Source organism: Clarias gariepinus, chromosome 10 (assembly GCF_024256425.1).
Source record: "Clarias gariepinus isolate MV-2021 ecotype Netherlands chromosome 10, CGAR_prim_01v2, whole genome shotgun sequence".
Taxonomy (NCBI): Eukaryota; Metazoa; Chordata; class Actinopteri; order Siluriformes; family Clariidae; genus Clarias; species Clarias gariepinus.
Window position 1 is genome coordinate 13,467,407 of NC_071109.1, and position 72,089 is coordinate 13,539,495.

Genomic DNA, 72,089 nt, shown 5'->3' on the forward strand with positions numbered 1-72,089 from the left:
GCTACATCTTTCAGAGACAACATAAAAGTAAGAGTGTACTGATATAACAGTAATATGTGAGATCACAATGTGAGGAAACGCATGGCTTTATTATGCCAAATCTCTAAGCACATGATACAGTATGGTTAAATAGTACAAACAAAAGCTGTGTATGCAGCACTGCTGTGTTGCAAGTCTACAGCTGTGAGTGGCTGGTGGCAGTTTTACCAGGTCCTATTTGATCTCTTCTTACCTTTGACCTCATCATGAGTGGCCCCTAGTGACCAAAGAGATTTTAAGGACTGCTGAGAGAGCTTATTTCCATGTTAAACTCAGTCTAGACCTCAGTGACCTAGTAGCTTGTATACAAACATAAACTCTCTCTCTCTTTCTCTCATTTTCCTTTTCCATCCATCCAAATGCTCCAACCAAAATTAACAGGAAATTGTATAAATATGCAGCTGTACCATGTCAGGATTTGTTTATACACCACGTCAGGCCTCAGTAATAAATCTATTTCTTAAACTGCTGTAACAAAACGTGTAAGCACAAGACACATGGGCCACCTCTCTCATTGTTTCAGCTTCCCTTGCCTAAGAGATCTCCCCCATCAGGTCACAACCTGACACACACACACACACACGCACACGCACGCACGCACACACACATATACACGACCAACCTTAGACCCTATGTTCAAAACCATAGAGCAGCCATGGAGGTCAAGTGCCTCTATCTCAAATCCCTAGCAGCTTTCCAGCATATACAAACATCCATTGAAATACACAAAGCCCACTGCAGGAAACTGGAGAGCTTTGTTTTTGTCCACATTCGCAACGGTGCATCTTGTTAGCCAGAAAAAGGGCTTGTGCTTCAATTTAGGTCAGGGGTGCTTTATTAGCATACAGATAAAATATGAATAACATTCCATGGGTTATCTATAATAATAATAATAATAATAATAATAATAATAATGATAATAATAATAATAATCTAGTCATTTTGCTGCCATGTATGCATCTCCTATTCACTTTTTTTGCTTTTCTGTATTTTTTCATTATTGTATAGAATTCAAGACAAGTAGGCTTTTTTTAATTTCTCTTAATATACACAGTGGTAATGCTTTTTGTTGTTAATTGGGATCAGCATTTATCCAAAAGCTACATTCTGTATGCATTAATGGCTGAAACATAACACAAGACTATTAAAATCTGAGTAATGAAAATGATGAGTTTTTTATCGTTTATAAAACGGTGGTTATATTGAAGTAAAATCAATAACCTCATATTTTTTGGACTTTTTCACACATAAAATTTTCTGCTTGCTAATGATGAAATACGCATCGTTAGCATACTTCCTCACCAGCTTATGTTTATGACCCTGAGTTTATTGCTATTTCTTTACCCCCTAGTGGAATAAAAACAAACTTTTTCCCTTAATCTTTTCATTCAGTTATGGTCCTCAAGACTTCATTTGTTTTTCTACAGTCATCTGGCAGGGCAAATTAGAATTTTTATTTGTCTAGCCCTGATGGCGTTCAACACTCATTCAAGTTTCTGTAGGTTATCCTCACCAACTCAAATCTAAGGGCATGCACCTGCATTGATAAGCAAATCAACCTGAACAAAGAATGCTAGCTAAACCCAAGACACATTGGCATTAAGCTTTTACTAGCTCACAGGTCAGTTAATGCTCAGCTTTTAAAGATGTTTGGTAGGCTGAAACTAAGTGTGCAAATGTAGACAGATTGGGGATCGTGGTCTGTGGCATGATGCTTTAAATCAACACACTACCTCACATCCAAACAGTAATACATACTGTACTGCTAAAGCGAGTGAAGGACAACTTTATGGAACTTACTGGCAGCAAGAGCTAAGTGCAAATAGAGAACCTGCTGTACCCAGACAGTTACAAGGAAACAGTGCATGTATCTGTGCTGTAAAATAATAATAATAATTAATGCATGCTCAGTTAAAGTACTTCAGTTTTCATAGTTTTGCTCAGTTTCTCTTACAATAAAACATATTTGGTGATGGCTCAACATAATAAAATATTATGTTTTATTAAAATATATCATGAATATAATATTCAAAACAGTTCAATTATAATGCTTAGCAGTTTATTATATCATAAGGTGTCGATACCATGACACAAATGATGTTGATCAAACTTTTACACACAAAGAAAATAGTTGCCTTCATAATTTATACATTTTACCAATCCAGACCACAAACTAAATTACTTCTGTGTTCACTTTAAAAAACGATGTTTTGGGTGTGTAAGCTAAATGGACTGAACAATATTAGCCCAAATGCAGACTAAATCTGGTGGTGTGATCACCTGACATGACAGGTCAATGATAGGGTGCTATTTTTTATGAAACATACAGTATGATCATAATGGTACGACGGTGTAGTGGTTACCACTGTGGCCTTCCCAAATTGAGTGTGTTGTGCCTGTGTGCCCTTCACTGTACTGTCATGTCCAGGGTGTACCTTGTCTCGTGCCCAAAGTCTCCTGCAATAAGCTTCAGCCTTCCTGCAAACCGGTACAGGATAAACATTATAGAAAATTGACCGATGGATGGATATTAATACATACAAAGTTGAAAGTGAAGTTAAATATTAAATGTACACTAAGCTGGAGGGACTACATTCAGCTGTTTTTGCATATTTATTGTGAGCATTTTTTTTTTTTTTAGAAATAAACATCACTGACATCCGAAAGACACATTTTTTTATCAGCAGATAACAGGATTCAGAAAATGCTTATAATCAATGCCTTTTTATTTTTGAAAGATAAATATTCCCGCTAGCCTATTTATATTGTCACTGCATTGTAGGAGTTTCAGTAACACACATGAATTAACACATGTTTATTTATATTTTCCAATAAACAAGCTAATGCAGATAAGCTCGAACATGAAATTGTTGCTTCTGAATGCTGTAAACAAGATTAGAGACAGCTCTATCACACTTGATTACATAATATAAGATGGCTCAATTCATGGTCCAGAATGTCTAAATGAATTGCTTAAGATGACAACGTGGAGAACAAATGTACATTTGCATTGTTATGAGAAATACCAGCACTGTTTGCCTGTTGAATAATTTCCATCTTTTATGGAAATCTGTGCTCGTTTAAACAATGAATCTCTTTCTTTCTGCAGGGGTTGGCAAATAATCGCCGCTTGTTACTGAATCCAAAATCTCCTTAATTACGGTTAAGCTGTGGTTGTGGTTTCAGTGAACTGGAAACAGGAAAACCCATCATAGGAATATTATACTTATAAGCGTTATGAAACAGTTAATTATGCAACAAAAAAAAGTGATATAATTAACACTTTAGTGAGGCTCCAGTCACTCCACTGGGAATTAATCTGCCAAGAAAACAAATCCCTCTGAACCTGGACTTCCATGAAAAACTTGCAATAAAAGCAACAGGCTTTTACTGCATGCTTCCTGATATCAGTCTTATGACAACTGGGGCCTCCTTGGTCCTCAAACAGCTTACTCAAGGTCTTTCTCAGAGAGATTCATTTACAGGAAAAGACATTTTCACAGCATGTACTGTAGGTGGGATACTGTGACTTCCTGCAAGCAAGCAAAGAGCTATATTAGGAAGCAAAAAGGCAAAGTGATTCTATTAATATAATAATGTCATCAGTTTATTCTAGTAGAAAATTAATGCTATTAATTAATGCTAAAGAACACTGATGCACCATCATTACAAAAATAGCACTATGTAACATGGGGACGCCAGAAGGGGAAATGATGGTAAGGTACACCCTAGATGGGGTGCCAATGCATTGCATCTCACAAAAGCACACACATACACTCACCCATACACACAAACACACACACACACAATACATGCAATGAGGAATCTAGAAATTGGGAATGCTAATTAGTCTACTCTGTATAACTTTGGGTGAAACTGGAATACCTGGAGGAAACTGACCAAGCAGGGGGCGAACATGTAAACTGCATGCACACAGACCAAAGGCAGGAACCTCTACCCTGTATGTACAAGGCTACACAGCTAAATACTATGCAACCAACATGATATCAATATTATGTGTTATATTAAATGTACAATGCATACAGTCTCATACACTGATCAGCCATAACTTTAACATTGATTATCAACTATATATATATATATATATATGATAAATATATATGTGACAGGATCATGGGCAGAAAACAGTTATTCATGCCTGCAGAGACAGAAGGCCAGCCCATCTGGTCTGGTCCCACAGAAAAAACAATGCAGCATAACTCTAAAAAAAAAAAAGAATAGAAAGAAAGAAATAGAAGGGCACCAGAACACCCAGTCCACCACAACCTGCCGCACATGCGCCCCCACACATCTTAAAGGGGTCATACAGGCCTACATGCACTTTTTTAAGCTGTTTGGACTGAACTGTGTGTTAGGAAAATGCGTACACAACCACTCTACGATGATAAAAAGCCGCCCAGTGGTTTTCTTTTCATTTATTACAATAACACGCCCCTTCTGAAATCAGGCCAATCTCAAATGCCTTGCCGTGTGACGCCACACCACAAGAGGTCGTTCCTACACTAGTTGATTGACACTGGTGTTTTAGCAAAGACCCGCCCCGAGTGAGAAGAAGCTGTCGGCCATTGTTTTTCGCCGCTGGAGCAAAATGACGCCTAAGCGAGTGTTGTGTACAGTTGTTGGGTGTAATAGCGAACACAGCAGTTGTCATTCACTACCTAGGGTTAGTGACCTAGGGTACCTACCTAGGGTACCTACCTAGGGTTAGGTATCTGAGCCACTGAGGACGCAGTGGCTGAATTTAGTTTTTAAAGCTAACGTCCCCGCTGATTTACCTAAATGCGTTCATGTTTGCGATAATCATTTTTCACCAGACTGCTTTATAAACGCGGGTCAATATAAAGCAGGTTTTACTAGGAAGCTGCTCCTAAAAATGGATCTGTACTAAGGCTTCGTGTTCCTGCTTCATCTTTACCAGGCTCGGTGAGTGTGATTTATTTTACTATGACTCTTTGCAGATCGCCTTTTCTAATAATCACGATGAATGCGGAGTGTAAGTTAACTTTCTCTAATAGAACATGGTTATGGCTTCTTCTCTATGTACATCCGTCTCTATATAATCCCTAATCGCCCGTTTATAATAAACAATGGATTAAGGTGATTGTCTAGTTGCAAACTGTGTACGTAGTCGGAAAACTATATTATGCTTACCTTGGTTACGTTAGATGGTTTATAACGATGTCTGTCGAAGATTAAGAAGTCATGTAAACACATCAGTAAATACATAGCGTCCGTATCTCTCTCAGTAAGCTTCTCCTGTTTTTGTTGTTGTTGCTCGCGGCAGCGCAGCAGCCCGTTAATTCATGCCCATGCAGTGATGAGAAAGACAAATCGAGTCGATGCATGTCCATTCTTTTAATTTCTGCGTTGTCAAGCGATATTACAAACTTCCGCGTAGGTTCCGTACTTAAATCAAACCAAAAACGACTGAAGAAAACAGGCTCGGGCTCTATAATCCAGCGTTTTCCAGGTTGGACTGCATTACCCACAAAGTAGGGCTGTGCAAAAATATCGATACATCTAACTATCGCGATAATTTCTTTTACGATAGTGTATCGATAGTCAAACCTCAAGTATCTATACTACACTTAAGTTTCTAATAGTTTGGAGGCAAGAGAGTTTTTGGTCTAACAGTTTGGTGACAATGAATACCTTATATTAGAGCATTATGTTTCAGTTTTATGTTTACTTGATAAACTCCACAGAACTGGCGGGGCGGGCTCAGCAGAGGTCATGAGCATTTAAATTAGCATGTACTGAAACAGGTTGCTGAGAACAGAGCTAGTTTTTACCAGGTAAAAGTAGTGTTTTTTTTTACACAATAATTTTGAATTTTTAATTAACGTATAATACAAACTTTTCATTAGGACCCTAAAGATCATATTAACATTTAATGAAAAATATGATGTGTAGGACCTTTAAGTTCGATCCATGGAGCGCTTAACCCATAGTACTCAGAGGACCCGATGATCAGATGATTTATTCCACAACTCTAAAACATTCATATAAAAATTAATAATACAAAATATTAAATAAAAATAAAACAAATTAACCTGCACTTTACCTTTGAAAAGGAGGAAGAGAAGAAGGAAGGAGGCTACTGTGCACACACACACACACACACACACTAATGGAATCACTGCTCTCTGCAGAGTCTCTGTCGGCAAACTTCTTTAACAGGGAACCACTCTAATGACACTTGCCTTTGCCTCCTTTTCGGCATTGCACGGAAATGTGACATTGCATTGTCGTTAAACAGAGCCATCTCCTGCGCTGCTACAGCCTTTTTAAATGGGACTGTTGGGACTGTTGAGGCAGTACAGTTACTAAAGAATAGTTACTATACTTGGACACAAAATAAAAAATTCTCTTGCTAATGTTATAGTAAACAGTACACACGTGCACTTATGCTGACTGAGTTTGCGCACTGAGACTGAGCATGGAAAAGGATCACTCACAATCCTGCATTACGAGAAAGAGAGAAGAACCATTGGCTCAGTTGTGATCGTGTGACGCTCAGCAGACAAAGCGTATACGTACTAATTGTATTTAAAAATCGTTTATCAAGATAAAATGTATTTAAGACTAAGTTACATGCATCTCAAGGTTTAGCGGTAATTATTTAATTAATTGTTGTGAATCAACCAGATCACGGCTACATTAAAAAGGTCTAAGCTGGTCAATTAATTAATCTTTCTCCTATCAGCTAAATAAGTTTATCGAATAAACTGTTATTCTTCAAGTAGATCTTTTTAAAATACTAGGATTTTTTCAGGTGTAGATTGCTGCTTCAGCTATATACTGTAGGTCACTTCAGTAAGCCTCCAGTGTAAACTTACAATGCATGTGTGAGTCTTTTTATACAGTGACCATTATCTTTACTTTACTTTGAACCCATGTATGTCAATACTTAAACAGAAGACGATATAGATTTAATGATATTATCTCTATGAAAACAAAGAAAGTCCTGATAATGCTGTTTTTTCTTTTAAAGATAATTTATCAAGTTTTATGACATTTTAAAGACAATTGCATGATTTGTGTCCAATGGACATGTTTGCAAATACTGTACAGTATGTAAATGTAAAGTAAAAATAAAACATTTTAAATACAAATAAAAATGTTTTTTTTCTAGCTGTCCTAATCCATATGTACACTTTGGATTAAAATACTCACAAATTTATTCTACAGTATGTTAAGCACATGATTCACTATACATTATGAAAACTGTATATTTAGATTTTTTCACAATTTATCTCAACCTTGTTAACTAAACACACTTTAGAACTTAACATATCTGGAATATTCCAAAAGTCACATGTTCACTAGGAAGTTGCATAAATTTCTTGAGGATTATCTGAATTTCTTGGGGATTACCTAAAGAATAAACTTGGAGTCTATTTTTGTCTACTTTCACAAAGTGTATAGCACATAAACAGTCATAATTGTGCCCTTTGTTTATATATATATATATATATATATATATATATATATATATATATATATATATATATATATATATATATATATAAATATATATATAAAAGAAACATTATGTTTATAGGTCATGCATCCTCTTTTACTAGGGAGCATATATACTCCCTATATATATACTAGGGATACATATTTGTGTTGGTCACAAATGCCAAATTAATAATAATAATAATAATAATAATCCTAACCTACAAATCCCTCAGAACATTAAAAGCACCTACTGTACCTAAAATTGTGCAGGTCATCCTTGTGGCAACAAAACAACTCGGACTTGTCTAGCATGTACTCAACAAGACCTCTACATGTGCCTTGTGGTATCAGGCAACCAATGCATCAGCAAAACATTCTAATTTTGTCCAGTACATGTCAGAAATCAAAAACTCCTGTACATTTTTATAGCACATTTACCTGCTGAAAAAGGCCACTGCCATGAGGGAATTCCTTTGCATAAAGTCGCACCCTTGGTAACAGCAACATTCAAGAACCCAAGGTTTCCCAGCAGAACATTATCCAGAGCACTTCACTATTTACAGTATGCTGGCTTGCCTTTTTCCTATAGTGCAAGTAAGCAATCCATACACAACCCTGGCTGTCCACATGATGTGGAAAATATACTTAATTCATCAGATTATGCCACCTTCCTCAATTGTTCCATGGTCCTATGTTGATGCTCACATGCCTATTGTAGACACTTTAAGCGGTGGTTTGGTTATTCATACCTACAACAATTCCATACACCATTCTATCATAGCCAGTATTACCTTTTTCAGCAATTTGTGCTACAGTGGCTTGTATGTGGAGTCATATTACACAGGCCTTTACTTGTCAAGTGTACATACAGTATCAGAAACATTCCACAAGACCTGATGTTTTGGAGATGCTCTGATCCAGCCATGATAAAAAATGCCAGAGCTGGTCAGATCCGTATACTTGTCCATTTTTCCTGCTTCCAATACAACAACTTTAAGAACTGCCTGTTCCCTTGTTGCCAATATATCCCACCACCTCATAGATACCACTGAAACAAAATAATCATTATTATTTCACCTATCAATTGTTTTAAAATTATGCCTAATCAGTAAATTGCCAAAGTACTGCATGTAAAGAACAGCCATTTTTTTCCAGCATGAAAATGCCCCTAAACACAAAGCAAGCTCCATGATTATACAAATTTGCCAAGGTTGGGGTGGATGACCTTGTGCAACCTGCAGAGAAATTAAACATCTTTTGGGATAAACTGGAATGCTGACTGAGTACAGTATAAGGCCTTGCCTGACAATTACTACTAATGCACTTTAGGCTGATTGATTAAATCCTCACAAGACTTGGCTAAAGAGTGAAGGCTTTTATAGCAGCAAGGATGGAACCAGCTATATAATATACACAGCTATATATTAATGATTATAGTTTTGGAATGAGATGTTGAACAAGCATGGGTGAGATGATCAGATGGATGTGATAGTGTCCACATACTTTTAGCCATATAGTTTACATGAACAACGTGGAGTAGTGGGTTGAAATGCTGAGATTATTTTACCAGGTGTTCTGTTTATTTTATGTACCTCTCTGTGCATTTCTAATACGGAATGATATTATTTGGCAAGACCATATCTTTGTTCAATAACAAAAACAAAGCAAATATAGTTTTTTTAAATAACTCTTTATATATTTACTTACATTCATTTTTAAACATATATGTACTGTAAACCTGAATGTAAACCCGAATAAGTTGGCAAAAAATTTGAGGTTATCAGTTACATCAATTTTTTTTTTAGTAATGATGTTTTCAGTTTTAAGTAAATGGACCTATGAGTTTTTGAGTTTGTTGTACTCATTTTTTTTAGTTGTTGCAAATCAAATAAATTGTTGTTGGTCTTTCGGCTGCTCCTGGCAATGGGTCACTACAGCAGACAATCCGTCCCGCACACAAGCTTGGCACAGGTTTTACACCAGATGCCCTTCCTGACGTAACCCTTCCATTTTATCTGGTCTTGGGACAGGCACTTCATCCAGTTGTTGGGAATCGAACCCGGGCCTTTCACATGGCAGGTGAAACACCTACCACTGAGCCACCAGTGCCCCATTGCCCTGATGACATCAGACACAAAATCGCTAGTCTGAAAGATTTTAAGTTGGTGGAACTTTAAGGTGACAGTTACTGTTACTTAAGTACTTAAAAGATACATAAAATAAAATTTGTTCAGCTAACTTAAAAAGTGTCATTTCTACAAACTCATAAATACCAAAAAGTTCTAAATACTCATAAAGGTCTATTAATTTGAACTAATTGTAATTATTTAAGTTAACAGTACTCAATATGTTTAATTACTTTAAGCATTAGGGTTTACAGTGTACATATAATTTTATATTAAATGTTGTTCCTTTTTTTAGTAAGCTTTGTCTGCTATGTCATAAAAGAGCAAGACACAGAGAACAGCCATGACGGAAGGCTCTGTTTTCAGAATGGTGATGAAGGTGAGCAGAGAGCAGGATATCCTGTGGACCCTAGAACCATTGTGCAGAAACTATGCTTGCATGAGATCTGGGCTCAAGGACAACATCCCCTCTGTCACCGAGCCCCCTAACAGACACACGCACACCCACATCAACCCCCCCCCCACCCCCCACCAACACACACTCTGGCCGACAATGGGAACTTCTCCAAAAACACCCCATGGCAAGCTATATATAGAGCACTTAGATTATCTTCCTACAGTATTACAGCATTGGAAAGTTAATGGAAGGTTTGAATCAGCTATTTTGGGATAGTTTTGTCATACCGAGAATGAGTCTTACATGAGGCTTAAAATAACTCAGAATTTAATCAGAGAAAAGTTTGGTCTAGTATCTGTTTGCTAAAGTATAGCTTCTTATTTAATGGTCGAACAGCTCACTAATCAGACATATTTCGTCCCAGGGGCATAACTGATGTCAGCTTGAATGTTTATTAGTTATTTCATGGTCAAAAGTTTGTGGACACTCGAAGATTACACCCAAATCTGTCCTTGAATAGCCCATTCCATACTAAACTATGAGCATTAATATGGACTTCGACCCACTTCACTGGTTAAATAGTCTCCAACCCTTAGGGAAGTTATTTAGAGCATGGGCATAAAAGCATTACTGAGGATGAGAAGGGCTGGCAGTACCAGTTTATTTTAAAGGTTTTGAAATAAACAAGTCATGGCTCTGTGCATTATGCATCGACCTTGGCAAACCATAGCTTTTTATGATGCTTGGTTTGTGCACATTGGTATAGTCTTCTGGAACAATGCTTAGCACATTATTCTCAAGGAGTGTGAATCTTAATGCTATAGCTTACAGAAATTTGAAATAATTGTTTGTGGTTGGGGAAAGTCATTATATGGGTACGATAGTCCATATACTGTATCATTCCTATACAGTGCACAGTATTATTATGGTGTTTTCTAGATTTTTCCAAACCGTTATGTGCATAATCCAACAAATTTAAATGTTAGGCACAAAAATGATCTCATTCATAATTAAGTTTCGCTACTGCTTTACTGCCCATGGAACACCAAGGCAAGATGACACACTGAATGGGATATCACTCTATCCATCCATCCATCCATCCATCTAGAATCCAACTAGGGATCGTGGAGGCCAATGGTGACCATTGTATTTATTCTCAATTTTATGACAGTGGTAGGTCATAAACATTTACACGCACATTCACAAACTACTGGCAATTTGGAAACGCAAATTAACCTAAGCTGCATGTCACTGGACTGTGGGAGGAAACTGGAGTACCTGTAGGAAACCCACCAAGCACAAGGAGAACATGCGAACTCCATGCACCTGACCCCTGAGGCGGGAGTAGAACCCTGACCCCGAGGGTGCAAGGAGGCGGTTTTAACCAGTAAGCCTTTGTGCCACCATATTACCACATCACACTCTTATTTCACACCTATGGGGAGATATGACAGAGGGAGTGAAGTGATACTCCACACAGACAGTAGTCCAGGGGGCAGGATTGAACACGTGACCCTGAATCTATGAGGTACAGTACCACTGTGCCACCATTTTAGGCACAATCATGAAAGACACTTCAGTAAAGCGTGCTACCTTGTTACCAACAAAATCACATCACATCATAACAACATAACCTAGCATGAAATGTTTGAAATGAAGAGGGCTGACACTCATTTGGACGGCTCCCTTATTTGCCGCTTCCCCTAATGTGCACTCCTCTCCTCCTCCTTCTCCTTTCCTCTCCTCCTCCTCCTCTCCTCTCCTCTCTTCTCCTCCTCCTCCTCTCTTCTCCTCCTAAAGCACAGCGGGAGAATCCGAACTCGTGCTCTGCTCCCTGTAAAAGCTGCACCATGTCGGCTCTCAATGAACGGCTTCTACGTCATATATGGTGCACTATATGTCCAATAGGGAGCGAGTCGGGATTCAGCTGACGGTCCTATTGTCTCGTTTCCTCTGGCTGTCCACTTGTCCACTTGACTTGCTTTGGCTCGGACTGGATACACACAGCGCTAATAAGAGCAGAGTAACGGCTTCTCCCAGCTCAGTGCTCCGTCTGCTTCAGCCGAGAGACCGAAAACAGAAGTTTACATAATGAGTTGTGCAGTTTTGGAGGCTTAAACCGAAGTGTTTTTTTCCCTCTCAAGACCGCACTTTAAAAAAAAAAAAAAAAACAGTTTGAACAACATGGAGCAGAGGTAAGTACACACACTCTTCCATATCATATTTATTAAACCATATGTCATTAAAGTTCATCATTAAAGTAGGGCCTTTATTAGTCTGTTATTTACAAATGCTTTTGGATTTAAATATCATCCTAAAGCACATAAGTAAGTTTTTCTTACTTACTTATCTCCCACATGTTCAAATTTGTTTTCTTTCTTTCTATGTAGTCACACAATTTTCTTCTGTCACCATATGCACAACAGGCATATTTGTAATTATAAGCTTAACTAATGTCTAAAACTGACATATCATGTATCAGCATATCTGAATAATATAAATACCCATGAATTTGTACCTAAAAGGACAACAACAAAACATCCTTGCCTAAGAAAGAGAGAGAGAGAGAGAGAGAGAAAACATACAAAAAAAAAAATAGTGGCCTGGTGTTTGACATAGATTTATGTGGTACAGTATGAACTATTGCAGTTTGTTTGGATTTTTTTGACTACTGCAGTGATAAATTGTCCAGCTAACTTGATGATAAGGTGTTGATCAAATATCTGGAACTGAATATATTTTTTAAATAATAACCAATACAAGGATTGATATAGTGAGGTTATTCCAAAATCTAAGTCTAATAATCAGTAAAGCAAAATCGTTCACATGGTACATCATGAAGACATTATGTAAGGAGTCTCCAGTGTCAGCCCTTGCACATTTTTCTTAAGACAGAGGACTTTGTGCTTTGTGATTTCTCAATATCACCACACTAAATACTTTTGCATTATTATCTGAAGAGAGAGAGGAAAAAGATAAGCTGGTGAGAGAACAAATGTTCATTAATGGTAGTCGGAACAAACTTGCTTCCTGTACAGTATGTCCATAACACTAAATGGGATTGTAAAATGAGAAAACATGATTAATGGGTAATGTATGTTGTGGTATTAGAGTAATACACCGCTTTATGATGTACTGTTGTACATCCTATAGCTAATTGTTTTTTTTCTTACCATGTGAAAATAAGACTCATTTTGTTTTGTCCTTTACATATACTTTATAATAAAAATGTCTCTTAAATGTAGAACTGTTCATTAAAGGATATAGCTGGAATACAGGCATCATTTTAGGCAAGTTTTATCAAGGAAAATGTGTATGTTGTAGAGAAGTCTTATAGCAGCTGAGGAGTAAAAAAACGCAAGTTGTTTGGGTTTTATACTTCATCTAGGAGCAAATGGTCTAACCTCGAATGCTGCCGGCTGCCAGTGAGTGACTAAATCGGATCCTTTTTGTGGACGTTGCACCAGCACACTAACTTTATTGTATAGGGTTGTTCAGTACAGTATGGCCTTTGTAAGGGCAATGTGAGAAACTGGTAAAGATGACACATCTAAGCTGAGCATGACAGACTGTATTTTTGGAAAATACATTTTCACATGATGATTTATGTAAATCTTTAGGAAGATTTTGCATATATTTTTATAGATACAACACTAAGAACAGTAATGGAATAAATAAAAGTAATAAAAGTTAATAAAAACAGAACTTAGACATTTTTGTATGGTAAAGCAAGTAATTTACATTAACTAACAGTACATTAGACTTTAGACTTACTTTACCACTTACAAACTTGCTCATACCATTGACTAAGTCACAGCAATGATCTGTTGCTTAACTAGGTAAGTGCTTTTGGCTAATTTTAGCTAAAAGAGTGGCAAGCCAGTGAGGCAGTTGGCAGGGTAGCCATCTGAGCAGTAGCCTCAAAAAGAGCAGCATCTGTGCTCATATTAGCATGGCTTCACTGGTAAGCAGCCAAATGCTGCAGCTTGCAGACACAAATTAAAAAACCCATTCACACAGACAAATAAATACTTTTTTCTTTTAGAGCAAGAAAATAATGTTCATTACCTAGCCAGAAAAGTCTGTAAAACCATCTCTAGGTAAATTTAAAGTAAATTAAGCTGGCTTAAAATGACTTTCACTTTAACTTACCAGTTCTGCTAGTATAGGTCAATTCTGATGGCATCTCTGAAATCCAAACTGGTATTTATTTTAGCGTAAGTGGGGAACATTTTTTTCTAATTGATCTTTTGGTCTGCTTTTTGATAGGTCAACATATGGCAGTTTTTAGCTCAAGACTCAAAATCATATTTTTACTATGACTAGTTCACAAGAAACTATACCTGCAATAATGTGTTAAACTAATGGTGTGCACTTTTATTTTATTATTATCTGATTAATAGAAAATGTAAAACTTTTTACTAAATTTGCTAATTTAATATGAATTTGTGGATACTTAAATGCCATTTTGTACAAATTCAGGTACTGATGGGTGGCATCTAAAACCTAAAAATCTGGCCAAATTCTGACTGAAGAGGTCAACCCTAGTTTATCATAGATTTACAGAATTATACTAAATTTGCTAATTAGAACAAAACTAAATTCAGTAGTAAATATGAATCAATAAGTGGACTAGTAAATAAATGAAGTGTCCGCAATCAAAAAAATATTGTACATGCGTGTAACCGATTAAAGACTGACAATGGCTCTGTTGGAAAAGTACAATTAATTTTGTAAATGATCAAAATAATAGACTTAGCCAGACAGTTTGGCAAAAAAATAGCCAACATAATGGTGTCTCATGCAGTTGCCTTGCTTCTCTGCAGTAGAGTGAGTCTCTGTCACTGGAAAACTTGACAATTTTGTACCATGAAGGCAGAACTTTGAGGAAGTATCCTCCCAGAGTCAGACATGCCAAAAGGGTTTAGTGATTTGGATGCTAAACAAATTAAACATTTTTAAATCCAGCAGGGGGAAAATCCTTACAGCTTTATTTTGAGTACAGGATTGTCATATAAAAGACCTGAGCAAAGCTACCATTCAATATTCTGCCAGAAGCTAAATTGTACTGCCAAAGTAGTACCGATCCTTGTGTATCCACTTTGTAGAAATGTATTCATGCGTTGCTTCCTACAATTTAGAGAAAAAAAAATTCAATTAACACTGGATTTTAAACGAAAACTTTTATGCTCTTGGTTATTTAGATGGACATCACATAGGGGATACTGAAATATACAAGGAATGAAATTTATAAAAAAAAAAAATTAAGATAGAGTATCAGACTTTGGGGGACCAGCTTGTTGAAGACAATACAATAGTTTCCCTTTACCACAGTATTATTAAGCTATGAGTGGCATTGTGTGGTGTCATAAAAAGCATTAGGCTTCTCCAAGAAGGAAAAACCAAAAAAATGGGTTTCAGCTGTTCGTCCCATGGGAATGACTTTATGACATTATTACACATGTACAATGTACATAATAAAAAAAAAAAGCTTTTACTGAATAAATTAACTCTAAACAATTAAGAATACAGTGGAACCTTGGATTACGAGGAACTTGGTGTGTGGGCGTTTTGCAAGCCAAGCAAAATTTTTTAGTAAATTTCAACTTACGAGCGAGTAGTTTATATTTGTAGCTTTGTCTGCTGAGGGTCACATGATCACAACTGAGCCAATAGTTCTTTTCTCCTATGCACTACGGGATTATGGGTAATCGTCTACAATGCTCAGTCTCAGTACATTTGCGTCACTCGTATAGGCAGCATCTGTGCTGTTTATGTTTATGTTCATATACTGCTTATTATAACATTGCGACCAAGTGTGTGTGCACATGCATAAAGCAAAAGCACCTAGCATTAAAGCATTAAAGAGGTTCCTTGTTGAAGATAAGTTAGGCTCTCTCTTTTTTAGAACAGCAGAGATTCCATTAGTGTCATTAGACAGCACACTCGCGCATGCACACAGACTAACGGAATCACTAATGTAAAGTAAAAATAAAACAAATCAACCTGTCCTTTACCTTTGAAAAGAATGCCGACAGAGCACTGTTTCCGTTAGAGTGTGTTTGTGTGTGTCTGTGTGTTTGTGTGTGAAAGTGGTCCTACACAGTAGCCCCCTCTATCCTCCTCTTGCCTTCACACACACACACACATACACACACACACATGCTCAAGTGTCGAGAGGTTCCTGGTTAAAGAAGTTTCCAGACAGAGCAGTGTTTCCATTAGCGTGTGTGTGTGTGCGTGCGTGCGTGTGTGTGTGTGTGTGCGTGTGTGTGTGTGTGTGTGTGTGTGTGTGAAAGTCGTCCTACACAGTAGCCCCCTCCCTCCTCTTGAATAAAAGAGGAGGGAGGGAGCTACTATGAAAGACAAGAGGAGGGAGGGAGGGAAATGTTTTACACAGTAGCCTCATCTTACTTCAGCTTCGCACACATGTGCACACAAACACACTAACAGAAACACTGCTCTGTCTGGATTTATTCTTACTTTTTTTAAAGGTAAACTGAAAAATAATTTTTATATAAATATTTTTGGGTTGTGGAAAAAATAATCTGAGTTTTCATTATTGCTTATGGGGAAATTCACTTTGTTTTGATATACAAGCACGCTTCCAGCACAAATTATGATCGTAATCCAAGGTTTGGCTGTATATAGTGACCTATACATTTGCTCATTGTCTGTATGCCAGTGTCTAATCAGCCAATGATGTGGCACCTGTACAGTGCAAAAATCATGCAGATATAAGTCAGAATCATCAGGAAATGTTCATTTTAACATCAAAATGGGGGACAATTTTTGACCTTAACCCTGACATTGTTGTTGGTGCCAGTCGGGCTGTTTCGAGTATTTCAGAAATTGCTGAATTGGGATTTTCTCTGAAGTTTACAGAGAATGCGGAAACAAACACACACATGCACACGCACACACACACACACACACACACACACACACACACACACACACACACACACACACACACACACACACAAAACAATGAGTAAGAGGTCAGAGGGAGATAACCAGAAGCTGTCAGGAAGTCTGTAGTAACTCTACAAAATACTCAAACGTTACAAATGTGCTTCCGCAAAACTTCAAACCTCAAGGTGAATGGGCAGCCGTGCATCGGTTGGTCTGTTTACAGTCGCCAACTGTCTGGTTTGGGTGTCTGTGGCTGTGATAACCTCAGATTTTTGTTCTTGGTGGATAGGAGTGGAACCTGATGTGATCTTTTGCTGTTGTAGCTTTTTGCTAATCATGGTTATAAAGGGTGCATGTTTGAGTTGCTTCAGATTACCTGTCTGTGCAAGCCAGTCTAGTTATTCTTTTTTGATCTCTCTGTAACATGGTTTTTCAGCATCCAGACTCTTCCCTCACACAATTCTCTGTAAACCTGTAGGGGCAGGTGAAATACTCAAACCAGCACTGCTGGTGCCAACAACTATAAGTTATAAAGATAGAGATGTCTAATTTCTCTTTATTGTGAGGTTAATGTGAGCCTTGGATGATGGTTACATGAATGTTGACGTCTATCGGTGCTCCTAATAAAATGAAATGTGCAGTGCTACAGTTTAAAGCGGGTTTCCATCCTAAAGCGCAGTAGCTGTTTCACTTTCTTTTTAATATATTGAATTGTATTTTTCCTCTGCTAACACACCTGATTTAACCAGACAGCCTTAATTATGATGAGGTTTGGGTTTGTTAAATTTTAAAAAGTAAAGTTAAATTTAAAAATTCACTCATATTTCCAGTTATATCCTGTAGTTTTCAGTAAATTCATCAGTAAAGTTATCCTCGTTTTCAGCGTACTTACCAAATTTGTCTTTTTTGTTTGTCTTGTTCCCTCCTACAGAAAACTGAATCTGACCATCTATGTACACGAAAGATAACAGCTGATTTCACTAGTATTTAGAGTGTGTCGATGATGGGCTGGGAAGTACACAGCATACAAAACACTTTCTGACAGCTGGGAAATCACCAGAAACAAATCTCCTCCCCTGTCCTCTGATGCCACAATGGCAAGTCTGGCTATTAACGAAACTGGGCTGGAAAACTGCGGCATCGATGACTCCTTTAAGTACAACTTGTATGGTGTAGTGTACACCATCGCCTTTGTGTTGGGCCTCATCACCAACTGTGCTTCACTCTTTGTTTTCTGCTGTCGTATGAAGATACGCAACGAGACCACTCTCTTCATGACCAATTTAGCATTATCTGACTTGATATTTGTATTTACTCTGCCTTTTAAAATCTACTATAACATCAGGCGCCACTGGCCTTTTGGCGATGAGCTCTGCAAGATCTCTGGGGGAGCCTTCATCACGAACATTTATGGCAGCATGCTCTTCCTTACCTGCATCAGTGTAGACCGCTTTCTGGCCATAGTTTACCCTTTTAGGTCACGCTCCATCCGCACCCGTCGTAATGCTGCCATCGTATGCGCTCTGATCTGGTTGTTGATCCTGGGTGGAGGCATGTCTGTGACGTTCTTCTCTGCAACCAATCAGGCCAAAACCATCACCACTTGCTTTGAGGGCTTCTCCCAGAAAACCTGGAAGACCTACCTGTCCAAGATCACCATCTTCATTGAGGTGGTGGGTTTCCTCATTCCGTTGCTTATCAATCTGGTCTGTTCTTCCCTGGTGCTACGAACACTGCGTAAGCCAGCTACACTCTGTCAAATTGGCACCAACAAGAAACGTGTATTACGCATGATCGTTGTACATTTAGCAATCTTTATTGTCTGCTTTGTGCCATATAACTCTGTTCTTTTCGTCTACGCTATGGTGCGTACTCAAGCCTTGGTAAGCTGCTGGCTTGAACGATTGGCACGAACTCTTTATCCTATAACACTCTGTGTGGCCACCCTTAACTGCTGCTTTGATCCAGTGGTATACTACTTCACTTCAGAGTCTTTTAAGAAGTCTCTGACCACAGGAAAATGTCAAATGAAGCAGGAAAGTATCCCGCGCACTGATGGACCTGTGTCTAGCAAAGACAACACAGAAACTGAAAAAGGAGGAGCTCATACAGTGTCCAGCAATGGAAAAGAACAGGTAACAGAGACTCAGTTTTGAGTTGGGGAATATACAACACAAGTATCCACATTTAAGAGGAGCTTTGCTAAGGTTTGTACCAAGGACTACAAAGGCGCTGAGGATTTTGCTCAGCTAGACGAAGTGTTTAATATTTAAATTTTTTGTCCAAAGCCTTTTACCCCTCAGGCTGAATTTCAGTATTTAAATTTGATTGTAAAGGTGCAACAGTGTTTAATGTCTCCCAGTTAAGGGAAACAATACATGCTGAATAAAGTGACTCCACACAGGTAGTGGCTAATGGGATATTAATGATTGTATACTGTACAGTATAGTTGATCAGTGACATACTGTACTACTCTAATTCAAACTTTTTTTTTTTTTTTGAAAATACAATAAACTTATCACTCATAACTAAACTGATAGACATGTACACACAAAAAATGTGTCACTGTAAACTGCTAAACATTTCAATATGTTTGTGTGTGCACTTACATACACAAATGCACTGAAGTAATTTTCATTCTATGGTATATTATAATAAATGTTTTTTTTTTTTTTTTTTTTATTAAAAATGATAGTATTAAAGAACTACTGTATAAGCTCCTAACACACCGCACTTTTACATATGGGGATTCTGAATATTTTTTGTTTTTTTTACTGTAGATGCAGGTTATCAGGCAATAAAAATGGTTAAAGACTGATATTCAGTATCTGCCTTATCATTGGGAGTACATACATTACAGCAGTTGTAACATAAAGTTTATCTTGTTATTTTCTTATTTAAGAGAAACTGAACTAAGCTTAACAGCTGTGATTTAACACAGCAGCTGCAGAAGGGGCCCACAGTTTTTTTGGTTCGTAAATCCATATGCAAGCTAGCTCTCTGGCTTAACCCCACTCTAGTATGTGCTGATAGAGGGCAAAGCTGGGCACAAAAACATATGCGTTTAAGGTTTCACAAAGAAGCAGAGAGGAGTAAGGACAAAATCATGTAAATCCGCAGTTGCTAACTCATGCAAGGAGAGAAAAATGCCCCTTTTGCAGAGGACAGGAGAAAATTCCCCAAATGCTTATTAAGCCACCGGCAATGGGTTATTGTCTTGGGATTAGTCATGTTGAGGTTCAGGGGAGCTGTCCTAATTCTCTTAATCATGTTGTTATGGGTGCATTCAAGCATTTACCCTCTACAAGATTAGATGTGGTTTCCACACTTATTACTTATTAAAGCAGAGCTAAAGCCAACCTGTGAACACCAGGACAGCAAGATCTCTGCTTAAACAAGAGTAAAAGATTAATAGAGAAGGAAAAGTCACCTATTTAAGGGTAAAGAAAGGAAGTAAAGTACAGTGCTGTACTGACAACATGGAGAAGTCTCTTGGTATAATCTTAAAATAACTTTATCCATATGTATTAGAACCCACTCGTGTTGTAACTTAGGTACGGGTTTATTACAGTCCAGTCACTGAAAATGTCAGTAAGATGAGTGAATGCCCTTAAAGGCAAATAGTATTATTTACTCTACCGGCAGTAACTGACAATTCTACTGATTACATTTTAATGAGGGATGTCATTTTATTAGAGTACAACATGATAAATCTGTCCGGTATGTAATTATGCATTATGGTGGGTATAGTAGCAGAGATTTATATGGCAGACTCACCACATAAACTGCCAATCATTTTTATGGTCAAGCTGTCCACATGCCATTTCTGGAACCACTCTCCAGTCTCAGCGCTCCAGTAAGCTGTTCCCTTAGGTTTTTCAACATGGCAAAGTCTTCGGGATGGAGGGCTTTATGCTACTCTGTCACATGATAAGCTACATTATTTGAGTTTATTAATTTTAAGAAGGAAAAAAACAGGCTGGTGATCGAACGACATTTCAATTATATGTGATAACAGAAAGAGAGAGTTTCACAAATGTTCTGCAGCCATAAATGCAGCTGGTAAATCATAATTGATGTGTTGTAAGAGATAATATAAAACTCCAGGAGGAGCTTTAATGGGTAATTGATTACTCATACCTCAATTCTCTTGACTATTTTACCAATACACCCTCGTCTTTTATTTCTTGTCCATTCGTGTTATTCCATTATAGACTATATAGCATGTAATAGGAGTAATGTCTCCTGCATTACTATAGTGTGTTAGATGGTACAATCGGTACTTGGTCTTTACTTGGTCTGAGCCTGGATAAGTCACATGAATGTAGTGCTTAGTAAAACTGGATGAAACCACCCACTCTTTTAAGCTTATCCCAAGAAAAAAAACATATCATTCTCTGCAAAGTGTTGTGTGATCTGTAACAATTTTTGAAAATACAAAGTTTGAAACAGGTAATACGGCGTGGACCAAAAGTCTGGATTGATTAGCATTCTGCTTATAGAAAATGTATATTTTACTTTAAATTTGTATTTCAGTGTTGAGATGGATTAAAAACTGAACAGACAAAGAAAATAGAAAAACTTAACTAGACAACTCAATTATTTCCTTTGGATCACCTCAAGTCATTAGACTTGCCTAGATTGCACTGAAGAAGGAAATCATCTCTTCCTGTAAAAACATCAGTCCTGCTACATTGGGAAAAGTTCTTGTATTGGATACAAGAACTTTTCTAAACATATACATTAATGCCATTAAGTCGGAGGCTGTCAATTTGCTGTAATAAATAACTTTTAAAAAAGTACTGCCTATGAATCCAGACCACAGGCAAACCAGTATACAGTATAGAAAACTGTAATACTGTGTTGTGTGGTTGTGCTAATACTCCAAATAACAATCTAATATCAGTCGTACTTACTCATGTTTGAGTGACACAAACATCTGGGACTTTAAGTAAAATGAAGCCACTCTTGTTTAGTTTAAATAGCATTTTTACTCCTACAGTACATACACTATATGGTCAAAAGTTAGTGGACACCTAATCATCTCATCAACATGTGCTTCTAATTCTATTTTAGATTTAGTTTCACTTTTTCTTTTAGCTCTACACTCTTTGGGGAATGTTTTCTACTAGTCTTTGGATTGAGACTGTGAGGATTTGCCCACTCAGATACAAAAGCATTACTGACCTGGGGTGCTATAATTTTTTATTCATCTTAAAGTTGTTCAATATGTATTGTTGTAGTAATTTAAAACCGATAGAATTCTTAAGAAACAACTGATCTTTATTTGGGTTTCATCATCAGTTCAGTAATGACAGGTAAAAGATACAGTGGAGCTGTCCTATTTGAAGTAAAAATTTCAATGTTATTGTTTAATTAGATGCACAGTAACTTGGTCTGTTATAAAAAGAGCAGGTTAATTGTGAACCAGCCAATTGTCTAATTTCCTAAATGATTTGTTTTTCATTTTCATTTTACAATATTGTGCATAATATCTTAAGCCACTCCTCATTACTTCATATTTTGCTTCCAAAGAGCCAGACTTTCTTGTTTTTGTTTTTTAAAATGTAGTCTTGATGACTATTCCTCCAGACTTCCTGAGGACATTTTTGGCCATCATGTTTTTATGTGCAGTCCAGTCCCTGTACCTGACCAGTTTCAGAGGGATGAAAAAGAAAAACATCCCTCTTACGTCTACCTTAAGGAATGAACCAGTAAGAAACAGATGCTCATAAGACAGATGATCAGGCCAGTGATAAGTATATTGGTGGTGCTGAATACTGAGTTGAAACAGGGTTGTTGCATAAACAGCAACAACCAGTCTTAAAAGATTATACAGTTGGTATACAGAATATAAGCACTTAAATACTAGATATATAAGGCATTACAGTATTTTTTAAGTTAACCATCATTTGCGGGTGAACAACAATAATCTATCTCCTAGTCAGAGACAGTTAATTATGTTTTAGGACGTACTTTATTGGTCATCAACAACATTTGCAGCTTTTCAGTTCCCTATAGAGGTGAGAGCTATTAGTTTCCCCAAAATGCTCCATCACATCTTTCTCATCAGTAGGTGGCACTGTTTCCTACTAATCAAATAGCCTTTATTATATTAATGGAATAAAAGCATGAAGGAATATAGAGATATTGTTTTTGGTTCAATAATATCTACTGTCATTATTCTAAGAAAAAGACGGGATATAATCGCTCTTTGTGTGTGTGTGTGTGTGTGTGCGTGTGTATGTGTGTGTGCGTGTGTGTGTGTGTGTGTATATGTGTGTGTGTGTGTGTGTGCGCGCAACAGGATGCCATGCATGTTCTGCCTGGTGGTTGTGGTGAGCACTTTCATTGTTGTAGCAGTATGTGGGGTTGGTGACATTAAAGCATAAGACACCACCACCAGACCAACCGACTTGAGACATGACAAACTCCTGTCATGTTTGTTTTTGGGCAGTTGTTTTTCTACTGGGTGCACCACAAGAAAGGTGTATTCATGGGCAACCAAATAAATCAATAAGTCAATAGAGTAATTCAAAGGGGAAAATAACTTTCTTCATGCCTTTTTTAGAGGAAAAATAAAAAGTTTCTCAAATTTTTGCTGTGCAAAATGTAATTTTTAGTATATACCAAAAAAGTAAACAAATAGCAAAATGCATCTGAAACTGAATAAAGTGAAACCAGCTGATATTAAATATATATTTGGGCATTTAACGTAACATGGACAAAAATATTAACCAGAGAGTTCTTACTGTTGCATTTATGTATTTTTACCAAATAGTAAAAGACATAAAATACATAGGAAATGCAATTATTAATGTGTAATTCTTCCCTCAAGTTTTGAAATGCAGAACTAGCCACATTTGTGGTTTAGTGATGCTCATGAACAGAGCTGTGAGGAAATAAGAGGTTGAAAACACACACTGAAATGTTACATGGTCAGCGTGCTTCTAAAAAAACACTACTGACTAGTACAGCAACATGTACAGGTTACATGTGCTCCTGTGGTTCCTGTATGGTTTATATAATACCATTTGTATAATAACGTACTTATTTACTTACTTATTTTATGATGAACTTTCATGTCAAACCAAAACTTTCGGTGGAGTTTCTCATGATTAAAGGTGTAAAACTGACTAATATTCAAAGATCATAATGCTGTTTTAGATTAGTTTTTTGCATCATCATGAACTGATCTGACTACACAAGTATCTGTTGCTGGACAAAACTGCTCAAATTTCAGAAATTCAGTTTATCCAAGAATAGAAATATGTCAAAAAAGGCCAAAAAAAAAAAAAAAATCACAAAGCAATAGAACAATTAGTGGACGTTCCAGGGAAGGATTAGCAAAAATGCACTAAAGCTAAGTTATATAAAATTGTTTTGTTTTTTTAGTTCCTCCTAGTCAGATGACACTGTGTCAATCTGAGACCAAATGGAAATTTTATGACCCAGCAAATTTCTGCAAAACTATGAGTATTCATTCTTTTGTAACTCCAACACGCACAGAGAAAGGGGGAGAGAGAGAGAGAGAGAGGCGCACATACAGCTTCATATGCTCACTAGTGCACTACTTGTATTTCTGCATTTTAAAGTGAAAAATATATGATGCTGATTCCCATATTATTTTAATGATTAGCTTGTCGCCCATGAAAAAGATTAATAAACTGCAACCCTTAACCTGGAATGCACCGCAGCAATCTTTACATCTTCACTTGTTCAGTACCTAAATAAATGCTTCACAGTATGAACCTTCCTTTGGGGATAACTTCAATAATAATTACATTTTTATCATTGTTAAAGAAAAATAAAGATTAATGATTTTAACCCCCATCCCCGCCCCCTTTGCCCCTAACCTTTAAGCCAATTAAAAGACAATATGTAGAAATTTTTAATAATTCAGTCTTTATAATATAGTGTTCATAAAAACCCAATAAAAATGAAACAGTTAACTACAGAAGATCCACAGTTTGGGTGTCAAGTGTTTAGTCAGCAGCAAATGAGCTTTAAATGCCGCACAGGAAACAACATATTAACGAGGCAGTTTTCTAAAAGCAAAATTACAAACGCAGCACAAATTAACAAAAAATGTCATATAGTGTATGGGGGATGGCAGGTAAGGAGCCTGAGGCTGAAGAGCCCAGTCTCCAAACTCCCCAGATCCCAATCTAATCAAATACCCATGGAATGCGGTGGACAACCAAGTCCAGTTCACAATCCACGGCACATCAAAAGGATCTGCTGCCAATGTCCTGGTGCCAGGTACCACAGTACACACCAGAGGCCTTGCATGTCCCAAGTGGCCAGAGTCACTTCGATGGCACAAGGGGAACCCAAAACCTTGGTGGTTTTAATGTTAACGTTTTTAATATTATGGTTTATATATATTTCTGCTCTCAAAAACTTTTAATATTGGATACCTCAATTTCTGTTCTGTTAAAAATGTTGAATAGATGCTTGTTAATGGAATTTACTTCACAGTTCTCAACTTCTATTTTAACTTGCCTGGATTGTTTGATGAAAAAAATGTAGCACACCAGTTTATCTCTTTTTCAAAGCAGTTTTGATTGTTTATTTATTGTTAATTTACCTTCATGCTCGGTTATCTGTTTTAACATCAAACGCGGTCTTAACGAGTGAAAAACCAGTGCTCAAACCAAGAGAAAAGATTCAGAGTTAGTATTTTTTTATTGCACCTTTCAAAAAATGTGGGCTAAACTGTAGACCATTTTACAGTGGTCTGACACAAAATGCTTCTTTCAAAATGCATTTGCTCTTTTCCTGTTGAGCGACAACCACCTGCAAAGCTCTATGTATCTACAGCACATTTTGCACATATTAGCATACTGTTTTCCAAAGCGTTAAACCTGGGTTGAGACAGAGCATAAAAAATATTTAGACAACAATTTGATACATTTAATCATGGGGTTATTATACCAAAATTGATAAAAAAACAATTATTGAAAAAAAAAATTAAAGTGCTGATTCCCTTTTAGCTAAGGACCTACCCTCATGGTTTGCATTAATGATTATTATTACTTATACACAAGCAGACAACTCTTTGCCTTTGAATTGCCTTTCTATCCAAGCATTGACCCTTCCAGAGACAGAAGAATGGGTGCTACAGTGGTCAGGAGAGGAAGAGGAGGGTGTTTAAAAAAAAAAAATACTGCATGAACAGAGACCAAGAATAGTCATGCTACTGAACAGTAATGCTACTGGAATTGATCATATGATATAGCATGGACTCGACGTACGAGAGGCTCTTGTCAAAATATTTGCAGTTAACCAACAGGTATGCTTTGTCATTTTGCATGGGCACATGAATGAATTGCATTTCACAATAGTATTGTAAACTGAGCAAATTCCCTAGAACTTTTTTTGTGTGCCAATGTTTGTAATTAAATAGGACAGTGTTTCATTCCACAACCCTTGTGTCATTACATAGTTGTCTAGAAGTCCGTCGAATAATGATGCCACATTTCCTTCCAACATATTGTCCATTCCTCAACCCCACAGAGAAATTATCTTGCTCATGTAGATGGGATAAGGATGATAAGGAATCCCTCCTGGTTTCAAGGAATGCTGCATGCCAGGAAATATCTGTGGAAGACTGCCATGGCTGGATAACATATTCAAACAGGTTATTTTTTTTCTCCTGTTTATGGCAAGAGAGAATGTGTTTACATCTGTAACTTGTGGCCCAGTTCAGGGGACTTATTAACTAGCAGTGATGTAAGTATACGACAGTATTTATATATGAATATCAGTATTTGATATTGTAAATGCTGTTTTATTATGTGTTTTATGTTTAGTGTTCCTTTTTATTTTGTTTTTGGCATTTTGGAAAAGCATATTGAGATATGGTTGCATTAATGGTCCATTCCTTCAAAATAATTGATCACATTGCAGAGAGCAATAAAGGGCCATTGTTATTTTTATATTGGAAACTTGGGTTAATACAGGATATGTATAAATTTTTTAAAAAATCCCTCAAAGACAAAATGATGCATCGGGTAATGCCACATGTTCTTAGTATTCTTTAGTTCATGCGAGTACAGTAAATAAAACTGTGTTAAAGTGTACTTAAAACTGAGAGACGCATATAACCAATTTTAAAACCAATTTCAACAAACACCGGCTCACCTGGGCAAAAAGAACTGTTGCAGATATGAATATTAAATAGTACTGTTCCTGTTTGTGAGCATACATAACTTCCTTTATATCAGAAATAAGGAAGTCATGTAGTAAAAAAAAAACCAACTTGATTCTTTAACCCTCTCATTTGTCAAGTTGCTTTCACATATCATTCATTCCTGCACAGGAAGAAAAAAAGAAATCAAGAGTTCATACATACTAACTGTTTCTAATTGCTGTACTGTATATGGCACAATTAAATGTACTTCAGTAATGCCAGTATTCGGTATGAAAACGCTACTCAGCATAAAGTGTCTAATATCTCTACCACACCTACAGTAAGCGTAAGGCTGTAAGGCTTTCTCTATTTCAAAATGTGAACAGATACCCATTTCTCATAAGCATGTGTCAGAACGGAACTACACTGCTAAATAACAAAGTTACAGCTAGCAGTTCTGTGGGCACATGTATCTTATTTGTTATGTGATTCATAGAAATAATAACTCTGTTATTTTTTGAGATGAATATGTAACATCCACCAACATAATGACTGTGGAAATGTATAAACCACAAATGTAATACAAATTTGCTGCTTTTAATGAAAAAAAAAAACACAACCGATTTTCCCATAAACATAATAGTACTTGCTACTGTAGGACAATTTCAGCAAAGGACATTACTGGGCCCTTGTTACATTCATGGAGAAATGTATTATGTTTGTGGGATTATTGCAATAATATATTCAGTTGCCCATTACATTTGTGGTTTATAACACTGTAAGGTGCTATATTAAACACTATTGTAAAAAAAATATTGAGATATGATAGTATGATGGTGGCCATAACTCCATTTTTAGCTAATACAAAGTAACATGAGTTACTGATTGGAAGATGGTTCCAATCCCCTGGGCGGTTTGATCCCCAGTTCTGCCAGTTTGCCATTGTTGGGCCCTCGCTCCAGGGGCGCTGTATCATGGCTAACCCTGTGCTTACAGTTACGCTGGGATATGTAAAGAAGCTGTAATGGTTATGTGACACATAAAGGCTTGACTTACCAATATCACCACAACAATCAAATTGTACTGTATATTTGAAAATGTTGAAATGCTTGGCCTCAATCTGAAAACAAAACCATTAAATATATTTATACTGACACTTGCATTTCATGCATCAAATTATTTAAAAGACTTGTGTGATGTAACTTTTGTATTATTATTATTATTATTATTATTATTATTATTATTATTATTATTATTATCGTTGTAGTAGTAGAAATAGCAGCAGGAGTATGGGGGCATGTATGTCATGTATAATTTTGATTTGCATTATAATGGTCTAAAAGAGATTACTGACACCCAGTTCAAGATGCTCCCAGTCACCCTTGGGTGATACATTTGATAGGTGATAAATTATTACAATTACAACTAATTACAACATTTACATATGAATTTATTACACATAAGATCTTGGGAAGAGGCTACAATAAAGACACTGTGTGCTTTACTTGTGCTCACCAGCTGTCAGAAGTCTTAACTGACATATTTAACACCTCTTTGTCAACTGCGACTGTTCCTACCTGCCTAAAGACTGCCACCATTGTTCCCGTCCCAAAGTGTTCAACAGTGACTTGTCTGAATGATTACCACCCCATAGCTCTAACCCCGGTAGTCATGAAGTGCTTTGAGAGGCTGGTCATGACTCACATCAAAGCCTCCATCGATGCCACTGTAGACCCCCATCAGTATGCATACAAGACAAAACGCTCTGCAGATGACGCCATCTTATCAGTGATCCACACAGCCCTTACACACCTAGAGAATAAGAATTCCTACGTCCGCCTGCCTTTCCTGGACTTTTCCTCTGCCTTCAACACCATCTCTCCACAGACAGTTCACAGACAGAACTCGGGAGACATTAATTCTAAAGCTTTCCTCTCTTGGCTAAAGCCCTTCAGTAGGGAACTGGGTCCTAGACTTTCTGACCAACAGATCTCAAACTGTCAGGATCCATGACACCATCTCCTCCACCATCACCATCAGCACAGGCTCGCTTCAAGGTTGTGTGCTGAGCCCCCTCCTGTTTACTCTGTTAACGTATGACTGCATAGTGAGACACTCCAGCTGTCATATAGTCAAATTCGCAGATGACACAGCAGTAGTGGGACGCATCACTGACAACGATGAATCCTATTACAGAGAGGAGGTAGAACAACTGGTACAGTGGTGTAGGGGAAATAACCTCTGCATCAATGTAAAAAAGACCAAAGAGCTGGTGGTGGACTTCAGAAAGGACAAGCGAACTCCTCTCCCCCTACACATTGATGGAGCAGCTGTGGAAGTGGTCTCCAGCTTTAAGTATCTAGGCGTCCATATAGCTAAGGACTTAAACTGGAGCGTCAAAACCTCGGCCCTGATTAAAAAGGTCCACCAGCGCCTCTACTTCCTCAGGAAGCTGGGCTTGGAAGCCTGGTTCTGAAGAGTTTCTATCGAGGAGCGGTTGAAAGCATCATCAGCTCCTACATCACTGTGTGGCATGGCAATAGCACCGTAGCTGAGAGGAAAGCCCTGCAGAGAGTAGTTAAGGCTGCACAGAGGACAGTCGGGAGCAGGCTCCCCTCTATTACCGAACTGTACACTGCAAGATGCAGAGGAAGAGCCCTCCGCATTATTAAGGACTCCACCCACCCTGCACATGCTCTATTTCAACCTCTTTCCTCGGGCAGAAGGCTGAGGAGCCTTCAGTGCAAGACCACCAGGCTCAAAAACAGCTTTTACCCTGAAGCAATTAGACTGCTGAACTCTAGCCGTGCTCTGTAGGTCCTCTCCCATTAAACACAATCAAACTTTTAGTGTAATATATAACTCTATGGTGCAATACATATATATACCCTATAAGTCGAATATACAATGTGTGCAACACAGCCTCTGAAAATGTGCAATACACTATGTATAGTTTATGTCTAATTTCCTGCACAATATATCTCTGACTGCTCTTATTTATATTCATGTATATACATATTTACACCCTCATATTTATATTACTATGCTATCTCTGTGGCTTAAACGGGACCTGGGTCCTAATTTCGTACCAGAACATGGAAGTGTGCTGGTATGACAATAAAGCTCCTTGAATCCTTGAATCTTTTATTGACCTAAAAGAACCTCTGGCAATCGATCAGGAAGGGGAAGCAGGATCTTGCCTATGATGATGACAGCAGGGTTGGAGAACTATTGACCACAACTGGGGACAGTGGTGGAACTTTAAAGACCTCCTGAATCCCACTGAAACATTAGAAGGAATGGTTGCAGGGTATCTGTCTGACAATTCAGAAGAAGTAATGTGGATCTTATTCTGGTGGTGAAACAGTGGACCAGCTCTTTAATCTCAAAGGGGTAATAAAGGGTTTATGGGACTATGTCTAACCACTCTACACTGCAGACTTAAAAAAGATGCATGACTGTGGCCCTCATGGGATGTTTTAAGAATTTTGAGTATGACATGACCAGACTGTTATTACAAGCTATTGGATCCCTGTATAACCAGAGCCAAACGTATCCCCATTGTGTGATGTTTTATGCCGCAAAAAAAAAAAAAAAAACTACTTTTATTTGTCACCAATTCTGTTCACAATTTTCATGGAGAAAATTTCTAGGCACAGTAAAGGGGAAGAAGTTCCTGGCCCCAGGATTGCATCTTTGTTATCTTTTCAGTCAGTCATTCCAGGTCATTTCCAGGTTCAGTACGTCCACAAGGAAATCATGCATCAAGCAAGTTACATCAGGCTTTTGTGAACTATTAGATCTCAGTCCATAAAAGTCTTATTTAATGACGGGCTTCGAGAAATCCATTGATGTGATTTCTATGACTCTGACAATGGTAGTTCTGGAAAGTGCCGAGCTGGGAGGTAATCAAAAAGGGGCGGCCCAATTTACCCCAGAGAGCACAGGTCACCCTGTTGCAAATAGAGATTTCTGATGTGTTTCTTCGCTACCCAGCCATACCAACGACATACAGCACAACATAAAAACTTTTCCAGGTGTGGTTGCATGCAGCTGCCCATATTCAAAGTTTATAAAACTGCAACAAAAAATTTGTTTGTAAATAACTCAAGGCGATACCAAACATTAGAGTAATTGAGTTGCATGAGCATCACAGTGGTCTTGGCACCCAAGTCTGATGGGTTGGTATAATTTTGTTTAGACTACAGGAAAGCAAAGTTGTGTCTAAGTTTGATGCATACTCAATGCCCTGTATTCCGGGGCGAATGCAGTCCATCAGCTCCTGACGTTAAGCATCTCAGGGATTATCTCCTCAACTTTAATGCCTGAGAGGCCTTTACTCTGACACCCACAGCACGCCATTTCTTTTGAACCCTGAACTGATGTTTTTGGCTCCTTATATAGAGAATAGAGCATTCCAAGGGCTTCAGCCTCACAGTATATTTTGCAGTCAAGTGTGGACCCACGTGGGCAGCAGCTCCTGCAGGTGCAGGATCTATCGGTGGTGTTCAGTCCACCCGCTCTCTCATGTTTAACGTCTGCCACACATTCTCTTTGCTCCCAAACCTCCATACCCCGAGCTCTCCCGAGCTCCATGTCTCGCCTTCAAAGAGAAAACGAGCCTAAGGTCCATTTATAATTACTGTATTGCTTGTCAACCATGACAGATTTAGCTGCCCCTCCCCTTGCAAGGAGCAAAGAAAGATTTAGGCGCAGACCGGTCACTGATGCGTCCGTGACAATACACACGCACACACACACACACAAACACACAGATACACACATAGTACCAGTCAAAATATTAATTAACACAAATTCATATTCATTAGGTAACCAAGTAACAACAAAAAAACCACCACCAACAACAACAGTCAGTCGTGTATTTTAAGACTGTTCTTGCAAGAACAGTCTTGTTAAGTGCATTTGCATAACCCATCAAGCATCATGATAAAACTGTCTCTCTTGAAGAAAGCAAGAAAGCAAGCACTAGGAAAGCAATACCAAAACTTATTTCTTTAAAGAAGGAAATCAGGAAAGACAGAATTAGAAGGTCCAAACTTTTGACTGGTAGTAAGGTAACCACCACACAATAATTTATTATGAACTTAAGGCTATTAAGGCTGTTTGAACTGCCGAAACAAAATGGGATAAGATGACTTACCCTCTATTATTATAAAATATGCTGCTTCCAAACATTTCTGATGAAATTCCATCAAGAATGTTTTTATGTATTTCACCTTGAGTGTGACGCTCTTCAGATAACCAGACAACATGTGAACCTTAAGCAAACTAGTAACCGGTCTTACTGCCATGCTGTAAAAGCTCAGAGGCATGACAGAAAGCCAGGTTTTGAGGAGCAGAGAGGACTTATTGTGTTACATGAGCAGCAAAAACTCTTTTCAAGAGATAAAGTCTGTAAAATGCATTAGTATCTTCGGAAGGCCCATGCAGTAATTAGCTGTATGTGTCTCCATTTCTGGAATGATGGCTCTGGAGACTGCAATTGAAACGAGAATTAAACAGCATGTACTGGGCAAATCTGATAAGACACCACTTCCTCCTTGGAGAGGTGAAAAGAAAACGGTAGCACTTTCGCGCGCATAGTTCAGAATTTGGCATCAACAGTGCTGGCAGCTGCAAACACGGAATTCTGAACTCTCTGCACCTGAAAGGTAGGTGATTCCACAACACATGGCAATGACAACTAAGCTTAACCTTCGTTTGGATCTGATTGTGCATTCTTTGTTTAGCTGAACAGGCAGCAGTTACTTTGTCAAGAAAACTGACAAGGTTGATTAGCATAAATGTAGCAATGTATCTGTTATTCATACATATTTTGACAAAAAGGGTGAGTGAAGATAGTTATTTATTAATTTTTTCCTTGTATTATTTTTTATTTGATTAACTGCCTAGTATATCAACCGATCCTATCCTATAACTCCATCAGCCTTTGTTGTTGTGACTGTACTGTACTGTCACGTGCAGTATGGTGAAAATGCTTATTGATGGACGAGTTCAAACAAAATTTACGGCTTCAAATGATAACCAGGTTATACAAACCTATGTCATATAAAATGGCAATGGAGTTTTACTTATACGGTTACTGTACAGTGTATATAAATATATATTTATAATGAAGGCGAGACTATTCCATGTCAGTCAAATGAACACATGGTGAAGTGTGTTGTGTAAACTTTTAAAGTCATTTAAAAAAATACATTGGTACCACATTTGCAGAAGAGTGCTTTGGGTAGAAATGCTTTAAAATAAATTTAAAAGCTTGTCTAATGTTCAAAGAGTAGACTGCAACTATGTAGGCTATGATATTAAAAATCAGAGTGTGCATGTGTGATATTACTAAGAAGAAGTTCCTCAATGGCTAGAGAACTCTCTAAAACACAAAGAGAAAGAGAGAGAACAGGGTGTCCTTTGCATGCTCAATCAAATGCTTAAATTAAATATCAGAAACAGTTATGTAGCATGTCCTTCTCGCAGTCAAAATACAATCTAAAACAGGAGGGAGATAGGGCATCCACAACCTCACTATCAGACACAAGTTCAATAACAGCTTACTAGCAGCACACAGTAAGCATCTGTTTAAGTTCTGTTTATGTGTGTTTTTATTCTTCATCGTGCTGTCTTGCTATTTCTCTGTCACCTACATACTCTGTCCCCTCCGCTCCGAAACCAGCGCAGGAAGGGAGTTGGCACTTTTGAAAGATGATTTAGGCTTCTAGTGAATGGCAGGAACCTTGATTTCCTGCAAAATGTAAACTCTCATCATTAAATGCCTAAATAAATTGAATCTGTTAAATGATTCTTCCTTTGATGTAACTTATAGATAAGACATCATTAATCCTGTTATTTACATATTAATAACATTATTTCAATTTTATTTTAAAGAATGTAATATGGAAACACTACATTCCAGATTTGATTATTGTGCAATGGCTTTATTAAAAGAATAAAAGTTGTATATGTATCAACTGCCCTTTTTTTTTTTTTTTTTTTTTGACTGCAACAACAGGAAGTGGTGGTGTAAGAACTCAGTGTAGGAGGGACCTCTGCTCTGAGGGAAAGACATGTGCTAAACTTTTATTAGATACAGTATAGCACATGGCATTATAATAAATAGTGACACTACTTATTACTTATTTAATTCTATTAAGATGATAAAACACATACAAGGAATCATTTCCAGCACATGGCACTTGACATTGTGATAGTAGATTGTACATTATCAAACATATACTGTACTGGACTGTGCCAGAAAGTGAACAGTGAAAAGGCCTGGGAGAAACAGGGTAGGCAGTTTGAAAAGAAACAAATATTTTAAATACAAAAGAACATATACAATTGTACAAAGTGGTCAAAGCAGGTGGACAGGCTCATTAAAGAAACTGCTTGCTATTACTTATTTCCTAATTCACTTCAGTTTACACAACACATACTGTAGTATTGTCTTCACACACACACACACACACACACACACACACACACACACACACACACACACACACACACACACACACACCACACACAAACCACACACACAACCACACAAACACTGACGCACACACAGACGCACACACAGACGCGCACATACAAACACCAACAAAACGTTGCCATAGCTACAACAGATAAAAACACACACTAAAATATACAAACCTATCATTACCACAACTTAAGGACTGTCACAGTCTTAGTAATGTAGGCTTGAAGATTGAACATGCCTGCTAAAGACTATACACGCTTATGATATTGGTTAAATGTTTTATGCAATTTAATCATGCATTTATTTATTTATTTATTTAAATAACTGCTTTAAATTAAAAGAAACCTTTCAATGGACATTTGTCATTTAAATTTTCATCCTCAACCTAACTCTCCTCCTAAACAAATTGTGCCGTTAAACGGTTACATGATCCCAAAACAAATACACCTGTTCCTGGGAAGCTCCTGAGTTTGTTAGAGAACAGACACAAGCAAACAGCATTATGAGGACCAAGACCAAGGTCCTATTCTATTAGTTCAGTCAGGGCTGGTTGTAAGCAAGTCAGTCAGCAAGTAGGTAAAAAAGAATAATTATTATAACTAATAATAATAATAATAATAATTATAATAATAATAATAATACATTAATACATACATACATACATACTGTACATACATACATTACAAATATTGCACATCTGTACTATAGTGCACAATTCTTTGGTTATTTTAATAAACTTATTTTAATTGTTCATTTATTTGATTTGAAGTTATTAACTAATTTGCTATTATTTAATTATTAGTCTTATTTCACTATTTATTAGATAAATTCTCAAAATATAGCAAGAACACTGGTGGATTCCTGGAGCACATACGATATTACCTGATATCTCCTGCATATAGTACTAGCAGTATACCTGTAATCTCACCAGTCTTTTCAACAAAAATGATAATTTTTGTCTTATTTGATCAGTGACCATAATTTTAAAAATGAATGCTCATTTCGTCAGAGACATACTTAGTTAAGACAAGACAAACATTAACCCTCAACAACAGCTTCTGCATGACAATGAAGGCCAGCACACCCACGTCTACTCTGCTGCGTTCAGAAACCACACTTAAAGATTTGCTGCATATTTAGTTTTGATTACAGGTAGAACTTTTTTTTGTGTGTTATACAAAAAGGGTGCAAATTTAAAGTTAGATTTACATCTTGTGTAAACGTGTAAATGTGTAAATGCATTTAAAATGTGACTCTTTTCATCACTTCAGTAGACTTTTGTTGGTATTTATTTATTTATTTTTTATTTCCAGCTATCGCAGAAGAGTGCTGATAAATGATTGTGCAGTGTAATGATGGCTTCCAACAATAGTTTATGTGTTGGGGTCAGCAACTCTACAAACAATAATCAAACAGATTTCAACAAAGAAAAGCTCTACACTTACTTCTATCTGTTCATCTTCATCCCAGGCTTGCTAGGAAACAGCCTTGCTCTCTGGGTTCTGTGTCGCTTTATAAGGTTAGTTTTTCTTAAATTGCTTTTTCAAAATACTTTTTGAACATTTCCAGTCAGGTCTATAAGAATTTGGGACAGCATTTTGTATTTTGGCCTCTGAACACAAGCTCCATGTATTTGAGGTGGATGTAAGGGGTAATTCAATTGTAAACAGCTTTAATTTAAGGGGTCCAATAAAAATACTATATTAACCATTAAGAAATTACAGCCATATTAACATAGTTCCACCATTTTCAGTAGTAATCAGACAAACTAAGATAATTGCAAATATTAAGATTATTGTAATATTTGGATGCCAACCCTGTACTGTATATTCAATGACTGCCTGAAGTCTAGAACCCATAAACATCAACAAATACTCCCTCAAGATGCTGAGCTGCCTATGATTCAGTTTTGTCTTGGCCTCGGATTGCTTTTGTGTTACGTATTGGGCCATTATTTACCTCCAATGTAAAATGTAGATCTGTCGGTTGTGCAGCATTTGATTTAATTTGAGCTGAAAGTATAATAAAATAACTCTATACACTTTTAACTTCATCCTGTTACGTTTATCATGAGTCACATCATAAATAAACACGTGACCCAGTTTCACTAGCAGCTAAACATGCTCGTACCATGTTTGAGAGATCTACCAAGCTTGACGTACAATAAATCATGCTTTGTAACGTAAGCCCTTCCTTTAATTTTCGATATATTTTTTTCCAATAATTCTGCTATACGTTAATCTTGTATTAGAGCAGTTTATTTTCTGACCTTTCTGGCCTTTAGTGTTATCAGTTGTTCTTTTGAATGTTTGGGTAAACCATCCAAAGTATTACCTTCATATAGATCTTTTGATTGTAAACTTTGATGATATATCCCTAACTCTGCCAGGGTGTTACAGTATATTGGCTAGATGCTGTGAAGAGAATTTTTTTCACTAATTAGTTGTTTTCTGTGGTGCTGTTAGAGTGGCTACTCCAAAGATTTTTGCTATTGCTTTAATGGGTTTGTTTTTCAGCTTAATGATGGACTCCCTTAGTTTCATTGGCCCCTTTGTACTACTTATTCAGAGCATCCATAAAAAGATACTAAGTAAATCAATTATGCATTTTATAAATTCACTTGGAATCAATGCAGAATTTTTTATCTCTTTAATTAGTCATGGAATTACTAGCAAAAGTATTATAAATAGCAAACCTCTTATAAGTCTTTAATTAATTTTAGGCATGTAAAAAATGGAGGGACTTTGTAAAAACTGAGGTACTTTCCACTGCAATATGTTTTGTTAAGCTCCTTAAAATAAAGCTGAATGCAGAAATGAAAAAAATGCTAACGTTTTTCCAAATACTTATGACCTGACTACATTGAATATCTTCTATGTAATATACTTCATGCTGCCACAACTTACTTAATGACTGTAAACCTGCGTACGCCCCCCAAAAACATTTTGACTCATAATGTTTGGTGCACTTTACTCACTTCATGTTAATTTGCAACAATGACAGTTTTACACTATCATATATGAGAAAGTCCGTTGTTGTTTACAGCAAGAAGACCAAAGCCATCATCTTTATGATCAACCTGGCCATCGCTGACCTGGCCCACGTCCTGTCCCTGCCATTACGCATCTACTACTACATCACTCACACCTGGCCATTCGGAAAGGGACTGTGCTTGCTCTGTTTCTACCTAAAATATCTTAACATGTATGCTAGCATTGCCTTCCTGGTCTGCATCAGTATACAACGCTGTGCCTTCCTAATGCGGCCATTTTGTGCCAGAGAGTGGAAGCGAGTCTATGATGTTCGCATCAGCATAGCTGTGTGGGTGGTGGTTGGATTATGCTGCTCTCCCTTTATTTTGATGAGAAGCACCAACGCAGAGCAAAATGACACCTGCTTCAAGGACTTGCCAATGAGAAAGCTGAACATGGGAACTGCAGTGGCCATAATGTCCTTTGGTGAGCTCCTAGGCTTTGTGGTTCCACTGACCATCATCATCTTATGCTCTTATTTAATTATTCGTTCTTTAAAACAGAGCTTGAGACCTGGCGTCTCAGTCAACGAAAAGAGAAGAGCTTTGCGCATGGTCTTAGTATGTACTGGCGTGTTCCTTTTTTGTTTCGGACCCTACCACGTTAACTTCATGCTGTACATGATGGTTTCACAGAAAATTATCACCCAGTGTTATGTGACGCACATAGTTAAAGAATTCCATCCAATCTCACTGTGCATCGCCAGTCTCAACTGCTGCCTGAATCCACTCATATACTACTTCTTGACAACAGAGTTCCGCCAGCAGCTCAGTCGGCAGGGCAGCTCTATATTAAGAGGGCGGCTAATGAGTATGGAGAGCACGTCCTCCTACAGAGAAACACTTCCCTGATAATGGAGAGCACCTCTCTATATAGAGAAGAACTTCGTTCTTGTATAGAAAATGAGCATCCGTAGAAATCTTCATATTCATGTTTGCATTAGTATCCTGAACTGTGAACTCTTGAACTGTGAATTTCTTGAAGGTCTATTTCTGCTTGAACTGGAGAAAGCTGCAGCCTGGCCATGAATATGAAGAAAGCTTAATGAGCTGGATTTGCCCCAATGTATAATAAACATTAATTCATGTGAAATACTTTGCATTAAATAGTCTCAGAGGACTGCTAATCTTAAGTCCTGTTTCTAGTGCATTTTAGGTTCAACCTGTCAGGTGTAAACCCTTATTGTGATGTTGAGGGCAAAAAATATAGCTTGTTTGGCAAAAAAACAAACAAAACAAAAAAAAAATCACTGCGATTAAATGCAACACAAAATAAATTGATTAGAAGTGATCAATAAAATTCATCACTTCACAGGTAACAACTTTAAAGAAAAACTGTGAAAAAATTATTGTCCTATATTGACTGTTTAGCTGCTGAAAAACAGGTATAGACTCCTGTACAAAAAAATATATAAATAAACATAATGTCTTGCACAAGAACCATGTAAGATCAAATTGGTTGTATGCAGTTGTATGAAGTTGAAGACATCTAAATCACAAATCATTGTTGTCAGATGAATTTGATTCATTATGTATTGATGCATGGCCTTATTTTTCATATTCCAAAAGATTGCCTGCTTTAAAAGGACTGAAAGATGTAACTTTGTTAGCAAACCTGGGAAAAGGTGTTCTGAATATTGCACTAAATCAAGCATGCTGTAAATAAGAACTTATAGAATGTATACTTGCTTCAAATATGACAAACCTAAATAAATATATATTGTGTCATAACATCACTGACAGTAATGAACTGAAAGAGAAACGTTTGACCTGGACAGTGCATTTTGTGTTTTTCTTGTGTGTTCTTAATATTAGAAAAGTGAAAATTTGAGTGGAAATGGTTGCTATAGCATCAGTGTTATGGGGAGGTGTAAATCAAGTTGTGCATGGCACATGGTGCATGGTCCTGTTTGGAATTGTTTATCTGATAATATGTAGTGTATCAACATACAATGTACATTTGATAAATACTCTAATTGCTCAGGTTTTTTATTTAGACTCATGTAAGTTTAAAATATTATTTAGATTTTCTGAATGTGTTTTCCATCAACTTGCGTTAAAAAGTGAGATATTACCGATCATTGGTGTGACTCACGCTTCCGTTTTGTGTACATGTACACTGTAACGTGTACACATAGGGGAAATGTGTGGGCAAGTCATGCAAATTGCTAAAATGTGCCATATTTCACGTCAAACTGTGTAGAGATATCAGGCAGAAAGACTGATTGCATAAAGTAAATACTGTAGCTGAACATGAGCCAAAATTTGGTTTACAGTTAAACTGTCATTTCACAAGCATGATCTCTCTCTCTCTCTCTCTCTCTCTCTCTCTCTCCTTTCTTTCTTAGAGACGCGCACACACACACACACACACACACACACACACACACACACACACACACACACACAAGGAAACAAACTACTGATGAACTTGGTTTGCTCACATACAGCAAATGTTATTTTTGAGACCTGTTTTCTTTTGCATCTATAAGGTAGACTCCCAAATCACAAAGTTGGTGACAAGCAGTAATTTAAAAAACAACATCAAACAAAACGTTACAGATAGAGTACGGTGCATGGTGATGCACAGGGCTAGGCTGAAGTTGTTGCTTTGCTGAGCTGCCACTTGGGAGGAAAAAGGAAGGTACAGATAGAAGGGTAAAAGTAACTCAAATAACTCACTTGTTAGGAGTGAGTTATGCTAAAGGGCATCTCTGAATGCACAACATACTGTATCAGTCCTTAAAGCAGAAGGACCACATCGGGTGCCACTCCTGTGCCAGCTAAGAACAGAAAACTGAGGCTACAATTCACATGGGCTTAAAAAAAGTATATATATATATATATATATATATATATATATATATATATATATATATATGTCTATTAAACAAAAACTGCCCCGTGCCACCTATCTTGTAGCATCCATAACCAATAACATAATGCATAACAGGACAGGTGAGTCTTCTAAAATACCAAAAATGATTCCCCATGTTTTGCAATGCATAGATGGGTAATTTGCTTTAAATCTCATTAACCATTGTAAATGTGCATTACTACCCAACAATAACCTAGCTAGTTGACTAACATACAGTATAGGCAGTTCTATGACAAGCTAAAGTTGTAATTTCTTAAGGTGGGTGAGGTGAGCAGCAGTGTATCCACAGTGTTGTCCGCACTGGATCTGAGGTGAACCCCATAAAAATGTTAGAGAACGAGCACACAAACACATGACATGAGGCTCTGTAGCAGCAGCGCTACCTACTGCACCCTCATGGCATGTGCAGTATTTATTTATTTTTTTTAATAAAATAAGAGTCAGTCACTAGTTTGTTATTTCTTCTCACATTTTCATTTCATTTTAATAAACAAAAAACAAAAAAACAAAAAAAAAAAAAAAAAAAATAATAATAATAATAATAATAACAACAACAATAATAACAATAATAATAATAATAATAATAATAATAATACCAGCATAGAAATATTGATTTAATTACATAGTGACATGGTTAAGTTTTGCTTTAATATCAGTGGCTACAGTTCATTGGGTTGTGCTGTTGCTTCAAAGTTTAGATCTATGCGAATCTTTAAAACTTTTCACCTAAGCTCCAGACCAACAGATAGGATTACTAGATCTGTACTTGAGATATATTTACATTTAGCAGACACCGTTATCCAAGCCCAGTGACAACAAAGAGGTTAAGCAGTGGTCAAACTCTGAATAAATCGGGAATAAGAAAAAGGACAGAGTGTTGATCTGAGATTTCAAAAAAATCAGTACATAAGTACATAATTCAGTAACTGAAGAGCACAATATAAGTCTATACCACCTGTGAGTTTCGGATAGTTTACTGGGTTACACACAAACTAGTTTACACGTGACCACTCTTTACCACAGCAGCACGAGAACCATCCTTACAGATTATATGACTTATTATGACAATATATGACATGTTTTCCTCCCCAGGCTGTAAATGTCAAACCACTTTTAAGGTGCATTATGAACAGTATACCATTAGCCACAAAGCAGACAAATGAAACAGAGAGATGTTCCTAAAAGAGGTCTTAAAGTGTCTCACAGGTTAAAAATAGATATCTTTCGCTTTCACTTCTGCATAGCTCCTGTGTGAAAAATATTGTATATCAAAGGTATAAAAAGGTATTTGTCACATTAGGAACAAAGTACATATGTATTTTATCTGATTGTGAGAAATAACTCAAAAGAGTGTGTGTGTGCATGTGTGTTGATCGTTTGTAAATAAAGAAACACTTTTAAATATAACTAACATTTTTTTGTATTTATACTGAATCCTTTTAGTACTTATTCATCTTTGTTTTTGTGTTGCCACATGAACCACAATTTTACCTCCTTTGTCCATCAACAGACAGCGCCATATCCACACCCACTAGATGAAAACTCTATTTCACTGTGTGACTCCAGATAGAGAGTATAAAAATTCATTAACCGATATTTATTGCACTTTATGGGTTTGTTCTACTTCTTAACAATTGTTTGCCAAATAAAATGTCTAATATTAATGGTACAGTACAACAAACATTTTTGACATAATTATAAAAGACGTACACTTCCAGTCAAAAGTTTGGACACACCTTCTAATCCATTGTCTTTCCTGATTTTTATTTCTTTAAACATTGTAAAGCACTGCTGAAAGAATCCAAAATATGCAATAATCATGTGTGAATAGTTGATATTGAGATGTGTCTAGTACTGTACTTATGCTCTGTAAAGCCTTCATAATGGCTCGAATCTAAGTCTAATTGGTGATTTTTGAGACTGATAACTCCAAATGAACATCTTCTCTGCAGTAGAGGTAAGTTTTGGTCTTGCCTTCCTGGAAAGGTCTTCATGTGAGACACTTTCATTATGATGCTTGATGGGTTTTGCAAATTCACTCAATAATACTATTCTTGCAAGGATTATTCCAGAACAGCTGACCTTATGACTTATTTTCTATTGTTCTAGTATGTACAAACCCAATTCCAAAAAGGTTTGGATACTGTACAAATTGTGCATAAAAACAGAATGCAATGATGTGGAAGTCAAACTTTAATATTTTATTCAGATTACAACATAGTATATATTTGACATATCAAATGTTTAAATTGAGAAAATCTATAATTTTTAGGGAAAAATAAGTTGATTTTAAATTTATTATTATTAATGATTTTAAACACATCTCAAAAAAGTTGGAACAAGGCCATGTTTATCACTGTGTGGAATCCCCTCTTCTTTTTATAACAGTCTGCAAACGTCTGGGCTGAGGAGACAAGTTGCTTCTTCTTTGTCTTTCGGCTGTTCCCTTTCAGGGGTCGCCACAGCGAATCATCTGCCTCCATCTAACCCTATCCTCTGCATCCTCTTCTCTCACACCAACTAACTTCATGTCCTCTCTTACTGCATCCATAAATCTCCTCTTTGGTCTTCCTCTAGACCTCCTGCCTGGCAGTTCCAACCTCAGCATCCTTCTACCGATATATTCACAATCTCTCCTCTGAACATGCCCAAACCACCTCAATCTGGCCTCTCTGACTTTATCTCCAAAACATCTAACATGGGTTGTCCCTCTGATAAACTCATTCTTAATCCTATCCATCCTTGTCACTCCCAAAGAGAACCTCAACATCTTCAGCTCTGCTACCTCCAACTCTTCCTGCTGTCTTTTCTTCAGTGCCACTGTCTCACCAGCATCGCTGGTCTCACCACTGTCCTGTACACCTTTCCTTTCATTCTCGCTGATACTCTTTTATCGCACAACACACCTGACACTTTTCTCCACCCATTCCAACCTGCCTGTACCCGCCTCTTCACCTCCTTTCCACACTCTCCGTTGCTCTGGACCGTTGACCCCAAGTACTTAAAATTCTGCACCTTCTTTACCTCTGCTCCCTGTAGCCTCACCGATCCTCCTGAGTCCCTCTCATTTACACACATGTATTCCGTCTTGCTGCGGCTAACCTTCATTCCTCTGCTTTCCAGAGCATACCTCCACCTCTCCAAATTTTCCTCCACCTGTTCCCTGCTCTCGCTACAGAGCACAATGTCATCTGCAAACATCATAGTCCATGGGGACTCCTGTCTTACCTCATCTGTCATCCTGTCCATCACCAGAGCAAACAAAAAGGGGCTTAGAGCTGATCCTTGATGCAGACCCACCTCCACCTTAAACTCTTCTGTCACACCTACAGCACATCTTACCACTGTCTTACAGCTCTCATACATGTCCTGCACCACTCTAACATACTTCTCTGCCACTCCAGACTTCCTCATACAATACCACAGCTCCTCTCTTGGCACCCTGTCATACGCTTTCTCTAAATCTAAAAAGACACAATGCAACTCCCTGTTACCTTCTCTGTACTTCTCCGCCAGCATCCTCAAAGCAAATACTGCATCTGATGTACTCTTTCTAGGCATAAAACCATATTGCTGCTCACAAATGTTCACCTCTGCCCTTAACCTAGCTTCCACTACTCTTTCCCACAGCTTCATTGTCTGGCTCATTAGCTTTATACCTCTATAATTGCCACAGCTTTGCACATCTCCCTTGTTCTTAAAAATTGGCACTAATACACTTCTCCTCCATTCCTCTGGAATCCTCTCACTTTCCAAGATCTTGTTAAACAAACTTGTCAAAAACTCTACTGCCACCTCTCCTAAGCACTTCCATACCTCCACAGGTATGTCATCAGGACCAACAGCCTTTCCACTCTTCATCCTCTTCAACGCCCTTCTCACCTCACTTCTACCAATATTTGCTACTTCCTGTTCCACAACAGTCACCTCTTCTACTCTTTGTTCTCTTTCGTTTTCCTCATTCATCAACTCCTTAAAATACTCCTTCCATCTTCCCATCACCCTCCTGGCATCTGTCAGTACATTTCCATTTCTATCTTTAATCACTCTAACCTGCTGCACATCCTTCCCATCTCTATCTCTCTGCCTTGCCAACCTGTACAGATCCCCCTCTCCCTCCTTACTGTCTAGCCTAGCATACAAGTCCTCATATGCTCTTTGTTTGGCCTTTGCCACCTCTACCTTCACCTTACTCTGCATCTCCCTGTACTCCTGTCTACTCTCTACAGTCCTCTCAGTGTCCCACTTCTTCTTAGCTAGCCTCTTTCCCTGTATACACTCCTGGACTTCCTCATTCCACCACCAAGTCTCCTTGTCCACTTTCCCCTTACCTGATGATACACCAAGTACCCTCCTACCTGTCTCCCTGATCACATTGGCTGTAGTTGTCCAGTCAACTGAAAGCACCTCCTGACCACCCATAGCCTGTCTCAACTCCTCCCTGAAGACTACACAACATTCTTCCTTTCTCAGCTTCCACCACTTTGTCCTCTGCTCTGCCTTTGTCCTCTTCGCCTTCCTCACCACCAGGGTTATTTTACACACAACCATTCTGTGTTGTCTGGCTACACTCTCCCCTACCAACACTTTGCAGTCACTAATCTCTTTCAGGTTACAACGTCGACAGAAGATGTAGTCGACCTGAGTGCTTCTGCCTCCACTCTTTGAGGAGACAAGTTGCTCAAGTTTAGGAATAGAAATGTTGTCCCATTCTTGTCTAATACAGGTTTCTGGTTCCGGCCTTGACCCTTATGCACAGAGATTGTTCCAGATTCTCTGAATCTTTAAATTATATTTTGCACAGTAGATGATGATAACTTAAAACTTTTCTCTGAGAAACTCCTTTCTGATACTTTGCCAATATTTTTTTGCCACAGCATTGGGGGAATTGGTAATCCTCTGCCCATCTTGACTTCTGAGAGACACTGCCACTCTGAGAGGCTCTTTTTTTATACCCAATTATGTTGCCAATTGAACTAATAAGTTGCAAATTGGTCCTCCAGCTGATTCTTATATGTACATTTAACTTTTCCTGCCTCTTACATTTAGGCATTTGGCGACTTCATCCAGAGCGACTTACATTTTTTTATACATCTAAGCAGTTGAGGGTTAAGGGCCTTGCTCAAGGGCCCAACAGTGGCAACTTGGTGGTTGTGGGGTTTGAACCTGGGATCTTCCAAACCGTAGTCCAACGCCTTAACCACTGAGCTACCCCATCTTGTGGCTGAAAGAAGAATTCTAAAAACAGCCCTTACTTGTTCTGAGTGTTGGTTGGTTGATGTTTGAATGTTTACACTGCACCATTCAGCATTCATTCAATACACTTACCCTTACACTGATACTTTCATGATAATTAGTCATACATTTACATCTTCAGGATTTGCTTTTTTTGCTTCTTATTGCTACCTGTCCCAACTTTTTTGGAATGTGTAGCTCCCATGAAATCCAAAGTAAGCCAATATTTGGCATGACATTTCAAAATGTCTGACTTTCAATATTTGATATGTTATCTGTATTCTATTCTGAATAAAATATTAAAATTTGAAACTTCCACTTCATTGAATTCTGTTTTTATTTACAATTTGTACAGTGTCCCAACTTTTTTGGAATCGGGGTTGTAGAATAAATAACTAAACAAAAAAACACTGAGAAAGAGAAGAAAGAGCTGACTCTTGTAAATGTTGTAGGAACAGTTGTATGCTGAAGAAATATGTCCAAGCACAACAAGCACAACAACCATGAAGGCCTGTGAAGACATGATTTGACAAAAATAACTAAAAACTCTAGTGGCCTGATCTCAACCACTTCTGAACCCCTATGGAATAAAATGGAAAGCACACTGTGTTATGTGCATGTTTACACATAACATCTCCTTGTAAAATTTTTTTATTTGGTAAAATAGTTACATTTCATATTAATAATATTACTGAATAGCAGAATGAAAATAAGGTAAAAAAAAAAAAAAAATCACAATTGCCTTCACATTAAAAGTAACAGTGTAAAATATAAGTGTTTAGATGCAGTGTCCATGGTAATGGAGACACACGCGAAAAAGTTTAGTTGCATTTGAGCCAGGAAAATATGAGCCTTTTCCCATCAGTGGAACATAATTCACTTTTTTGGAAACTAGGGTAATGAAGTGCATAACATGTATGTTGTAAAGGCCTACAGTGGCATCTTGTGGCTGAAATAAAGAAGAATTCTAAAAACAGCCCTTACTTGTTCTGAGTGTTGGTTGGCTGATGTTTGAATGTTTACACTCAGCATTCATTCAAATCAATACACTTACCCTTACACTGATACTTTCATAATAATTAGTCATACATTTACATCTTCAGGATCTGCTTTTTTCTAGACAGGATTATGAGAATAATTGTGTACAAAATAAAACACTTTGGGCCATGCCGTCATAAAAAATAAATCAGTGACTGGATGCTGGAATGTGGCAGGAAACAAAGTTACATATACCAACATGAACTTTTTTTTTTTTTATGACAATGAATCCTAAAGTGTTTTATTTCTGTTATCCCATAATAAATATGCCAACAATTACATTTTTGATTAATAAAAAAAAATTACATACTTTTTATTTTAGCAGGCTATATACAGAGGGCGATCAAGTCAAACCAGGGATTACGATAAAATTTCAAATAAATGAAGGCATAAAACCATTTACATTTACAGAAGACAAGCACAGTAAGGTGATTTTGCAAACATTGTAAAAAAGGAGATACATCTGTAAATGAGCGCACTGCTGTCGTTCCCATGAACCTTTAGAGGGTGGAATGCCTGATCCTTAAAAAAAAAAGAAAAAAAAAGATAATTCGTCACCAACTTGAGGGAAGAGATGCATATGTCCATTGGAATTGTACACACATCATTCACAAACGCCACATATTACTCGCCAAAACCCGACTAGAAGTTATTGCCACATCCCCCGTACAGTCCTGACTTTGCTCCAAGCCATTTTTACATGTTTGGACCATTAAAGGAGATCCCATGAGATGTGGAGAAGGCAGACCAATCAGGCTCATACTGAGAAATCTTTTAGCCTTGATGGTACCAAAGCACTAGTGAAATGCTGGGATAAGCGCAATAGTGTAGCAAGGGATAATAGAACGTAAAGTAGTTTTTTGCTCTCATAACTGAATTCTGTTATTTTGCACAATCATAAGTCTTGGTTTGACTTGAACACCCCTCATAATTAAAAGTGTGGAATGTCTGTAAAAAAGCACCAGACTAACAAGTTAGTCTATTTTCTTTTGTGAATAAGTTGTCACTATTAAAACAATAAAGTATTACATATAAAATTCATGTACTAAATACTTTTAGTAAAATTTGCTCCATCAGCCAACAGAAGGTTTCACTTATGGTTATTTATGGTTCCTTATTTCCTGTGTCTCCTTCTTCATTTAAGTATTCTGGTTTCATAATTTAAATGACTTTAAACATAGCACCAGACTAATTCTTCTGATCCGTGAATCTTTACTAGAGCTTATTATTTTACTAAGTAAAAAAAACAAACATTTAAAGCATCCTCCAAACAGGGAAGAAATGCGTATCAAAAAATAGCAGAAGTTTGAGCAAGCGTCATGTATCTCAGTGAACGCCCCCACACTGGGGCAGGAAACTCTATCAGAAGTGATAAACGAATGAGTGTGAGGCAACAAACAACACTAGAAACCACAGAGTTAAGGATGAATAGAAGTAAAGACAATCGTAAGTTAAAAGATTAATTATATTATTGGGAAGAAAATATCGAAAACAAAAAACAGAAACGCAAAGATCAATTGAAAGAGGAAGTGTAAGTGAGAAAGAAAAAAAATCTAAAGGGCCGGGCTGCCTCAGTCATCTTTCATTTACAGTTTTGGTTGGAGATCACATGAATGGATGTCACCTTGCACTGCGTTTTCCCCTTCGACTGTTCATGTGAAACACATCTGCTACACTAGCGACAAGGTAAGACAAGAAGTTTTTTAAAACTGTTTAACTTTATTGTTATAACAGTAGAACGAATGTGTTTGTTTGAGGACTTAGGAGGGAAGCCATGACCTTTTTTGAGGTTTTGCTCCAAAGAAACTTAAGAATCCTAAACATTTCAGTAGTGCCCAGCAGTTTGGGTACTAAGGGGATGGGGGAAGCAGTGAGTGGGAAGATAGGGATGGTATCTGAAACAGTTCAAGAAACAGACAAGATATGGTTACACTGTCCACCCCACTGGGAATGAAAGCTTAGGCAACATTCTGGTCCTTCTTTCTTTCTTTTTTTAAGGGTAGAACACTTTATTGGATGGATTTATAATAATTTACTTACCAAAACATTTGACAACTGACTACTAGATTTTTAAAAAATGCCATTATGTTTTCTTTAGGCCTCAAATGACTTTATAGAACATCAAAAATCCTATGAAATAGTAAACATGTCTCATGTATTTTACCCTGAAATTATTTTGCCTCCTGCTTGTTTGAGAGATGATGTAGTCATTACAATAAGAAGTCCTAAAAGAATCGGACTGTTAAAGCTTATCACACAGTGATGGAAAGTGAAACTGGTTACCCACATTTGTAGTCAAAAAATGAAAAGAAATGATCATATCATGTTCCATGGCAAAAAGTGGTACTGCTCAGAAAATCACAAACGGAAAGAAAGGTGATTCATTTGGTAAGTCCATGTGTCAGACTCCCACAACAAAATGACACAGTTAACAAGGGATTTCCCATTTCTTGTTCAGATTAATTAGACCTCACACTCTTTTGCCAAAGGGGTGTGTGTGTGAATTCACCAATGAATATAGTACTTCACCATTCTGATATGTAGGGGAGAGAGCGCTTTGCTTCTCAGAATCAAATGGTCGACTTGAGTTTTTGGGTCAGGGGGGAAAAGCCAAAGTGAAGGATTCATTTTTGGCAGTTTTCAGCAATTCTTCATTCTCCATGGCGTCTGTTTAAAACATCCTTTATGGTTCATCTTTCTCCCATATCTGCTCGGCTGTGTGAATTCCCCAGAGCATCCGTCATCAGTGAGAGACCTTCCATCCCTCAGGACACTAAAGAGCTCATCTCTGTTGCCTAAACTAAACAACACCTCTGGATTAAAGGGCGGAAAGGGTAGATGATGTATTCCATATGCAACAAGAAATAAAATGCCTTGTTTTTGCTGTTAGAAAGAACATTTTTTACAATAAAATGCTGGTCAGGTAGTGAGTCAAGAGGTGACAGTACTCACTTAATCTTCTTGAGTAGCTAGTCAACAAACTGATTATTTTCCACTTTTAAATTCTACACTATTCTAACAAAATTTACTTAGGTATTTTACTATGTATTTTGTTGGAATTGTTGTCTTTGTTGTCCACAATGTCTTACTCTCCTTGCAAATTTGTAACAGAAATTTTGTGCAAATGTATTGTTATGGTTAGCGATATGGATGTGGTTAGGCCTTCGTACAACTTCTTAGACCTTAATTGATTCAAAATGAAACAAATTCTAACAATACGTCTTGGTTGGTTTCATTCATACTAATCTTTGATAAGATCAAGTTTTTTTTATTATTATTCTACCATTAAAGCAATTTCAATGCATTAAAAGTAAAAACAAAAAACAGAAACACTCTTAAAAGATTATGCATTCCATTCAAAGTGAAATATGGTTTATTTGGGTATTTTACTGATAATCAATTAATAAGCAATGCAACTTAAAATGCAAATTAGAATGATTGTCTGTTTTTTTACCTAAAGTAATTTAAATGAATAGAAGTGTAATAATTGAAAGGAAATAACACTTAGTAAGGAAGTGAAATGAAATGCATTTCACCACTACTTCACACGAAAGTGCATGTGTTTTGATAGCTAAAGAGCTATTAAATGATTATCAAGAGCCTTAAAATGCACACCAGTATTTTCAAGAAGAGTTAACAGTTGATTTTTATTTGTCTATTCTTAGTTCAAAAGAAATGAGCAATTTCAAACTTTTAAAAATATCTTATTGTATTGGCTTTATTTACCCTCCAATTCATATAAAGTATATAAAATATACATATAATATGCCTCAATATAGCATTTCTACTGATAAAAAATGAATGTTATTTATTAACTTTAACATGCCACATGACCATTTGTCCATGCTCTGTACAAAAACCTTACTCAACATTATGAGCTGTAATTTTCTAACCTATTTTCTTTGGCTGTGGAGATCCTTGGACAAATTGTTGCATGAAAACCTACAAAGCTTTAGACAAAAATCACAGAGTTAAAATCTATTTCCTGTAAACATAAAAAAGAATAAAACTACAGTAATAACTTTCGTTTTACAGCCCATCTTCTCCTCCTGCCATCACTAGATGCATGTGCTATTGTTAGCATTTGTTAGTGATCTGTTTATGCACTTATATAGTAGTAAAACAAATGTGCATTACACTGAATGAAGTAGTACTGCATCTACTCCAGATCATTTTGCAAATCAGCTCAAACTGAAGACCACAGCAGCCCTGCAGTTATGTTCTGCATAATCATTTATGACAGCAAACAAAACAGTCTAAAAATATTGTGTTTTTTAAAAATTGTTGTTATTTTGAACATGAAACAATTAAACCACCACTTAAAAAGTACAGGTGTATAAAGTAATGTGATTCTAGAGTAATCTAAGCACACTAAGCACCCCATCCCCCCACCCAGGATTACTTGTACTGTAAAAATTGTCATTTACTGTACATGTCCCTTTTTATCCTTAGTAAGACATTAAGTAGCAGCCCTTTGATCCTGTTCTCTGTCTGTGTGCAGATGTTCTCCCTGTATCTGCCTGGGTTTCTTTTAGGTTCCACAGCTTCCCCTCACCTCAGAAAGCATACTGGTGGGTTAGTTGGTGATGTTTGATTATTCCTGGGTGTAAATGAATTTTTGTGTCAGAGTTTCCAGGGTGTATTTTTGCCACAAACCCACTGACCCTGACCTGACCTGCAAGGCAGCAGAATACACCTAGGATGGAACAGCAGACTATGGCAAGGCACTATGCACTCGCTTATTCAGAGTTGAACACTTAGCATAGCCAATACCTGCTTGATAAGGTAAGTAGGAGGAATCCTACTTGCAGAGATCATGTAAAACTCGAAACAGGCAAATGCCTAAAATCAATCTTAAATCAGAATCTCTTGAGCTGTGAGGTGGCAACACTATGCAATAATATGCTTTATGCACTATGCAATGATATCATATATAACATAAAAAAATATATAACCGGTGCCACTGCCAGACTGGAATACTATAAAATACCATGCAAATAAATGCTATTTGGATTAGATTTGCATAAACAATTGCTTACTGCCAACCGAAAATAAAAAAAGGAACTAATTCCTCCTAGAGATAGTGAGTAGTATTCTTGAACAAAAAGTTCATTCTCTGTGTGGGCTTTTTTTCTTATTTTTGCTTTCAATGTGTACACCTAATAAGGAGGTACGGTACGGCAAATAAGGAGGTACGGCAAAGAGAGGAAAAGAACAAGAGAACTTTATATATATATATAAATTTATTTTTTACCCAACATGCTGGAGTTAAATGCATGTTGCAGAAGACACATTTGTGCCACATGTAAAAGTGACAATAACCACAAAGAGGAGCCTAGACATAGTGCCTAGACACAGTGCCTAGATATAGTGTCTAGATATAGTGCCTAGAAACAACAGGCTACAGCCAAAAGAATGTAACATGTGATGCAAGAGAAAAATCTTAATTTTACCAGGCATAACCCTAAAGAGTTCATTCTGTCATCAGATATTACCACTGTTAGCATTTAAATAAGCAAATATGAAAGAGCCTTAATTGGATAATTACTGCAGTGATTAATATGTTTCAGCTGGCAACAATTTTTACAACCCTAACTATGCAGTGAGTAGCTTCTCATTGCTTAAACAACCATGTATTCATGAGAAAATACTTGTTAGTTGGTATAAGGAAAGTTTATGAAATGATGCACCGTCATGCACAGTGCCCACTGTAAAAGCCTCTGAAGGCAATATTACTGTATGATCTGGGGTTGCATCAGTCGGTCTGAAGCAACCCCAGCCGCTCTGGATGGATGTTGTGATGTTGCGTAAGGTTGTCGAAACAATGCCATTGCAAATGTTGGCTGTAATCATATCTAAAGGTGGTTCAACAAAATATTACAGAGTGTCTTCTTGGGGCTCCAGGCACAAACATTGAATGAGTGGCAATGTCCAAACTTTTGACTGAAACTGTATTAGATAAAAGAGCAGGCATTTCATGCAAAAAAAAAAAAAACGTTTTGAAGGCTGTCAGGTTTCTGTCTGGAAAAATAAAAATATCACAAAGTCTTCTGGAGAACTATAGCTTACTTAAAACTTGTCCTGGAGGCTAATTGTTTTCGTTTTCTTTTTACTGATCATTATAATATCTACAGCATATACTGTACATGTGTAAAAAGGCCTAAGAACTTTTGCATCTAAGCGTAAGAAGTATACATATTGGCATTGTGAAGGGTTTCTGTAGGTCACCAAGGAAAAAAACTAAGCGCTTTTTTTTTTTTGTCTTTAAATGTTGCTTTGCTTAAATTTTTCCTGGAGCAACAAATATATGTTTATGAGTAAACCTACATGACAGTGAGCAAAATAAAGAAAAATTAAACCAGGCAAATCACCATTTATAATAAACTTCTACCATTGTGACCATGACCATGATAATATACCACTTTTATTTCTCCACTTCTGATTTTTCAGACTTCAAGCTTCTCCAGGTAAAAGCATTTTTATAATTTACTATAACATATGTAAATCATTGTTTACTAGCAGCACTGTTATCCTAAATCTAACATAAATGAGCAATGCTGTCAAATTGTACAATCAAAATTTGCATTAAATAATATAAACTCAACAGCTTTGTATAAGTTTCAGTGTCTAAACATGGTCCCCAGAATTCGGTAACAGTTTACAAAAAATCACATGAGCTGATGCATCTGGAGAGATTTGGAACCATCCTGTTTGTAGTTTTAAGCCCCAATCTTCTTAAGGGATTATCTCCTTAAAGGGATAGTTTGATTGTTTTAAGTTCAAGTTCAAGTCTGTTTTAAATCAAAATTGAGATGCATATAAGTACATCACCATAGGTCTTGGTCATGAATTTTCCTGCTCGGCTTACCAACTTTTAAGTTTATCACCCTGAATTCAACTTAATTCTCAGAAATTGTTGTTTATAGTTCCATTCTGCAATATAGCTAATTTCAGGGAAAGAAAATGAGTAAAGATTTAACTAAATATGCCGTAACTTTGAAAGATACCAAGTGAAATGAGCTCAGTGGGACTGCAGATGCTTCATATCAGTCTCTCCTAAAAATTCGAATGCATTTTGATTACTTATATTGTAATCGCATTCAGTGTGACTAACTTCATGGTCTGTGTACCGAACTGAAACCTTTATAATGACCAAGACCTGTGGTGATTTACTTATATCTGGGTCAATCTTGATTTAAGACATACTTTAACTATCCCTTTAATGCTATATTTTGGTTAATTTAGAGTAAAGTAAGATGTGAGCATACCAGTAAATAATACAACTTCATAACTCTTTATAATACAATTAATTTTTAATGTTGCCGCCAAAAATCCTCTGGTAAGAAACAACGTGTGTAAGCAATATATTGCTATTATTTCTATCTTCTCTGATGAAATACAATACATTTTTACATTTTCCTCATTCATAACATGTGTAAACATTATATAGCTGATATATGCTGTAGGCTGCTAAAAGGTTCAAACCTTGCATTGCAATTACAATATTCATTTCATAAACATTTCCTTCCCTTATTGGACTGGACTGGACTTTTAGAAAAACATCACAACATAATTGGTGGTAAAATATTCACACAAAGATCACTCTCTCCCAGAGTATTAGGTAGATTTTTTTCTTAAAAGTTTAAGAAAATTTTAAATTGTTAGTGCCATGATACTTAAAGGAACAATTATTTTATTTTATCATCTAATTTGGGTTAGTTTGTTCATGCAAACAATGATTGTTGTGTTATTGGTTCAGTGTGGTTGTTGTAAATACTGAATAAGCAAATTCACCCAGACAACTCACCTAATGTAGGCTAAAACAATGTGTGCTGTTTCAAACTAACTGAATACACAATTTTTTCCACATCATTCCACTAACTTTTTCAGCACACTACACTATGTAAAATCCGGTAATGCAACCACAACCACCAAACATATTTTTAAGCACGTGCAGAGCATGCGGGTGCAAAAAAAACAATGGTTCAGGCAGCTGCAAATACGGAAAGTCCCATTATGCTGAGGTGTGAAGTGTAGGAGGTGGAGTGTGTTTGTTTTCTGATTCTGAGCCTACAAGCTGACATATAGTAAGATTCGTTATGAGAAAACCATTTAGCTGGAAATCAGATGTAGCTCAAAAGAATACAGCTTAATGATTTCTTACTGTTAAGAGAGGACATGTACGTGCAATAGTTGTAAATTAACTATAATGGTTATGATTGGTTAATCATTTACATGATTGACTTTAATGAAAAAAAAAGGGCATAATATTCTACTATTTGAAATTTGAAAGAAAAAAAAATCTAAATGTGTTTTTTTGTCTGCAGCTTGATATATAAAAGTAAACGTGACTGTTTTCTCAAAAATGTGGAATGAGTATTGAATTCAGAACCACCAACTGTGCAGTTCAGCACTAACTGAGATGTAAATTCTTATTTTATAAAGGCTTCTGTGTCTTGCCTGGACTGGCGTGTGCTGTTATTAGAAATTGAGTAAATATGAGAATGTCTGTAATGTGTAAGAATATAAGCTAAGTATCTGTTTTGCTCTTCCCCCCTTGTGAAATATTAAAAGAAGATGCAAATAATGGCTCAGCCATTCATATCAGTACCTCAGTCCTGCTTCACATCCATATACCAGTGTGTTATTTTACCATCACTCATGCAAAGTGAGCATATGTGGTTGACCATACAAGAATTTGGTTTCTTTCCAACCAGTCAAACTGTTACTAATCTGTCACCGTATGTTGTCTTTTAGGACTGGATACACTACCGTGAGACCATGGACTGCTAGGACATCAACACGACTGCGTTTTTCCTGTTGTTCCTGGGTGACAACCTAATGAAACACCACACCTTTTTCTGCACCGAGTTTGGATAATATATTCAGGATGACCAGTATCTGAGGACCTCAGCATAAATGAACAAGGATTGTTGTCTCTCAATGCTTTAGAGCAGACCTTTCAGATCTGGACCAATGACAAGAAAATGAATAACAGCACAGAATGTGAAAATACAACAATACCTAACGATATTAAAGAATACCAGCGTTACACCTATGCAATCATCTACACAGTAATCCTGGTTCCAGGATTGATCAGTAATGTTTTGGCACTTTGGGTTTTCCATGCATATGTGAGGGAAACAAAAAAAGCTGTGATCTTCATGATCAACCTGGCAATTGCTGATCTGCTCCAAGTACTTTCATTACCTTTACGAATATACTACTATCTGAACCAATCCTGGCCCTTTGGCCATGCTCTCTGCATGTTTTGCTTCTACCTAAAATATGTCAACATGTATGCCAGCATTTACTTTCTTACATGCATAAGCATAAGGCGCTGCTTGCTTATAATCTATCCTCTGCGTTACACAGCAACAAAACGGAGACGAGACCGCACATGGTGCGCAATAGGTTGGTTCATCGTTTGTATCGGATGTCTGCCCTTTCCTTTACTGAGAAAAAACAATGAAAAGGTAGATTACATCTGCTTCTCAGAGCTACCTATGGTGTCTCTATCCTTGATAAATGGAGTGACTCTTGTCACACTGGCAGAACTCATTGGTTTTCTGTTACCTCTAGCAGTCATCCTCACTTGCACATGGTTAACTGCTGCAAGTCTGAGTGAAACTAGCTGTGTCCTTCAAGATGCTGGAGAAAAGCGCAAAGCTCTGAAGATGGTGGTAAGCTGTGCAGGTGTCTTTCTGGTCTGTTTTATGCCTTATCATGTCACCTTTCCTTTGGACTTTTTAGCTAAATCAAATAAGCATATGAGCTGTGCGTTCAGGACTTCCATCCTACGCTCCCATCCTATAACCTTGTCTTTGGCCAGCTTTAACTCCTGCCTGGACCCAGTGATGTACTATTTCACCACTGATGAATTTAAGCGGCGTCTCTCAAGGCCAGAGTTGGTTGAAAGCTTTCATTTGCACCGCAGGTTGTCCTGCTCAACTGAGGTGAAAGCATTGCAGGCTGAACAAGAAGAAGAAATATGAAAATAGTGATTCATTAACGATAGTAAGACCTTACTGATGTCATTAACACTGAGGGAAGCATCAGACTATGAATGCAGAAAATGAAAATAAATCCAAAAGCCAATTTTAGACCAAGTTTACTACAATAGTCTTTAAAGAAAGACATACAAATATACATAACCTGCACAATAATGTGGGTTCAGTAATGTAATATTAAAAACGGTTAATGCTGTTTAACTATTTATGAATGCATATCATGGTCTTGGCCTTATAAATGGGTGTGTGAGCTATATATTATTGTTTAAAACAGTTTGATTCATGTGTATTTAGAGAATCACATGATGACAAAATCATTGTTAAAAGTATGTAATGTGTCAAGGAAAGGCTAACCATCCTTTTTGTAAATATAGGAAAATAATTATGTACTAATAAAAAACTGTGACTATTAAATTCAGCAAAAAGTTAATACAAATACACAAATGCTATTCTTTTAACAAGACAAAGCAAGTACTGTATTAAACTGAACTAAAATAACAGCATAGAGAGTAATGCTGATCTGTAACAAAACTAATGAAATTGCTACCTCAATACACACTTTCTTCTGCTGGCTGCTTATGTTTAATGCTTAATGTCACCCACTGCTAGGAATTGTAGTTCACATGCTCAGATAAAGTGAATGTTTATTTCAAAATGGCCCCTTGCCTAGAAGGTATAAAAATGAAAAGGTCAAACTGAGTTAAGGTTCAGAACTGAGACACCTTTACAACAAAATAATAGGATTAAAATATCAAAGGAAATAGAAAAGAAAAGCAAGAAAGAAATATCCTTAGGCAAATTGAAACACTGCAAAAAAAAAAGATGCAACATTTTGACTACATTAATATTCAGCATGTGTTTTCCTGCAGCCAATACAGCATGCAGAAGGCAGTTATAGAGCTTTTTTTGTTGTTGTTGTTCCTACTTAGTACTAAAAGGAGTATAAATACTGAATAATTAACAATTAAGGCAATTTGCTGCACAAATACAATAGAGTTATTGTTTTTTATATTTAATAGTTCAAAGGCTCCTTTAGTAGTTGAGTAATTTCAAAAAAGTGTTTAATATTTATTAAAAGTATAGTTTTCTCAGAGTGTGTTACACATTGATTCTTTACTATAACTCTCTGGTACAAATCTCACAGGAAACACATGGTTTGTACTATGTTCCACAACATTTTCTACAACTCAAACTTGAAAAATAACAAAACTGCTAAATAAACAACATGCTGAATAATAGGATTTTTTTTTTTTTTTTTACCAAGGACTGGCACACGTTTTAAAAAGTTTTTTAATTCTGTAGCTAGTGGGCAAGTAAAACAGAAGCCAAAGCCTTTGCCAGAGAAAAAAAAATATTGGTTTCAGTGCAGCCATTTTTTTTCTTTCTGTTTTTCTTCTGTTTTTACTGAGAGAGGCCTTGGCTGGGGGTAAAGAGCCTAGCTCAGGTGTGCCTATTTTGCAATGCACACATCTGATATCATCTCATTACTTGCTTAGAGCCTTAACCACTAAGCATTAGTGTATTAAGTACATGCTCAACAACAGTTTCAATGGCATTATGTATTAAACACAAGCAAGATGTTTAGCTCATAGGTTATAGATGCAAGCTTCACAAACCAGCCTACATATACGTTCATTTGAATATGAAACTTCACACAATTTGTTTTCTAGCCAAGGCTTGCACCCTAAGCAACAAGCCACAAAGATTTTGAATTTTTTTCCTCAGATTCAGATGGCAAAATTTACATTGGAGGTCACCAACACAACAATGTCCCATAGACTTAATGCTATAGGAATTAGATTAATTTAGAGATACCTTGGAGGTGCCTCAACTGCCAACTGCATTAAATTCATAATAGAGAGAAAATAATATAAAAATAATTTGACATCACAAAAAAACTGCATTTGCAAAATAAAGTGATCTACTGTATTATGGTATTCCTTATTCTTAAAAAAAATCCATTGGTTGAATCAGAGTTCGGAGTTCTGTGTTGGCTTTATAGTTTTAGTCCAAATTGCAAATTCTACATAAACCACAGTGGTTTTTTATTTTATACTTTTTATACTTCACAGTGATTTCTATTTTTTATTACTTTATATTATAGTTATATATTATAGCAATATTATAATAATAGCTGCAGCAACCTCAAGCCCCTTTTTTGGCACTGCCAATGCCTTTAGGATCTAACATCCACCAATCATAAAACAATATGTTAGCCAACCATCAGCAGAAATGCAGGGTCTATATGGAAAGTAACCAGCCATTTAACAAGAATGTTTTTTATGACATTAATGTAATCTGCCAGCCAAAGAAAATAATGTGAAATGATTAGTGGGATGCTAGATGCCATTAGATGAGCATGTGTACTGTGTGGCTGCTGCATTTAAAATGACTGAGCGAATAGAGCAATGAATCTGCATCAAATTTTGCATTAAGCTTGAACATTCCTCCTTCAATTATTTGGATGATTCAGAATGCTTTCAGGGATGAGGCCTATTCCCAGGTGACACAGAAGGCTTTCAGAGATAATGTCTATTCCCAGGGGCACAGCCCCCCTACAGCTCAGATATGGCACCCTGTGACTTCTGGCTTTTCATTAAGGTGTCCCAAAAATGACATTAGGTTTATGGTGACAGTTTTTAAAGGCCATTAGTTTTTTAGTTACTAAGGTTTGGATTATAATTTATGTGACCTGACAAACAGAACAATAACTGTAAGAACATAAACCTAAGTGTGTCTCCATTAATGGATATACTGTTTTTTTTTTTTTTTTAGATTTTTACCACGGTTTAAAAAAAAATAAAATCTACATCTTGCCTATACTTTTAGACCCCATATTGAAAACCATTAATTGATGATTTGCAAAACACAACAGAAATCAATCGCATGATTTTTTGGATACTTTTAAAATTGGATGAATCAACTGAAATTCATTATTTTTTTTCCAACCAAGCATGGATTCGATGAAATAAAACATTGCATTTCGCCAAAGTTAGGGTTGGATTAGAAGCACATATTTGAGTTTCTCCAACTCCAAAAACAATATAATGTTATCAGAAATTTAGGTCTGTTATGCAGTTATCAATTACAAAGGGTAGCTTAAGTGACAGCTTGAACTGTTTACAAAAAAGCCTAGAGAAATACACTGCATGGTCAAATGTTGCACACTAATATTTCATTGGGCCCCTTTAGCTTTGATTACAGCATGGTTGCACTGTGGCATTGTTTCGACACCCTTATGCAATGTCATTTCTTTTCGTCCAAAGTTGCATTCGTTTCTGGCCAAAATCTTGTATTGATGACGAGAGAGTTAAACCACTCTACACAGGTCAGGACATTGTGTCGGCCAAAATGATTCCTCTTGCTCCCAGAATTACCCTTTCACAATTTAAGACTGATGATTTTTGGTATTGTTGTCCTGGATTATGTTTGCACAATTAGGGATGGAAAAATCTGTTCCTGGTCATTCAGTACATTTAGGTAGTCAGCTGATTACCTAATAACAAAGTTAAAGGTAAAGCCTATAACAAAGTTTGCATAAAGTATCCTGTATTTCATAATGATACAATTTCTTTATATACAAACATTATAATTTTAATGTCTATTCTATTATCATATATTCTATTTTTACAAATGGGCCATTTTAAGACCTATACAGATTTTTTTTTTATCAACTAATCACAGTCCTTGAATTGCTGCGCCATCCCTAGGATCAAGGTCAACCACACCTCCTCATTAAGAAAAAGATTTTTGTACTTTCCTTACTCAGAGTTGCTCTAAAAAGTTTCCTAAATCACTTTTAGTCTAGGACTCCCAGCTAAGACTTTTTAAGCCTAGATAGTAGCTCTCTGAGAGAATTCTAAGAAGCTTTGCAAATACGGGCCCTATATGGTCCAAAGTCCAATCTTCACTCTCCTTAGCAATCAGAAGAAGCTTTTTTCTGATTAGCCTCACTAACAAGTGGTTGTCGTCGCTTGAAACAAGTCCCATTTTTTAGTCTTAGTAACAAAAACGTTTAGAGCACTTTACATATGCTTTTAATTTCACTATAAAATATAATATTTAATATAATTATAATTTTTTTTACAATGCAAACATCTTGTGCAAGTTTTTAAGTCATCCCCAGTACTTTCTTCCAACCACATTTCCTCAGCAGAACTGTGACTGCATCATGATCCTTAAACCTTTAATAATACATCGTCAGTTTAATGCAGGCCAATAATGCGATCCTGCTGAAACAAAATTACATATTTTCTATGATCACAGTACATGGCTTCCAACATGGACGATAAAGAAATGAGAAGCTACTCACTGCATAAGTTAGGGTTAAAATAACGGTCGCCAACTCAAGCATTTTAATCACTGCAATAATTATCCAATCAAAGACTTATTTGCTATTGTATTACATTTTGGCCAGGCACTGTAGCATTATTTTATAAATCTTAAAATACTATGCTACTGAAATGGGTTCATGTCCAAACCTTTGCCAATAAACACAGACTTTATTTTAAGTAAGGAAATGCAGTTTTAATTTTAGTTTTTAACTTCAGTCAGCAGTTTAACACTTCAAAAGAGCATTTCTTTGATTCTTCTTCCAGTTTGACTTTTTTCCCCCAAATCAAGACAAACAAAATTCCAGCAACAAAGACTCGAGTCTTGATTGTCATTTTCAACTACTGATCCTATCAAAATATACACAACATTTTAGGATGCTGGAAATTTTAAAACAATTAAACAACCCTGCTGCCATGCAGGGTCATGCCAGGGTTGACAGAATGCTGCAATGAAAAACCATTGTGAAAGATGATGGGTGCAGTGGCTTCAATTATATTTACATAAATGTTAGAGCATGAGAGAATAGAGCATGATGTATCAGTTAGCAAGCGATCAATTTGGATGATACGGACATCAGCTTAACAACGTGTGCGGCTTTGGGCGGGGGTTAAGGGGGGGGCGAGGGGGGGTTTGGGCGGGACCCCGCACATAACTATTTTTATATCATCTTAATGCTACATCCTTTTGCTGAAGGGTAAACATCAAGCTGCCCCCAAAATACAAATAAAAAAGTTTGAACAGAGGGTTTGAGTAGCTGATCAGTCGAGTGATTGTTAACACACCACTGTGTATCAGCAATGAAACTTTGCAAAGTGGCCCACAACTAAGGACAGAGATGGCCAGGCTAGACCCCTCTGAGTGTGAAATGTTGCACATCTGCAAGTGTTCCAAAATATTAACATCATAGTGCATTCTTAAAGAATGAATGGATATAGTCAGTATTATGCATTTATAATTTAGATTGAGATAAATAGTTTGCCTTGTCACAAGCTATGTCTAATGGACCCCTAAACTTTACACACACACACACACACACACACAGACAGTGGTAGAAGCAATGCTACACAGAGTCTACTAAATCAGTACACATGTGGAAGTTACACATCACATGTGATACATAGTCAGTTCCTCAAAAACATGAACAAAAAGGGTTCAATTTTAAGAGGTTTAAGCTGATCAGGCCTCTGGAGACCATGTGTTTCTTTATACACTGATGTCTTTAGCTGGAGGAAAGGATATTGGGAAACATCATACAGGCTCTACTCGAGGTTAATGGCCATGTGCTTGTGTAGTAATGTATCTGCTGGGGGGAAAAATAACTTGGGTTCAGCAAGGTTAACATTTTGCACAATTCACAAAACTATCATTATTCCTCAAAAAAAAAAAAAAAAGACAAAAGAAGGCACACACTAAAACCAAGGTTTGAGCTGCAGTCAGGATGTGGAGAGAATCACGGTGTACAGTGACAAGGGTGTAAGAAATGGCCAATGTTAGAGGGGTCACATCACTACACCTCAATTGGAAAAAGAGAAAAGTTTGCGCTTTTTTGTCATTAAATTAATACAACACACCCTAGGCTAAACACTACGGCAGGAGCTGGAAGACAGACCCTTTCCTCTCAGTCTGTCCTTGGTCCCTCCTTCAGCTCAGTTCACCTCTCCCTACCCTGCAACAACAAAAGAAGGGGATGTCTTTTCCCTCCTTACTTCCTGCTAGTTTAGGCTCGGCAAATCTTTGTTTCAGTAACAAAAATATTCTCAAAGTGGCGGATTACAGTGCAATCTTCAACTGAGCGCTTCTGGAGGCCTGCAACAAATACATTCAAAATAAGTCAGAAAAAGTATAATAGTTATAATAGAGTTTAATAATGCACATATTTGAGATAGTTTGAGACATGCCTAATTAAATATTTAGCAACACAATACATCTTTAATATAGCCTTTAATAAAATATTAAACTATGCAATAAATCTGCCCATATAATACATTTAAATTCACTTTTTCATTTAATTAAACGTTTAATGAAATGTCTTGATGGGGTTAGATAATGGGGGGTAAGATAAGGCTTTCTATCCAATTATATCTAGTCTAATAATAATAATAATTTTTATATTACTACATTATTTTATAAAAACATCTATAAATGATCTTTATACTGATTTTCCTTCCAAATGCTTTTTTTAATCAGAAAAGGCATTTTGTTATCAAATATTGTCATTATCATATTATCATTAATATTGTCTTAATTGTTAGACTTCTTTGTCTTAATTGTTACACTTAATTGGATATATGACACCAAATTGACTAAAGAATATTTATTTATTATTGAAGGATTTATTGAAGAATTGATGGCAGAATATATGAACAAACATAAAAACACAAGTTTTAAATTTGGTGCTCTGTGTCATGCTTAGGTGCCTAAAATTGTCAAAGAAGAGGGGGGGGAAAAAAAACAGCATTACAATTATCTACAATAACCAGTCAACACCATTTACCTATAATTTCACTGCGGTGCTGCATCCTGTATGTTGGTCTGTCCTCACACAGGCTATAAATATAATAGCCCAGGGGGACAAGGTCATCAATTCGCTCAGTCACCACCAGATCCTCATGCACTAAATGAGTCTTGTATGAGCCAGACTGTTAACAGAAATGGAGAGCAAACATTCATTAACATAACATGTTCTGATTTTATTTATGAGGATTAAAAAAATATATAAAAATAAAAATCATAATACAACTTTATTCAAGCAATTGTGAAGAAGAATAATTTGGCGAAGGATTTTTTTCCAGACTCATTTCTGATCCAGAATAGACTTGTCAATGTATACAGATTGTGTGCCCAACAGATAATAAAATTATATATAATTTTGCTAAGACTCTCAATATTCTTGTGTGGTTTACCTTTTCGAACACTCACAGCACAATTTTTTAAATCCTGAAATGTAACCTTTTGTTTCTTATATAATACTACAAGAACGTGGTTGGTATAAAAAGTCCTAATGAACATGTACTGAGCTGCACATAAAGGCACAATCTTTGTCAAGCACATACCATTTTTATTTAGGGAGTATTTCCATTTTACTTATGCATTTAAAAGCTAAATAATAACATGGCCACATGTACTCGTATGTGAGCCTACTGTAGCCTATTGGTGCAATCATCAGCAGCAATTTATGGCTTCTCAGTAATGATATTCAAATTCTATAGACCACAAGTTTGACCAGCTTCTGGAGTCCATTAAACATTAACATATTTGAGTCAGTCCAACACATGCTGTTACTTCTTTAAAGCTCTCCCAACTTAATCCGAAAAAACGCTCTCCCAAAAAACTTCTATTCCTAGTTGTGCTGTATTTAAGACTACTAATTTCAAATACAGTTAATAGGGGAAAAAATCTATTCCTACAAGCAAGACAATGATGGTCTATCCCGAATCTTTACAAGGAATTACATTATTAATGCTGTTACATTAAAAAAATGTTTTGCAATAAATTAAATGTGATGTTGACATGATGGATGAACTTTTGTTGATATACATTTTCCTAAGCCCCCAGGCTCCCTTTTAGATGTAATCAGCACATATACCTACACCTAACCATAACCTTTGTATTCAAAGAACATCACCTTGTTCACCAGCCCACACACATGCATACACATGCACATACCATGAGCTGCAAAAACAAATCCAAGAGGTCCTGGGGCTTCATCACCACAGATGTGTTGAGAGGGATCACAAAGCATGTCCTCAGGGTTAGGTCCAAATAAGCAGTTAGCTTCTGTTAATAGAAATCATGTGGAACTGCTTACAATAATAAATTATTTTATATTTAATTTTAATAAATACAGCCCAACATGACATATGACATAATACGCTCACTTATACTCTTGTACTATGAAGTGTAATGCATGCAAATAACTGACACATTCACACACACACATTATTTATATATATATATATATATATATATATATATATATAGAGAGAGAGAGAGAGAGAGAGAGAGAGCAAAATAAGGCACAATTATTTATTATATTATATGATATATACTAAAATTATTACCCTCTTAAAATCATGCAGGATGTAAGCTGGGTCCCCTGCCCCAAAGCGAGGAGCAGGGACATTAATTATGGCCACACTGTCATGGATCTCCACATCCTCATCAACACGGGGTAGGTAGTAAGGTGCACGGACCTCCATGTCCATTGGCATTTCAGCACTGTCAATATCTGTGAACTGCATGGATCCATGATAGAGCTTCTGCAAATCAAATGATGTTAGATTAGTCAAAACCATGGCATGAGGCTAGAAGTGAAAAAAGCATGAGCTCTACAGAATTCATTGTACATGTGGGTTTTTTTTTTTTTACAAATCAGCAAAAGATGAAAAGGAGCAGGCCATTTACAGTTTATTTTTATTTGCAGAAGGGGGCGCCGATTCACTGGTTCTCTCACTGCCCCAACATTTCTCCTGTGATCACGATTCACTTATTTTAATACATACCAAATAAAATATGTGAGCCCACTAATATATAAAAAAATATATGTTTAATAAGTATAATTCAAAATGTATTTAATTATTGTAATTAAAAATAATAAATAAAATAAATTAATTATATATACACTGTATAATTTTTTAAAATATAATTATTATTAAAGAAAATACAGCAAAAACAACACAACGAGATTTTCTTATGCAAGTATTTAAAAAAAAGCCTCATTCTACCAGAGCAAGCAAAATTCAAAAGATAGGCCTACAATGCTGTTACTTTAATACTTTCATTCAGATCTAACGCAAAGCTTCAGCTAAAGAAAATGGGGGGGAAAAAATCTGTTACAGTGGAACCTCGGATTGCGAGTAGCGCGGAAGACGAGCAAAGATTTTTAATAAATTTTGCCTCGGAAAACGAACAATTCTTGGTTTACGAGCACCGAGTATCATGTATCACGCATTCCCTTCTTGTTTTGTGTGTCTTAGTCTCTCACTGGTATAATTAATATCAGGGCAAGTGTGTACTGTTTACTATAACACTGTGACCACGTGCGTGTGCGCGTGTAAAGCAAAAGCAAGTCCCAATACGGAGTTTAAAAATCCATTTCCCCTTTCTGTATCAGCCTGCTCTTTGTGTCTGTGTGCATGCGCGTCATTGGACGCTGTGCCACTCACACCCCTCCTACTTTCACCTTCACAGACACACACACACTCACTCTCTCTCTCTCTGCTCTACACAGAAGCATTGCTCTTTCGCAAGGTAAAGGTTCAGGTTAATTTTTTTACTTTTACTTTACAGCAGTGATTCCGTTAGTGTGTCACTTAATCAAGTGTCATTCACGCGCGTGTGTAAAAAAGCATGGAGGAAGGGTAATTGTGTAAGACAAGTAGGGGGAGAGGAGAGCTTACTTTAGATTCACACATACACACACATCGATTAGCTATTTGATTTGGTTTACGAGTGTTTTGAAATACAAGCCCACTTCCGGAACGAATTATACTTGTACTCCAAGGTTCCACTGTATTTCTTATAATCAGTTTGTATCAATATCAGTATATTCCTCTTGTGAGTGTGCAATTAACATATGGACATTAGACACATTTGCATCTCAAACACAATGAGCGAAATTTTTTATTTTACAAAACTGATAGAACATGTGCAAAGAAATAAGTAAACGCTGCTACTCTAATGGGACTTACCTTGGGGATGAAATACCTGTACACACAGGCTCCACCGACAATGAGGCCTGAAATGATAAAGGCCAGGCCGAGGAGTGTGAGCAGACAGCGGCCGGTGGAACTCTCGCTGCTGTACACAGAGCCTGTCTCAGGATCCTGGTCATTAATAATCACAAAACAAATATAATTAACAAAGAAACATAGTTCATGCACAGCTGTCCTGTCCTATACACTATCCTATTCTCTGTTTTCTTAGCATGACTCTCCCTCAAGGATACACCTTCTGTACTCTTAGGTTTAACATTGAGTTCATTACAAAATTGGCGACATGGTGGTCTGGTGGTTAGGACTGTCGCTTGCATCTCCAGGGTCTGGGTTCTGTTCCTACCTCGGAGTCTGTGTGCATGGACTTTGCATGTTTGCCCCGTGCTTGTTGGGTTTCCTCCAGGTACTCTGGTTTCATCCCACAGCCCAAAAGATATGCAGATTGAGCTAACTGGCATTTCCAAATTACATGTAGTGTGTAAATGCATGTGTACACGTTGACCTTAAGTCCTACCATGCTTGTAAAAATGAGAATGAGGAAATTACCTACGAAGGTTTCTAGACAGAGTTGAAGTACAAAATAATCCAAGCATTGCTTAAAGTTCAGTTGTTTATTGCACACTGATGCTGTGTATGAAGCTGTACTACAGGTATTAGATAGATAGATGGATAGATAGAGTAACATATACAGTAATAGATACTCAACAGAGACAGGTAGACTAACTGATGTACAGTTTGGAAATAACAGTTTTGGGTAAGATTCGTAATTATTGACACCCTTTACCTCGCTGGTTGTACAGTCATGATTCTATTACAGTTACAAACAAAATGACAAGTTCCTAATATTTTACAAATAACATCTTCCAATAGTTTCCAATGACAGATCAGGCCGGGATGCAGCACAACGCTTTATTTCAACAACTGCAGATTAAAATGGAGGACCAAATCCTGGCCATGTCTGGTTTTGGCTGTGTTCCGAAAGACTCTGTGTGGGGCGTTTAGGGCACTACGGCGGCATGGACATTCGTCCATTTTACAGCCTTTGTAGTGCACCTAAGTAGTGAATTTTAAGTCACGAGACTCAGCCGCCGATTTTGCGAGTTCCTCCTTAGGGCTAATGCAATAACATGACCGCGATGTAAGTAGTTTTGGTATGAATGCATATAAAGCAAAAATGCCTCAAAAATATACGTTTTCTATTTCTGCATTCCCGTAAAGGCCGTGCAAGGATCTGCAGCAAAAGTAAAATCTCACCTTTTCTGAGACCGGCACCTCTTTAACAAGTGCTTTCTGCGCCAGAGCGGAATTAAACGCGATCTTCACCATCTTCTTAAACCAATGCAGAATTCTTCTGTATGTGCGATGTGGTTACACCAAAACACAACCGCGTTTCACCAGTCCCGCAGTGCTGTGGTGGTGACGCACTTTTGTTTGCAATTCTACACGTCGGATTTCCGGTTCCTGTCTTCCATGTAAGGAACACTACAATCCCTATTTACTTTCCCTGTGCTCTACAAACCAGGGCGTTATCAACCGAAAAAGACACTTATCCAAATTTTTGACACTAAAATAATGTGAACTCAGATAGACCATGGCTTTTATAGACAGACTGAAAACCATTGTACTATGTACTACAAATTAATTAACAAGGTTTATATAAAAAAAATATATACAAATAATATCTAATAATAATAATAATATAACGACAACATATAAATATATTATTATTAATAATAATAATTATAATAATAATATAAATCAAATTACAAAAAGTAATGAAAAATTGGCACCACATCCAATTTACATTTTTATTTATTAACAGCATTATACTGTAGTTTAAATAATTATGAATAATTTAGTATTGTCAAGCTAACCATCAATTTTGAAAATCATCTGTTACCAAACAAGCTCTGCTTATTCAATGAGTAACTCAATATGTAACATTCTATTGATATAAAACATCATATATTAATATATTTTTCAGTCTGCCTTACTGCTTATTTACTGCAGTCTGCCGTATGTTTTTTTTACTGATTAAAAAAATCCTACATGCATTCATATTTATTCATATATTTATTTACTTTTCTCTCTTCACTTACTGTATTTTAAAATTGTCCTAAAATTAATTTAAGATTAATCTGAGCTACCCTGTCCTGAATTACAAAACCATGTCTGCTGATTAGTAACATCTTAGAATATACAAAGTTGTACATGACCTTGAATCAACTTTATGTTTATTTTGTTACATATCTACATCATGTCATTTTTGTGTATACTTTGCATATATTAATATTTGTATGTTTTGTGTTGAATAATATTCACAACTGTTTTTGTATCTGAAAGAAAGTGTCTCTATTATCTTCATGCCTTTTAAACAACAACAACAACAACAAAAAACATTTTAAATTTATCAGTTTATTTAGATTTTTTTTAGTGGTACTAGATTATTTTTTGTTTTTCCATCTTCTATGTCATGTCAAAACAGCAATGTCAATTTAATAAACAATAATTTACACACTAATATTATAAATTATTGTTTATTTTGTAACATTTTGTCCCATGAGAATAAGAAAAGTTCACTGCATTATATTATAATGCCAATATGATTTTCTAACATTTTTAAATAAAGGGCAAATTATTTAAGAGCTTCAAACACTGAAGAGCCAGCAGGGGCATGTGGCTCTGCCTACGTCACAGTGAGCTATATGTCGTAACAGATATAACAAAAAAGCATGCAGCTTAAACATACAACCTAACTAAAAGCATTTCTATTGTTTGTAAAGAAATATCATGGAAATGCAGGCTGCTAGAGCAAACCACCAGTGTCTATAAGATTTATGTTTATTCTTTGAGTAGGGTTGGCAGGTTAAAATACCAGAAAATAATATCCAGGTATTGCAGGTATACTGCAAAAAAGAAAACTGCATCACTCTTATCCTGTTTCCGACATGAAGACAAATACAAAATCCATGTGTCTGCACTATGTCTGAACAGTTGGACATTTTAGCTACTTTTTTTGTGTTGTTTGTATATTGTAGTTTGCGTCAGGACATGTAAAAATCTGGCAACTCTCCCTACAAACCTTGGCCAGATATGTTCTTACACAGTTAAAATGATTTACATGACTTACAAAATGTGAGTGTTTTGTTTCTTGCTAGGGTATTCTGATGTAAGTACAAATTCTGAGGTCATTTATGACTGATGTATAGGTTATAGGTTATATGATATATCTCTGTCATAAATATATCTGTGTGTGTGTGTGTGTGTGTGTGTGTGTGTGTGTGTGTGTGTGTATTTGTGTATAGAGTTTTTTTGTTTGTGTCAGAGCAGCCAAAATAACATTACCCATCAGCCACTGCTCAGTACATGACCACATCCCACACCATGTAAGATGAAGCATGCCTAGTAATTAAGTCCTGCCATGTGCCAAGCCAACATTAGGCCTGAAGCAGGTTTGGATCTTGGCTCCACAATGGTATATTCACAACCTATTTTTGCTACAGTATCAGCTGATTTTTCAATCTCCAGACTACAAATTGCAAAATTATTTATCATTCAGTGTGTGTGTGTGAGAGAGAGTTGCAAATCACATTCAATTAGACAAATTTTAGACTGCATAGATGTATAATAGCAAATATTTTTTAAAATGACATTTAAAATGAAAATAGTGATAAGTTTTAATGAACTTTGGTACCTTGGTAAATTGAAACTTGGCCTTCATGCTGATGAAAGGTTTATTTTTAAGCAATCCTTTATTATCCTATTCTTGAATAAACTATTTAATATGGAAGTATTAAACTATTATAGTAAATATAATAGTTTAAAAGGAAGTATACCACTATTTAATATGGAAGTATTTATCATCACTCAAAGCAGTCATTATTCATGGATATTATGGATATTAACTATAAACTGTACCAGAGTAGCTAATTTTAGTGTAGTCTATAGTAATAGTCATTAGTAATAGTCTAATGATGACCTGCTTTACTGGCATTAACTTGTTTTTTTCCTGTCATGCTGAAAGACATCAACAAATTCCTTTTACATTGTTTTAAAAAGGAGTATGGGCTTGGTACAGTCCAAATATTTTTTTCATTTTTAGAGCTTATGTATTAAAGTTTTGACCCTTTTGAAAATTATTATTATTATTATTATTATTATCAGCATGGTGGTATATATACTATAAACACTCCTGCCCCATTCTCACTATATATTACTGTATAAGAGAGGTTTTAAAATGAACTTCTGTAGAAATATTCAAAAACAGCTAAGAAAATTCTTGGGATCTCAGTCCTGTCTTTTAAAAAAAAAACAATGAAATGCTGTGTCTGCAAAGCTCGCAGCATTGAGTTTGACTTCACCTACACACAGTTGATGGATTACTACAGTTTTAGTTAATCAGGCTGCTCAATACTGGGGCACTTTAGAGTACAAAGGTAAAGTAAAATAAATTATATTATGTATTCTTTATATAACAGAGTTGCAAAAAATGATATGTATCTGATAAAATGACATGTTTAAGCTACACATCCTGCTTTTTTACCTGTTTACAGGTACTTGGGGTGTCCTCAAAACAATTAGGTTCCAGTTATGACTTATATCATAACAGCTATCAACAGTCATTACCTCCCAGCTTCTCTCTTTTTTGAGCTGGCTTTTAAAGATAAGAGTAGTTATGTCTGTTTTGGAGTTTCCTTCAAGAAACTGAACCTGATGAGATCATAGATGTTTCAACAAGATAACAAACATGCAGGCAAATAAATTCAAGAAGGCCTTGCATGGCCTAGGTCATCTTATGACTAGAAAAATTTAAAAATTTATCTTCAAATAAATTTAATCCATTTTAAGTATTTTAATTTTAATTTCTGGGGAATTAAAGATGTTTTGCTTAAGCAATGAGTCAAAACCGATGCAACCAAGTTGTAGTGTTTTTATCTGTCTATTTTGTTTACTATGTTAATTATCACTATATAGAATATATTTGTATACATTCCACTAATTATACTTTCTTGATTGCTGTAAATTCTTTCAATACTTTTGTTCACGTGAATTTCTTGGAGCTCTCTGTGCATACTCAGAAGATCTTGAAGAAAGAAACATAAAGCAGTTCGCTACACTAGATTTGAGTGGTTTGAAAATGAATTGAAAGAGAAATTAAATTAGTGGTTAGCCACACTATTGGAGTAAATTCCCTGCACCAGACTAGTTTTATTATCAAAGATTTTACAGTGCTTAAAAAATTAAGCATTAACAAAC

General features: G+C 36.5%; 4 protein-coding genes across 4 annotated transcripts; 3 read left to right on the forward strand and 1 right to left on the reverse strand.

Moving 5' to 3' along the window:
- The first annotated feature begins 11,891 nt into the window (after window positions 1-11,891).
- Window positions 11,892-19,365, forward strand: lpar4 (lysophosphatidic acid receptor 4). The gene is made up of 2 exons (XM_053506080.1): window positions 11,892-12,242; window positions 17,894-19,365. Exon 2 carries the CDS (start codon window positions 18,057-18,059, stop codon window positions 19,116-19,118), a length of 1,062 nt encoding a protein of 353 aa, XP_053362055.1. The 5' UTR covers window positions 11,892-12,242; window positions 17,894-18,056; the 3' UTR covers window positions 19,119-19,365.
- Window positions 19,366-32,417: 13,052 nt separating this feature from the next.
- p2ry10 (P2Y receptor family member 10) lies at window positions 32,418-40,030 on the forward strand. The gene is made up of 3 exons (XM_053506393.1): window positions 32,418-32,769; window positions 35,906-36,111; window positions 37,638-40,030. The coding sequence occupies exons 2-3, from the start codon at window positions 35,945-35,947 to the stop codon at window positions 38,473-38,475; spliced, it is 1,005 nt and encodes a 334-aa protein (XP_053362368.1). The 5' UTR covers window positions 32,418-32,769; window positions 35,906-35,944; the 3' UTR covers window positions 38,476-40,030.
- An 8,062-nt stretch (window positions 40,031-48,092) lies between these two features.
- gpr174 (G protein-coupled receptor 174) lies at window positions 48,093-57,011 on the forward strand. The gene is made up of 2 exons (XM_053505416.1): window positions 48,093-48,460; window positions 55,532-57,011. The coding sequence occupies exon 2, from the start codon at window positions 55,762-55,764 to the stop codon at window positions 56,767-56,769; it is 1,008 nt and encodes a 335-aa protein (XP_053361391.1). The 5' UTR covers window positions 48,093-48,460; window positions 55,532-55,761; the 3' UTR covers window positions 56,770-57,011.
- A 4,255-nt stretch (window positions 57,012-61,266) lies between these two features.
- On the reverse strand, window positions 61,267-68,279 carry LOC128531514 (integral membrane protein 2A-like). Its single transcript, XM_053505417.1, has 6 exons — window positions 68,088-68,279; window positions 66,810-66,944; window positions 65,181-65,378; window positions 64,786-64,896; window positions 63,614-63,758; window positions 61,267-62,925 (listed from the first exon to the last, which is right to left on the reverse strand). Exons 1-6 carry the CDS (start codon window positions 68,157-68,159, stop codon window positions 62,837-62,839), a joined length of 750 nt encoding a protein of 249 aa, XP_053361392.1. The 5' UTR covers window positions 68,160-68,279; the 3' UTR covers window positions 61,267-62,836.
- Window positions 68,280-72,089: the final 3,810 nt, after the last annotated feature.

Excerpts from the sequence above, each read along its gene's own strand:
- p2ry10 (XM_053506393.1), top strand. The coding sequence starts at position 35,945 with ATGATGGCTTCCAACAATAGTTTATGTGTTGGGGTCAGCAACTCTACA. Across the intron at positions 36,112-37,637 it reads GTTCTGTGTCGCTTTATAAG|CAAGAAGACCAAAGCCATCA; the intron begins GTTAGTTTTTCT and ends TGTTGTTTACAG.
- gpr174 (XM_053505416.1), top strand. The coding sequence starts at position 55,762 with ATGAATAACAGCACAGAATGTGAAAATACAACAATACCTAACGATATT.
- lpar4 (XM_053506080.1), top strand. The coding sequence starts at position 18,057 with ATGGCAAGTCTGGCTATTAACGAAACTGGGCTGGAAAACTGCGGCATC.
- LOC128531514 (XM_053505417.1), bottom strand. The coding sequence starts at position 68,159 with ATGGTGAAGATCGCGTTTAATTCCGCTCTGGCGCAGAAAGCACTTGTT. Across the intron at positions 66,945-68,087 it reads AGGTGCCGGTCTCAGAAAAG|GATCCTGAGACAGGCTCTGT; the intron begins GTGAGATTTTAC and ends ATTAATGACCAG. Across the intron at positions 64,897-65,180 it reads TCCTGCATGATTTTAAGAGG|AAGCTAACTGCTTATTTGGA; the intron begins GTAATAATTTTA and ends TTCTATTAACAG.